This window comes from Phoxinus phoxinus (assembly GCF_949152265.1).
Source record: "Phoxinus phoxinus genome assembly, chromosome: 3".
Classification (NCBI taxonomy): domain Eukaryota; kingdom Metazoa; phylum Chordata; class Actinopteri; order Cypriniformes; family Leuciscidae; genus Phoxinus; species Phoxinus phoxinus.
Genome location: NC_136878.1, coordinates 20,563,548 through 20,635,636, shown reverse-complemented (window position 1 = coordinate 20,635,636; position 72,089 = coordinate 20,563,548). Strand labels below are relative to the sequence as shown.

At 38.0% G+C, this 72,089-nt stretch overlaps 2 protein-coding genes across 4 annotated transcripts in view; one reads left to right on the top strand and one right to left on the bottom strand.

Annotated features, from left to right (window-relative positions):
* Positions 1-16,201: 16,201 nt before the first annotated feature.
* Positions 16,202-64,491, top strand: LOC306995799 (carboxyl-terminal PDZ ligand of neuronal nitric oxide synthase protein). 2 transcript variants are annotated; one of them, XM_079607700.1, is made up of 11 exons: positions 16,202-16,725; positions 19,109-19,180; positions 43,464-43,556; positions 43,703-43,761; positions 43,861-43,969; positions 44,422-44,575; positions 44,758-44,903; positions 47,377-47,532; positions 48,721-48,886; positions 50,147-50,396; positions 61,884-64,491. In XM_079607700.1, exons 1-11 carry the CDS (start codon positions 16,615-16,617, stop codon positions 62,410-62,412), a joined length of 1,845 nt encoding a protein of 614 aa, XP_079463826.1. In that variant the 5' UTR covers positions 16,202-16,614; the 3' UTR covers positions 62,413-64,491. The 2 variants fall into 2 exon arrangements, with proteins under 2 accessions (XP_079463826.1, XP_079463827.1); XM_079607701.1 differs by having other exon boundaries at positions 50,150-50,396; positions 61,884-63,971.
* A 6,971-nt stretch (positions 64,492-71,462) lies between these two features.
* LOC306995492 (membrane-spanning 4-domains subfamily A member 4A) overlaps positions 71,463-72,089 on the bottom strand; it is a 2,535-nt gene continuing 1,908 nt past the window's right edge. For both annotated transcript variants that reach the window (XM_079607147.1, XM_079607148.1), the window contains one exon: positions 71,463-71,915. In XM_079607147.1, coding sequence (XP_079463273.1) covers positions 71,778-71,915 — 138 coding nt within the window. In that variant the 3' untranslated portion in view covers positions 71,463-71,777. The remainder of the gene's footprint in view (positions 71,916-72,089) is intronic.

Here is a 72,089-nt window from a genome sequence, read left to right as displayed (position 1 = left end):
AAACCCAGAAACCATTTACATCTAGCATGATGGGGTGAGAAGATAGATAATGGGGAATAGAGAAATCTAGAATGAAGACCTCCTCTCATATAGCCTTTTTCTTATTTGCCTGTGTTTCTCTCTGTCTGACACATGACACATGTTCAAATAATAAATCTCTTGGCAAGATATCAGGTGTAGCTTCCGTGATTCAACAATTATGGGGGAAGCACGATTTTTAGAATCTACAGTTGGCGTCACGAACAGGATCGCATCTTCAGGCATTTGTCTCAGTCATTCCAGGTAAGACTTTTTCTTTTCTAAAAAGTTTAAGTCTGCCTGATGATTTGAGACATTGACTGAGACTGCTTAAAAGAACTGTGTTATTTAAAGTACCAGATGTATTGCCAAAGAATATATGTGTCAGACATAAATTAAAACAATTAAAATTAAGGAAAAATTAAGTTAAATGAAGTATTTCAATTTAATTTGACTTATTAAAGTTTCTCTGAAAAGTAAACCTCTAACAATATTTGATATGCTGGGATGGAGATGGATCTTTTTTAGAAAAAAGGCCATTTAGTCATTTGGGAGAATTAGCTATAAGACGGTTAAGCTAGAAAAGTTGCTTGATTACGACTGTTCATGTGGTTGGGCTGTGGCGGGACTGTTTAAAACGATGGCAGATCCCTAAAACATATCCAACACACTTGAAGATTCGATCTCAGAAGGAGACGAGGAAAGTGTGACAAGCGATACTTGATTGACAGAAGCGGTTAAGTGTGGCGATACTGTAAAAACGATGGCAGATTCTAAAACATTGTAACACGCTGAAGTAATACAAGTATTAAAGGAGGCCTTTGTAACTAGCTAGGATCGCGGGCATTCTTATTTTGACCGTAAAGCTGTTCAAATATTTGAGGATACTAATCTGAGTTAAACTTAAAGAAAAAGAAAATTAAAATAAATTAATCTAATTTAAAAAAAAAAGAAGAAAAAAGAATCTGATTTGAGTTAAACTGAAAAGGAAGGAAAAAGATAACTGAGTGAGAAGGGAGTAGCAGCCCCTTCCTTTGGAATCTATACCCTCCTTTACACACAGACACACAGAGATATAAATAGAAAGCCTGTTGCTTCTCTGGTATACACAGGGAGTGGTAAAATGACCGAAAGTAATTGTATAGCAAAACATTATCTTCGGGGTATTTGAAGAGAAGAACAGAAACAAGCTAAGTTTTTGAACATAAATTTCTGGTGTTAATGTGGGTTTAAAAGTAAATAATTGTTTAACGTTATGTTTTTGTCTAAAAAGAACAAGAGATAAAAAACAAGATCATAAGATTGAAGTTTAGGAATTACTTTGAGGAAAGATCTATGATAATAGTTGTATAGTTAAGTGACAAGTACAAGCTGATGAAAAATTATAGATAATGACTCCAAAAGAATGTGAGTTGGAAAATATATAAGGAAAAAATTTAACAGAGATGTTTATTTGGAAAAACATGTAATTTCTGACTAAGTCAGAGTAAAAAGTGAATAGAATGAAATTATAAAAGTTATGAAAATGCAGAATTACTCTCAGAGTCTTTCTCTCAGAGTCTTTCTCTCAGAGTCTTTCTCTCATTCAAAGTCAGTTAGATTCTGATATTTGAGCCTGTGGCATAAGTAACAAGCTATTCAAAGTACAGCACAGTGTCTCAGTTGGAAATTATAGACACAGAGATTTTAAAAGAAATGATACATTTAATTGGGAGTTAAATGTTTTAAGAATGATAATCTACCTTGAATGATAGAGGTGAGAGTTTTTATTTGTTTATCCCATGACCAGTAACTTCTTTGTCTCATCTTTGTCTTCACCATGTACAGGACGGATGGTACCGGTTATTGATGTAACAGAACATTACACTTAATGGACGGTTGTAATAACTAGATTCACTGAGTATAAACTCAGCATTGATATGTTGATGTTTGAAGATGTCGAATGGATTTTGGTGATTAAATACTGTCATTAATTTGTCTCCATATGTTTACACTATTAGGCATTCCAAATGGCTCTGATGGCTCTTGAATAAACTTTCCTGAGCTCCAGAAAATACCTGTTACAGTTTCCTAATGGGAAAGAGCGGTTACAGTGAGCATGAGGTGATTTCTCAAAGACGGGCAAGATTCTCTAATGGCCAACGGAGGACTTCCTAGGCAGAGGGTCACCGCCACTGGGCACCTACCCTGAAGGGAGGTGTTTATGTGAGATGGTTATGGTTGAGCAGATGTTTGTTAGGCCAACAGCATCATTGAGGGTTACAGCAGTCTGCCCAAAAATGTGAGCTCTCCAATGCCTGATCACCAGAAACCGCATTCCTTGGATGTGACAAGTGTCATAACTTGATATAACTATGCCAGGGGGAACACCCTGAGGAAAGGAGATTATTTACAAAAGAGCTGATGGGAAAGAGTTTTCAAGAACTAGCTGAGACCATGAGGGTGATTGTCATTAATTCTGTGGAGACTAAAACAAACATTGTTCATTTATTTTAGAAATATAATGTTATTTGCCTTATGGACAATATTGTCTAAAGTTTTAGATCCTGAATCATATGTGAATTATTATGTCTACCATAGTTTTCACTTTTGCAGATCATTAGACATGGCATTTGGACAATTACAAGACATGGTGTTGTTAAAGATGAAGATTGTTTTTGTTAACTCAAGAGAGGTCTGGATAACAGGGGATCAATTCATTCATTATTTAAATTAAAGATAACTTTAGAAATGTTCCTTTGATGAACAAATTGATAAAACCGAGAATGGGACATAAGGAGTGAAATAGGAGATTTTACACATGCTACATTACTTACAAAACACAACCTCACAAACAATGAACACTCGCTTACTGATTTACAACCCCAAGGGATAGGATCCTTTAACATCATTGTTTATTTTGGTTGTTGTTTTGGCCGGGAACTTGAGGAGTACTTAACGAGTCAAGGCACCGGCAGAAGATTTATTAGTTTTTCTTTTCTTAGATGATTGGGGTACATTTTAAATGCTTACACATAGACGTTAAATGACACATAGTATGTGGGAACATAACATGGGTTGGGGTTCTTTGTTATTTGTTTTGTTTTATTTTCTGTTTCCATTCTTCTGTCCTTTTATGTCTATGTCTTGGTCTGTTATTTCTCCTCCTCACTATCACTTCAATAGGTTGGCCACCTGGGAATGATGGTGTGGAACTGACGGCCGTAGTTCCAGTGGAGGGAGATGAAGACTAAAATTGAATCCTCTAATATAATTTCATGATTTAATATTATGTATCTATTATTATTCTTTATTGATATTCATAATCAATTGTATTATCTTATGAAGTTTAAAATGCATGAGTTAGACTATAGATTGCATGTACACATGTGTTTAAGGATCATATTCTAAGACACAGACACAGGGAGGGGAGCTGGTAGAGTTATGGTAGAGTTAAGTGCTTAGAGGTATGCAATGTTCACTTAGCGGAGATGTTAAAATGATGATACTTCAAATGTGTACAGTTCGTATGCTCTTTGCAAGAATATGAATGTTTCAACTGATGCAAATGTACCATTTGTATAACACTAATGTATACACCACTAATGTATACACTAAAGAAATAGGTTCATAATGTGGATAGTGGATTGACCATGTGCATTAGGTAGACATTCCATCTTTAAACATAAGCAATATGTCTTTCTACCTTACAAGGAAGTTGTAAGTCTCTCTGTGATGTATATAAGCTAGATCGTACTGTACCAACTCAGAGAAGCATTAAGGCATGATGATGAGGGGGTGAGAGGAAGGAGGAAACATAGAGAGTATGGGGTAAGGAAGGAGAAACCCAGAAACCATTTACATCTAGCATGATGGGGTGAGAAGATAGATAATGGGGAATAGAGAAATCTAGAATGAAGACCTCCTCTCATATAGCCTTTTTCTTATTTGCCTGTGTTTCTCTCTGTCTGACACATGACACATGTTCAAATAATAAATCTCTTGGCAAGATATCAGGTGTAGCTTCCGTGATTCAACAATTATGGGGGAAGCACGATTTTTAGAATCTACACCCCCCTCTCATTTTTCTTAGCAGTGAGGTTCAAATACTCAACAAACTTTTTCTATGCACTTGTCCCGTATAGCCTAGTGGTCTAAGCACTGACATTTAACACTTTTGGGATTGTGACGACCAGAGTTCAAGTCCCGGGTCAATGTTTTTTTTTTGTTTTTTTTTCATACTTTTGGGATTTTGACGACAGGTCCCGGGTCATCGGGGTTTTTTTCCATTTTTTTTCATACTTTCCTATCATGGTTAAAAGGCAAAAGATATTCTTTAAACTGATGGCAGTTAAGCTCCATCCACAAAAAAATTGAATCAGCCTTTTTTTAAGCCACTTCATCAAAACCTCTCAAAATGAGGGTGGGGGAACGGATTCCGACAGCTGTTTTTTTGCCGTCGGATTCTGTTCCCCCCCCCTTCATTTTTCTTAGCAGTGAGGTTCAAATACTCAACAAACTTTTGCTTTGCACTTGTCCCCTATAGCCTAGTGGTCTAAGCACTGACATTTAACACTTTTGGGATTGTGACGACAAGAGTTCAAGTCCCGGGTCAATGTTTTTTTTTTGTTTTTTTTTTCATACTTTTGGGATTTTGACGACAGGTCCCGGGTCATCGTTTTTTTTTTTTTTTTTTTTTTTTTTTCATACTTCCCTATCATGGTTAAAAGGCAAAAGATATTCTTTAAACTGATGGCAGTTAAGCTCCATCCACAAAAAAATTTAATCAGCCTTTTTTTAAGCCCCTTCATCAAAACCTCTCAAAATGAGGGTGGGGGGAACGGATTCCGACAGCTGTTTTTTTGCCGTCGGATTCTGTTCCCCCCCTCTCATTTTTCTTAGCAGTGAGGTTCAAATACTCAACAAACTTTTTCTTTGCACTTGTCCCCTATAGCCTAGTGGTCTAAGCACTGACATTTAACACTTTTGGGATTTTGACGACCAGAGTTCAAGTCCCGGGTCATCTTTTTTGTTTAGTTTATTTTTCATACTTATGGGATTTTGACGACAGGTCCCGGGTCATCGGTTTTTTTTTTCCATTTTTTTTTTTCATACTTCCCTATCTTGGTTAAAAGGCAAAAGTTATTCTTTAAACTGATGGCAGTTAAGCTCCATCCACAAAAAAATTGAATCAGCCTTTTTTTAAGCCACTTCATCAAAACCTCTCAAAATGAGGGTGGGGGAACGGATTCCGACAGCTGTTTTTTTGCCGTCGGATTCTGGTCCCCCCCCCCTTCATTTTTCTTAGCAGTGAGGTTCAAATACTCAACAAACTTTTGCTTTGCACTTGTCCCCTATAGCCTAGTGGTCTAAGCATTGACATTTAACACTTTTGGGATTGTGACGACAAGAGTTCAAGTCCCGGGTCAATGTTTTTTTTTTGTTTTTTTTTTCATACTTTTGGGATTTTGACGACAGGTCCCGGGTCATCGTTTTTTTTTTTTTTTTTTTTTTTCATACTTCCCTATCATGGTTAAAAGGCAAAATATATTATTTAAACTGATGGCAGTTAAGCTCCATCCACAAAAAAAATTGAATCAACCTTTTTTTAAGCCACTTCATCAAAACCTCTCAAAACGAGGGTGGGGGAACGGATTCCGACAGCTGTTTTTTTGCCGTCGGATTCTGTTCCCCCCCCCTTCATTTTTCTTAGCAGTGAGGTTAAAATACTCAACAAACTATTGCTTTGCACTTGTCCCCTATAGCCTAGTGGTCTAAGCACTGACATTTAACACTTTTGGGATTGTGACGACAAGAGTTCAAGTCCCGGGTCAATGTTTTTTTTTTGTTTTTTTTTTCATACTTTTGGGATTTTGACGACAGGTCCCGGGTCATCGGTTTTTTTTTTCCATTTTTTTTTTTCATACTTCCCTATCATGGTTAAAAGGCAAAAGATATTCTTTAAACTGATGGCAGTTAAGCTCCATCCACAAAAAAATTTTATCAGCCTTTTTTTAAGCCACTTCATCAAAACCTCTCAAAATGAGGGTGGGGGAACGGATTCCGACAGCTGTTTTTTTGCCGTCGGATTCTGTTCCCCCCCCCCTTCATTTTTCTTAGCAGTGAGGTTCAAATACTCAACAAACTTTTGCTTTGCACTTGTCCCCTATAGCCTAGTGGTCTAAGCACTGACATTTAACACTTTTGGGATTGTGACGACAAGAGTTCAAGTCCCGGGTCAATGTTTTTTTTTTTTTTTTGTTTTTCATACTTTTGGGATTTTGACGACAGGTCCCGGGTCATCGTTTTTTTTTTTCCTTTTTTTTTCATACTTCCCTATCATGGTTAAAAGGCAAAAGATATTCTTTAAACTGATGGCAGTTAAGCTCCATCCACAAAAAAATTGAATCAGCCTTTTTTTAAGCCACTTCATCAAAACCTCTCAAAATGAGGGTGGGGGAATGGATTCCGACAGCTGTTTTTTTGCCATCGGATTCTGTTCCCCCCCTCTTATTTTTCTTAACATTGAGGTTCAAATACTCAACAAACTTTTGATTTGCACTTGTCCCCTATAGCCTAGTGGTCTAAGCACTGACATTTAACACTTTTGGGATTGTGACGACAAGAGTTCAAGTCCCGGGTCAATGTTTTTTTTTTTTTTTTTTTTTAATACTTTTGGGATTTTGACGACAGGTCGCGGGTCATCGTTTTTTTTTTCCATTTTTTTTTCATACTTCCCTATCATGGTTAAAAGGCAAAAGATATTCTTTAAACTGATGGCAGTTAAGCTCCATCCACAAAAAAATTGAATCAGCCTTTTTTTAAGCCACTTCATCAAAACCTCTCAAAATGAGGGTGGGGGAACGGATTCCGACAGCTGTTTTTTTGCCGTCGGATTCTGTTCCCCCCCCCTCTCATTTTTCTTAGCAGTGAGGTTAAAATACTCAACAAACTACTGCTTTGCACTTGTCACCTATAGCCTAGTGGTCTAAGCACTGACATTTAACACTTTTTGGATTTTGATGACCAGAGTTCAAGTCCCGGGTCATCGTTTTTTTTTTTTCATACTTTTGAGATTTTGACGACAGATCCCGGGTCATCGACAGATCCCGGGTCATCCCCCCCCCCCCCCCCCTCTCATGTGTCTTAGCAGTGAGGTTCAAATACTCAACAAACTGATGCTTTCCAGTTGTCACCTATATCCTATATCCTTTTCATACTTTCCTTTCATGATCAATAGGCAAAAAATATTCTTTAATATAGCTGCTAACTCAAGATCTATAAGTGTTCCTCTTCTGCCATCTCTTACGCGACCATGAAGCATAACCTCACTCCCTGTTCGTACCGATCACACAAGGACGTGTCTTTTAGAGGTTGCTGAGCATTGGTGGTTCAGTGGTAGAATTCTCGCCTGCCACGCGGGAGACCTGGGTCCGATTCCCGGCCAATGCAGAAAGTTAATTAAAGTGTGCCAGAGGCCTGGTTCTTTGAAACTTTGTTATGTAACTTCTGCTAACTCAAGATCTATAAGTGTTCCTCATCTGCCATCTCTTACGCGACCATGAAGCATAACCTCACTCCCTGTTCGTACCGATCAAGGAGGATCTTCTAATATCTATCAAAGTAATGTTAATTATTAGGTCCCCACAGTCTACTGGTCAATTCACTGACATTAAGAGCTGACTGTTTTTAGGTGACACAAGTTCAAGTCCCGGCTCGTGGACTTTTTTTGATCCCATATATTCCTATCACAATAAAAGGTAAAAACTCTAAAATATATTTCTTTAAACTGGTATCAGGCAAGCTCCATCCCCACACAAAATAAAATAAGCATATTTTTAAGCCACTACATCACCTCTCATAATGGGAGTGGGGGAACTGATTTCGACAGCTTTTTTTTTATAGGGGGAACAGAATCCGACGGCAAAAAAACAGCCGTCGGATTCCATTCCCCCCTTATTTCTTACACAACGAAGATCTTCTAATATCTGTCAAAATGCTGCTAATTATTAGGTCCCCACAGCCTAGTGATCAATTCACGGACATTAAGTGCTGACTATTTTTAGGTGACACATGTTCAAGTCCTGGCTCGTGAACTTTTTTTGATCCCATATGTTCCTATCACAATAAAATGCAAAAACTCTAAAATATATTTCTTTGAACTGGTGCCAGGTAAGCTCCATCCTCACACAAAATAAAATAAGCATTTTTTAAGCCACTACAGCAACACCTCGCATAATGGGAGTGGGGGAACGGATTCCGACAGCTGTTTTTTTACAGGGGGAACAGAATCCGACGGCAAAAAAACAGCCGTCAGAATTCGTTCCCCCTGTATTTCTTACACAAGGAGGATCTTCTAATATCTATCAAAGTGCTGCAAATTTCCCACAACCTAGTGGTCAATGCACTGACTATAATAGCTGACGATTTTTAGGTGAAACAAGTTCAAGTCCCGGCTCGCAGACTTTTTTTGATCCCATATTTTCCTATCACAATAAAAGGCAAAAACTCTAAAATATATTTCTTTAAACTGGTGCCAGGTAAGCTCCATCCCCACACAAAACAAAATAAGCATTTTTTAGGCTACTACATCAACACCTCTCATATTGGGAGAGGGGGAACGGATTCCGACAGCTGTTTTTTTTGCAGTCGGATTTTGCTCCCCCAGTTTTTCTTACACAATGAGGTTCTAATATTTATAAAATATTCTAGGCAGAATGTGAGTCTGATACTGCTCCATAGGGCTTTAGGCCATAGGCGTGTCTTAACCAAACCAGGAAAAAAAACTCTGCACTCAATTGGATAGACCTACAACCATTCAGAGCAACGCATGTTGAGCGACGCATAGTTGTCAACAGAGCTCAACTGCACGCACACTGGAAGAAGTTGTAAATGAATGAGTGTAAACGATCTTTGCCGTTGTTGTAAAAAGAATTTAAGAATTTGCAGAGTACTTACAAGTAAAATAAATCTTCTCGCATTTGTCGGCCCTGTCTCAACTTTATAACACGGTTGCAACGCGACTTGACTGATTAAAAAAAATTGAAAGATGACGAAAGAGACCAGGCTGAAGAAGCGTGTTCATCTGAGGCTTCAGAGAAAAGAGATCATGAGCCCATCCCTTCCATTGGTTTTCATTACGTCCCATCTTCTTAGCGACCCTCGGAGCAAGCTGATAAATTTAACTTTTGCCGGATCCCGTAGGAAGGACGGCAAACACATCTTTCCGATCGACAAATGCCTTGATTTCGGTTCTTTGTTCGTCTTTTAAAATGAATGCGCTGTCGATTTCTTTTATAACAGACGTGATAGCGGAATCTAAACATCACAATTCTCCAGCTGCAGTCATCTTTGTTAAAAACCAATTGAACCCAGCTGCTCTTTGATGACGTGGTGATTACGTAACCGCAGATCATCTGTCCATCATCGATTAAAGCCCGCCCTGGCAATTTGATTGGCTCGGCCTTCTGGGAGCCGAGCATAATTACTCCTCAACGGATCGAGTGCAGACCGAACTTCCTGACCAAAAAATTTTGTGGGCGGGGTTCGGGGTGGCACCCAGGCTACTGCTATCCTAATAAACGGCAAAAACTGATGCCCTTGTTGAATGAGCTTTGCTGTAGCTCAAACAGTAGAGCAATGCTAAGGGCATGGGTTCGATTCCCAGGGAAAGCAAAAACTGATCAGAATGTAAAATGTGTACCACGAAAAGCAATCTATATTGCTCTGGATAAAAAAAATCTGCCAAATGCTTAAATGTAAACGATTAAAGTCAAACTCCCTCCACACTCAAAATACAATCAGCCTTTTTTTTAAGCACCATCAACACCTCTCATAATGGGAGTGGGGGAACGGATTCCGACAGCTGTTTTTGTTTTTGCCGTCGGATTCTTTTCACCTGTATTTCTTACCCAAAGAGGTTCTAATATTTATCAAACTGATGGTGATTTGTTGACCTCCACACCCTAGTGGTCAGTGCACTGACATAAAGAGCAGATGCTTTTTAGGTGACACAAGTTCAAATCCCATATTTTTCTAACATAAAAAAAAGCAAAAACTCCAAAATATATTTCTTTAAACTGGTGCCAGGTAAGCTCCATCCACACACAAAATAGAATCAGTACTTTTTAAGCCACTACACCAACACCTCTCATAGCTGTTTTTTGCCGTCGGATTCTGTTCCTCCTGTTTTTCTAAACAGAAAGAGATTCTAATATTTATCAAACTGATGTTGGTTAAGCTCCATCCACACACAAAATAGAATCAGCACTTTTTAAGCCACTACATCAACACCTCTCATAATGGGAGTGGGGGAACGGATTCCGATAGCTGTTTTTTTGCCGTCGGATTCTGTTCCCCCTGTATTTCTTACACAAGGAGGATGTTCTAATATCTAGTAAAGTGCCATTAATTAATTCATCCTGTTTTTCTAAACAGAAAGAGATTCTAATATTTATCAAAATGATGCTGGTTAAGCTCCATCCACTCACAGAAAATGAATAACCATCTTTTAAGCCACTAAATCAACATCTCTCGTCGTCATGGGTGTGGGGGAGACGAGAGAGAGAGGGGCTGGGACGCATACGCTGTTGAACCGTACAAGTGGAAAGAGTCTGAGCTAATCTAGCGGAAAGAGTTTTATGTGAATGTGTTTTGAGCTGTAGCGTGGCTGCGGTGAATGCGCTGTGTGCGCGCCTTTTGTGTTGTTTATTGTTTTGAGTTTGTACAATAAAACGTACGAGTCCCAGTCACACCGACCCTTCTTCCTTCCAAACACTGAACCCATCACACCCTCCCTTGGGTTTCTCATGCTCCCTCTGCATAATTGCACGTCAACGCGGACAACAACGCAGAAGTAAATGAAAACCAAAGCGTAGCCTACAGCGTAGAGGCTTCAGGCTGACTTCTTCGTCGGACTTACGGCAGAGCATAGACGCTGTAGGCTACACGTTGGTTTTCATTTATACTTCTGCTTCCGCGCAATTACACATGCAGAGGGAGGATGTGAAACCTGAGGGAGGGGTTCAAGCAGACCAATTACAGCGCTTGCGTTTATAGATCAACTAACATGAATGATCATTAAAGGTTTCTTAACTGACAAACCACATTCACTTATGTATTTAAGAATAAAAATATCAGCCAAAAACTGACCGACATGTAACGCAACCAGTTCTCTTATGAGAGTTATCTCGTACTGCGTCGAAAGACGCTACGGGAAAGATTTCTTTCACGAGATATGAAGCCTAAAAATTTATCCTTAATTTTGTAATATTGTAAAACGCATTTCTGCAGCATACAGCCTTAGGCGGACCAGCTCGCGCGCCTATTGGCTGCTCTGCCAGAAAAGCACAGCCTTTGCGAGGCCTCAGTGACGCTTGACCCAATGAGGGCGCTTTGCGCCCTCTGCGTCACTTCCCGCCGAAACGGGCGTGGTCTAGGCCTATAAATATGCAGCAGAGCTGTCCCCAAACTTATTTTCTAATTCTTCATGAAGCTACACGCATCGTAGACTGGATTCGAGCCGCCACAGCCGTCAGATTCAAGCACCTCAGCAGGACGCGCCTCTTACCTGAAGCCGCTGGTCATCAGGTAAGAGGCGCTTCAGCCGCCGTTCCCTGCTGCGCTTCTCCGGTGTGGATTATATCCTTTACTGCTTTTGTGTGTGTTTTGTGTGTGTGTTCGCTGCTGCGTCACACACTTTTTCTATCACAAAAAGAGTTCGAGTGTCTTTTTAAAGATGCCTCGGAATTCCTGCGGCTCTTGCCGAGCCGCGCTCATCGACGGGGACCACCACGTGCTGTGTGCTTCCTGTTTGGGCGAGGAACATGCAGCTATCGCTCTCGGTGATGGCTGCATGACTCTATAGTCGTGTTGAAACCGAAACATGGGTACGTGCCTAAGTCCCTCAACACACCGTTTAGGGCTCAGGTCATCTCCCTGTCGGCTCTGCCGGCCTCTGGGGACGGAAATAGAAGAGGGAACGAGTACTGCATCTCAGGCCGTGCATGCCCACTCTGCGTCGCTTTAGTGGCGAAAATCAGTTTGGGGACAGCTATGCTGCATATTTATAGGCCTAGACCACGCCCGTTTCGGCGGGAGGTGACGCTTCGCGCCCTCATTGGGTCAAGCGTCACTGAGGCCTCGCATAGGCTGTGCTTTTCTGGCAGAGCATGCAGCCAATAGGCGTGCGAGCTGGTCCGCCTAAGGCTGTATGTATGGGGTTATTATTGTTGCAATATTCCAAATAAATAGATTAATATTCACAAATAAATGTAAAGAGATTCACAAAAATGTATCGAATGCACAAATGAATAGATTAAGATCCACAAATAAATGTAAAGAGTTTCACAAAAAATTATAAAATTCACAAATAAATAAAATGAGATTTGCAAATAAATAAAACATTTACAAATGTTTTCTTATTTTCAAACACAACTCTGCCTGGCATTTATTTGTGAATCGGTTCCTGTGCATTTGTAAATCGCTGCACACATTTGTGAATCGGTTCCTGTGCATTTGTAAATCGCTGCACACATTTGTGAATCGGTTCCTGTGCATTTGTGAATCTCCTCACGCATTTGTGGATTTTGAAACACTTCTAGCGCAGACGTGCAGAGAAATCCACAAATAGGTGGACTCCACCCACCGCCTACTCAAGCCAATCAGATAACGGCCACATCGAGCTGGCCAATCGTAGCACGTTATCGCTTCAACCAATCACGTTAGGCTTTACGCTCGGGGCGGGAAGTGGGAACTGACTGATTCTTGCATCAATGAAAGGAGCAGCACTGGAGCGCAGTAGTAGCGCTGAACTGTGTGTGGTAAAAACACTCTGTTTTCAAAAGATTGTTGGAGTTTAAGGCCTCTTTATATTTCCATCAGGATACACTCAGGGAATTATGATAATCAGAGATCCCGAGCATCATGAACAGTCTTTACACCGGCAAGAGGCGCGTCACAGCGCGTCAAAAGCAAAGTCTGTTCACTGCTGCCGCTGCAGTTTAAATCATGTAAAACTAGCATGTTTGAAATGTTAACACACATTCCCTATGTGACGTCTGCTTAGCTTTATATGCATAATCGTGCTCTTAACGGCTCTGATCGTAGCCTGCTTATTGACTAGTGCTGGTTACTATCATATCGTGATAGTGTACTGGACGCGGGGCAGTCATTGATAGTAAACGGATGCCCGCACTTCTGATGTAGCGGCTACTTCACGCAATTAGGACAAATGTTTTTGTATTTATACATTTGGGCTTATATTTGGTATTCTACATTACATTTATTTATATCCTATTGCTATTTGTCACTGCGATTGTGCTTTAAAAGGCAAAATCGTATAATGTCATGCATCGTGTCTACCCTGTGCGAGGCAATCTACACTGGGCAAAGCGAATGTGCAAAAACATTTGTCCTAATTGCGTGAAGTAGCCGCTACATCAGAAGTGCGGGCATCCGTTTACTATCAATGACTGCCCCGCGTCCAGTACACTATCACGATATGATAGTAACCAGCACTAGTCAATAAGCAGGCTACGATCAGAGCCGTTAAGAGCACGATTATGCATACAAAGCTAAGCAGACGTCACATAGGGAATGTGTGTTAACATTTCAAACATGCTAGTTTTACATGATTTAAACTGCAGCGGCAGCAGTGAACAGACTTTGCTTTTGACGCGCTGTGACGCGCCTCTTGCCGGTGTAGAGACTGTTCATGATGCTCGGGATCTCTGATTATCATAATTCCCTGAGTGTATCCTGATGGAAATATAAAGAGGCCTTAAACTCCAACAATCTTTTGAAAACAGAGTGTTTTTACCACACACAGTTCAGCGCTACTACTGCGCTCCAGTGCTCCTTTCATTGATGCAAGAATCAGTCAGTTCCCACTTCCCGCCCCGAGCGTAAAGCCTAACGTGATTGGTTGAAGCGATAACGTGCTACGATTGGCCAGCACGATGTGGCCGTTATCTGATTGGCTTGAGTAGGCGGTGGGTGGAGTCCACCTATTTGTGGATTTCTCTGCACGTCTGCGCTAGAAGTGTTTCAAAATCCACAAATGCGTGAGGGGATTCACAAATGCACAGGAACCGATTCACAAATGTGTGCCGCGATTTACAAATGCACAGGAACCGATTCACAAATGTGTGCAGCGATTTACAAATGCACAGGAACCGATTCACAAATGTGTGCAGCGATTTACAAATGCACAGGAACCGATTCACAAATAAATGCCAGGCAGAGTTGTGTTTGAAAATAAGAAAACATTTGTAAATGTTTTATTTATTTGCAAATCTCATTTTATTTATTTGTGAATTTTATAATTTTTTGTGAAACTCTTTACATTTATTTGTGGATCTTAATCTATTCATTTGTGCATTCGATACATTTTTGTGAATCTCTTTACATTTATTTGTGAATATTAATCTATTTATTTGGAATATTGCAACAATAATAACCCCATATGTATGCTGCAGAAATGCGTTTTACAATATTACAAAATTAAGGATTAATTTTTAGGCTTCATATCTCGTGAAATAAATCTTTCCCGTAGCGTCTTTCGACTCAGTACTCGTTCCCTCTTCTAGAGAGAACCGAGGTTACGTTAGTAACCGAGTAGGGGAGACCAGGGACAGTTGTAACGGGGGACGGTTGTAACACCTTGAATTCCTCCCATCAGAAACAACCTAGAGTGATGACACTCACTGTGCTCATGCTTAGTTAGTTTCCCTCCATTTTTGCCAAAAAGGGAGCCACATTTGAAACTTCCTGACAGAGTTATCTACAAAAGGTTATTTTTGAGTAAAAAAAATACTTTTTTTTCTGATGTACTTTTTTGGATACTGTTATAAGATCAAATGTCTATGAATTCAAACAAGTATTATTTAGAATCACTGTTTTGTAAGCTAAAAATAAAAATAGCTAACAAGTGTCAAACTTGCAGTCAAGCTAGCTCACATGAGATGAAAACATGGTTGGTGTTACTGGGACGGTTGTAACGCCCCGTTACAACTGTCCCAGTATCACCAACCAAGTGTCATTTAGGCCTATATTTAAAAAACTAACCAAGAAAAAAAAATTCCCTTTAATTTGCTAATTAAAAGTAAAATGAGCACTGTGCATTGCAAATTAAATGTAAAAGTTTAAATGTAAACTTTTTTGAGGTGTTCTACCCATTAAATCATTGTCTTGCATTATAATTTCACGGTTGCACCTCTTTTTTTGTCATGTAGCATGAAAAAAAGGTAATCATTACTTAAAAACATGAAATTAATAGTCACAATATCATGATTGATAAATAATATTTTCCATTTTGCGTATATGATTGATTCATTATGTATATTTTAGACATGTTACAACCGTCCCTGACATGTGTTACAACCGTCCCTGTGTACACTGGGACAGTTGTAACAGTGGAGAGACTGTATTAAAATCAATTTTGCAACCTGTACATATTTCATAAAACCACTTAAATACATTGTTTCAGCAGTTGACAGATTGAAGTTTATAATATAATAAATTGGTTATTCCAGTATAAATGGTTTTTGATGTATTGCTAAAAATTGCTAAAAGCGTTACTACTTTCCCTGGTCTCCCCTACGTTTTGTCCTGCGTCATGTTTAGTGTGAAAATGTGAAGTCGACGTCCCTACAATAACAGACCGGTAACCTACATTGACAAGTAGGACATCCATTGCATTTGGACTGAATGAACATTTGAACACAATAGCATTTTTTTGATCCTGAGTCTTCCACAGAAGATAAACAGTATGCACATTTTTTGTTAATATGTAGACCACTTCTATTATTGATTGCTATCGGGATGTGGCATTCAGGATGTGAAGATTGCTATCGGGATGTGGCATTCAGGATGTGAAGATATAAAAACAGAATAACAAAAAGTGTTTATTAAAAACATTGCATACATTTAAATCTCTGTAAATTCTGGTGACAGATTTCTTCTCGAGCAAAAAGGCCAATTTAACCTGTTTGCAAATGCAAACCATTTTCTCAATCTGTTTTCAAAGCTGCAGAATCTATACATGACTTATATTAAAATACATAGCAGAAAATTGTTGCTAGGTAGTCCACCAAAATCCAGGACTAATTGTTGATGTTTTTTTACCTGAAAACTTTTAATAGGCTATGAGAACTGGTTGTGTTCTATTGAAATTCATTAATGATGAACTAGGAAGTGCGCTTTTATTGTGCTAAATGTGATGTTAGACTTGAACGCTGTTCAGCAAACGGAACTTTGCTCCATGAGAATTGCATCAGAGGTAGAAGAAGAGAGCACGAGGCGTGCAAAATTCACCCATAGCGCATCTTTTAATAAACTTCCTCGCTGAGGCACTTCAACAACTTGAGCCAAAGCCAGACGCAGCTGATTTCTGAGGGGTTGAGAGGGGGATAGAGACGCCCAACCCATTTCTTTTGTGCTGAAGAGCCTGTGATTTCATTTAGCTTTTCCCGGGCTGCTACTATAATGGGCTCCCTCGCTTTGAATCGCTCTTGTATCGGCGACTTGTTTTTGCTGGTTAAACTCGAGCTATCTTTTTTTAGTTGGCAGTAGTTTTGAAGCTTGGGGACTACCAGAAGAGCATCCGGACGGGTCCCAATGAAAATGCACGGGAGAAACAGGTACAACCTGGTGGACGATGTGGCGGATTCGCGAGTCCCGCTTCACAACGAGGAAGCGTATCAACACGGAATACATTTTCAAGCCAAGGTGAAACTGGCTATCTCCACTTAAACGTAGCCATTTACATTGTTAGTTATTTAGCGATACTTGTATGTCTAGTAGTTTGTAGTATAGCATGTACGTCAAATGGGTCACTGTAGCAGGGGTAATTTACACATCAGACAATCATGATGGATCATGTTTTGGATCGCAGCAGCTCTAGGCTGCGCGAAAACAAGTGAAAATGCCATCGAATTAAAAGACGTTTAGATAGCCTAATAAATAAGTAGCCTGTCCGAGAGAGAGAGAGAGAGAGAGAGAGAGAGAGAGAGAGAGAGAGAGAGAGAGAGAGAAAGAGAGAGAAAGGAGAAATCTTATAAATCAAGTTTACACCTGCCAAGGATAATGTAATCTTAATATTATTATATTTTAAATAAACATTTAAATATAAAAAATATAATGGTCATAGCTAAAGGTATAGCTGTAATAATAAGGTTATAATATTTTCATCACAAATATTTTTAAATTGAGTCATGGATATCAAGAAAAAAAGAAAAAAAAGAAAAAATTTATATATTTTAAGATATTTAAAATATGTAATATTTAAAAACCTCACTATTTAATTGTTTTCTTGTTATGACAACCAATGCTTTCTGCATGTGCCATGCTGAATTTGTATAATTTTCGAATTTAACTCATTGTTCCCCTTCTTTTTCTGGAAATCTGGAAAAATGTTCACCATGCTTTTTAATGTATTTTTGATTAACTTCATAGATTCAGACAAGAAATGTTACTGACCGGATGCAGACAGTTTTTTCACCAACACTATTTTTGGTGTCTGGCTCAACTTTCCCAATAATGGCTGCATGGCTGGTTACACTGGTAGCCTACTTTAACTGAGCCGAGATGTCTTTAAAACTCTGGAGGGTTTTTGGTTCTTCAGAAGCTGTGGTTAGATCTGACTTTGACATTGAATCATTAACATTTCATTGAATAAACCCCTACTTGGCTGTGTCTCAAAAACATATTGATCTGCCTTGGTATAGCAAGACATTGAACATTAATTTCCAATCAAAAGGTTTTGGGACAGTACGTGTATTTTGTCCACCACTAAAAGCAACAAACAGCTTCTAGATTTTTGAACCCTATGTTGTAATAAATTTTATTACATGAAATCGTACTATAAACCTATTTAGGATTATAAATTGGTTTTATTTATTGCCTATATTCATATACACCAACCAGTGTCCTGTTTGGCATACTCGCAGCATTTCTGACTTGCCTGCTTATGCACTTGATAAATATTTAAGTTGTGCCCATTAATGAAAGCCAGAACATGCTTTAAGGTCCTAGATAACTCTTCTATTTTTACCGTAGTCATTTCTTAAATACATCTGCATATTCAGACATTTGCCTATTCCATTAAAATTAAAGTCTGTTTTCTCATATGATATATGTTATAAATACTGGTGTTTCCCCATAGTGCTTATCTGTTACCGTTTCAAATCTGCAGACTGTTACATTTCCCAGGAAACCTAAAGCCTTTGTATACTGAGCTACTCAGAAGCCTATTGCTGAGTAATTTTAGCTCCAATTTGTAATGCGGGATTATCTTCCAGGAATTTTATTGGCTGGAAAGCCAAGACCTAGAACCACTCACATTCGAAATCACACATTCTGACTGCAGTATTGCGGTCTTGTCTTTCAGAGCTTAAATCAGCTGTATTGTTGCTATTTTTGCTGAACTGTTGTCAGTATTGTTGTCCCTCTCAGCTGGATTTAGACTTTGGAAGCTGAGCATAAGTATTCAAGGTCAACATCTCTGTAGAACAGGTCATTAAAGCCATGAATGAACACGATGCTGTTTGTAAACACAGAGCCTATACTTGGTTAAGCGTGTTATTTGCGGCTGACACTCACATTTACAAATATATAATGTTGGGTCTTGCTCATTAATTTTTGACCCTAAGTCCCTGATTTTTTTTTAGATTGTGTATGTAAATAATCAAACTTCAGGCATTATAAATTTGCACAGGAATATTTTTAGTTTGTCTTTTGAATAATTTAGCATATTGTTGTTGCCTATGCAGTTGTTGGTAATATTGATACATTTTAGATTTTTAGATTTTTTTTTTTTTTTTTTGTAGCAACTTTGGTGTGGTCACCACTTGTCTATATGTGGGTTTTGAAGCTAAATCAGTTGAGAACCATTTCATTTAGATGCATTTAAGCAAAAATAGACTTTGAGAAATGAGGCTGGCAATGTCCTGCCGATGCAAAAGTAACTTTGCACTCATTAACCTAGAAAGTGTGTTTGTGCAAATGGAGCTGCCTCATTAATTTTAGACCGGTTGATTCCTCTGTTGCATTTAATATCAGAGTTTAAACAGAACTCTCGTCATCTAACATTCAAGCATGGTTTTTTTTTCAGTATGTTGGCAGCCTGGATGTCCCAAGACCCAACAGTCGCATGGAGATTGTCGCTGCAATGAGAAGAATCAGGGTAAGTCTTTCAGACACTTTCTCTCACAGACACAGACTCTTAAGTGCTGAGTAATCACCGCTGATTGGCCCACAGCAGCTGTTTTCTCAGACACGTCTTTTGCAATGTAAGACTCATTAGCTGGGGAAAAAACAGTCTGTTCCTCTATATTTATCACATACTCTGCAGAGTCTGTGTGTGCGTGCTTAGTTTAGGGTGTGTACTGATAGTATTTTTGCACCTGAGGTTTCATATTTCATTCCCTGCACATTGATAAAAGAGAGATCACACACACAGACTCACTGAGACTGGGGCACAGAAAGCCTTGTTATTTCCCATGAGTGATCTCTGCGGGGTCTTACGGAAATTGGAGATGACTGCCTTTATTTTGGCAGATTGGTCAGTTTGTGTATGTGTGTGTGCTAGTTTTCTATATGTACTTGCCTTGTACTCACACCAAACCTTGTTGTTCAGACTGAAGGCCATTTCTAAGACAAATTAATTGGATTTGTAGCTTGATCACAGAGAGCAGGAATTTGTGTATGTGCATGACTTGTTACCTTTAGAGCTTGTGACAGGCCTGCTAGGAGATCAAAGTGCTTCAGCTCCATGATTTTCATAAACCTTTCTTTCCTGCTTATATGTATTAGTCTCTTCTCTTCTCTTCTCTTCTCTTCTCTTCTCTTCTCTTCTCTTCTCTTCTCTTCTCTTCTCTTCTCTTCTCTATATTGATTATAGTTAGAGTTAATCACAAACTCTGGATCAAACCCTGAGTTGACAGAGTTGACGTTTATACCAATCGTTGTGAGAACCTGATGTAAACCAGGTTGTATTTTTATGGTTTTGTCATCTCTAAACATACTCTGAAACTCATGCTTCTAGCCTCATGCATCAGGCTTTAGGGATTATGGACTTGATTGTGGGTGTAGAAAAGTGAGAGAAAGCTTATCCTTCTAGACAGGACCCAGTGATAGAGTTGTTCTGGGCTGCGTTTCCCGATAACATTGTCTCTTAGCGCGCTACGAAGACTCTTAAGGTATAACTTAACTACAGTAGGTATACTATTTCTAGGCGTGTTCCCCGGACCATACCTTAGGAAGTTGCTTACGTAAGATATACCTTCTTACGTGCGACGTTACCAGGTGCTGTCCGTGTCGATGGTGCTGATTTGGTTGATATTGATGGCTCGAGAATCAATTATTCACTCGTGCAGGGGCTGCTTCACTGCATTATGTGAGAAAGTTCAGTTCAGTTTATTTATTTGTCAGTTACAAGATAACAACGAAATGTTGTTAGAGCAAAAACAGACAGGCATTTAGTTTTAAGTTGTCCACCCATTTGCCTGTGTTCAGAAAGCGGTGTTCTTTATAAAAGAAGCACTTCAGAAATAGTTGAAATTGCATTTATTAGGACTCATGGTATTTAAAGAATAATCCAAACTATAATTGCCTACAATAGCCTAGCCTACATATTTAAAAATTGTATCATACATTGCTGCCACACTAACCATTTACAGTTTTTTAACTTTTTTTCTCTTTTTCATTTTTGTTCGCTCACTTCGCTGAGGTAGAGCTGAGATGAAATATTGTTCTTGTAAATACTTTCCAGTATTTAAGTAATAAAAGTGTACATCTTACGTATGGTGCTCGGCAGTGATCAAAAAGGATTTAAACAGTGAGTTTTGAATCTCTTCTTGTAAACTCAGAGAAGTGGATTTTTACGTGGGTTGGGTGAGAAAAAACACTGACATTATGGATTTGGACGGCAATAAAATCACAGTCTTACCCATGTAAATGTTTAAAATACCGTACGAGCCCGTGAGAAACAATTAGCGCCTAAATAGGACTTAACTGACAGTATGCTTTCACTGGCCTTAGAAAGCGCTCCGCAGAACAAATATTCGCTGTGTCGCTGCCATAGTTTGAGCAAACTCCCCACCACATTCATTCCCTTTAACCCTTTCACATGTAAGTTTAAAATATTGTAATTGACCCCCCAGCGTGAGTTTTTCAAGGCGACCGTTATTTCGAATCTGTCACTTTATTGTTTCCATGGTGACGCGTCACTGCTTGTCACGTGACACAGCGCAACCACAACACAGCGCTGAATGAATGATGATCTGCTTTTCATGTAATTTTTCCTTTTTTATTCGAAATATTCACACATTTATTAGCTATAGTATGAAACACTGATATTCCGATTGTCAAATATGTGCATGTGGATGTGTTTTGTTGTATAAACACCTTTATAACGATAACGTTAGTTTAGCTGTATGCGCGATGGGCGGCGCCATGTTAGTTTGTGCCACAGGTCAGAGAATCGGATCTGTTGGATTTACAACACGTCAATAAGGGTTATGCGCAACATTCTTCCGGGTTCTACAAAACGGGTATAACTACTTCCGGCTGTCAGCTACTGAGGTAAACACAGCGTAGTAATAGCGACCTTTTATAGCCTGTGTTTACAGGAGCTACCCATACTATCAATTTCCGATGTACACCGTATTGCCAAACGGACGTCCAGAGCCCCGAGTACTCTATTAACGTTATTACGGCTTTTTTTTTTTTTTTTTTTTTTTTTTTACCCTAAAGTTTGATCAGAAATATGAATGTTATTATAATAAGCAAAAATTAACAGAAAATTAACAGTTACCTCAGAGATCACCGCACCTCAGAGATCAAATACCGCTGCGGAAGTGAAAAGCGGAAATGCTTAGACCTGTTTTCCGGTTCGAACGCTGGGCGCTCCGCATAACAGCGTTCATCCACTTCTACCGAAGTACATGAAAGTAAGTGGCTGGTGAACTGGGAGAAGAATAGGGTAAAATGTAAAACTACTTACACAATGTGTATCTGATATAAATAAAACGTGTCATCTTTTTATAATATAAAGGATTATTATTGCCGCTTTCTTAGACATCAGTGTGTATTTTACAAACTCAAAAAAATGTTTTTTAGTACTTATGTGATTCTTAAATGTTTGAAACCTAAAATAAACATTATGTGGTTGAAAACACTGAATAGTTGTGATATATGACAAGCACTGAGCGCGTCTGTCTCTGGCTCAGCGCCAGCCAACGCGCCAAAGCACGTTTGAATTTAGCAGTTGATCACGTGACGTGATGCACTGACCGTTCTAATCACACCGGTGTGATCGTACGCTCCAGGGACCAGCCAAGACTGATCACACCGGTGTGATCGTAAGTGCGAAAGGGTTAAATAGACTATTAAGACTATTTGCCAGCTGATTAAAACTTCAGAATTATAGTGGTACAGACCTGCAACAGTGATAAGGTAAAGTTAAGAGTGGTCCAGACCAACCTTCCGAACGTATGACTTATAGAAGGTATACTTAACTAAGAACGTTTCGGGAAACACGTATTAATGATAAGGTACAGCTTAAAGGGTTAGGTCACCCAAAAATTCTTTCAGTAATTACTCACCCTCATGTTGTCCAACCCTGTAAGACTTTCGTTCATCTTCGGAACACAAATTAAGATATTTTTGATTAAATCTGAGAGCTAGATCACTCCTCCATAGGCTTCTATGGGATCGAAACTTGCCGGCCCATAAAGTTTGTAAAGATAATGTTTAAAATAGTCCAAGTGACTACAGTGGCTCAAGCGACGAGAATACTTTTTGTGCGAAAAAACAACAACAACAAAACACAGTTTATTCAACTATTAATTTTCTTCTCTGTCGGCCTCTGAGTGAGTTCACGACACGTAGTGTAACAGCACAGCGCTTCTGGGTTGTATGTCAGAACGTAGGCTCACTATTGGCCGACGCTGGTCATGTGTGTGATGCTGGGCTGACGTACAACACAGAAGTGCTGCGCTGTTACACTACGTGAACTCACTCGGATCCCATAGAAGCCTATTGAGGAGTGATCCAGCTCTCAGATTTAATAAAAAATATCTTAATTTGTGTTCTGAAGATGAGCGAAAGTCTTACGGTGTTGGAACAACATGAGGGTGAGTAATTACTGACAGAATTTTAATTTTTGGGTGAACTAACCCTTTAAGGTGTAACTTAAGACCGACGTAGCGTTAACAAGGTTTCGGGGAACCCAGCCCTGGACTTTTTAGGGGAATGTCAGTGTCAGTTTGTTTAATGGGTTTCACTGCTGACAATTTCTGGGTTAGCGGGTTTTATTCAGAGACAATTCTAGAATTCATGCCTTTGTTGTGTTAAATTCTGCTGAAAACAACAGTAAATAATTCGTACTGACCTTCTTATACAGCATATTTCTTTCTCTTTTCTCTCTATAATTTTTTTCCCCTTATTAGCGAGTAAATGAGCTTTCATAAATATCATTGGATGATGTTTTGAGGAAGGGGAAGGTTACTTTGTACTTTGTGTGTGGATGGCTAATTGGCCATGTTCGTCAGTCACCACCGAAGACCAATTTTGACCCAGGAAAAACCCTGGATGTAGAAGAAATGGTACTCATCATCGGACCTTCTTCCACTGCTTCAGTTCCAAAGCTCATTGTTGGTGCTTTCGACGGTGGACAGGGGTCATCATAGGCACTCTGATTGGTCTGCGGCTACGCAGGCCCATACGCAGTAGAGTGCAATGCACTGTGTGTTGAATTTGTGACACATTCCTCCCATAACATCATTCAAATTTTGTGAAGTGCCACAGAATACCTTCTGTTGGCTCATATATACAATTCTTAAGAAATCATTCTAATATGCTGATTTTCCGTTTTCTTGACTTGTTTGGGACTCATTTTGCTATATTTTTTTCACTTCTACATATAAAGCAGTCCTACCCACTCATAAAGATATACAGTATATTTACATGGTCAGTATTCACACTTTTCTATTGTTGAACTGTAAGCAGATTCATAGCGCCCAGACCTTTTGTATGTGTGCGTGAGTATAATGCTGATGTTGACGATTGTGTGGATCCTCCGTGGACCCTCTCTGAGGTCATTCAGTAGATACATAACTTGACAGCATTCTCTTTCTGTCTGTCCCTCTGTGATGATTGGGTGAAAGGCCAGCTTGCAGAATGTCTCTTAGGAATGCCAGTATGTGATTGACAGCTCCTTAGGTCTTATGTTATCAGAACTAAAAATAACTGGTAAGTGGTCCGTTTCCAATGAAGGAAACAACACATAACCACGTATCTGACCTTTACAAGTCATTTGAGACCCTGTCCATTTTTTTCCCTCTTTCTATGGTTACTCTGTCATTCTGTCCCTTCCTTTTGGGAAACCCCATCTATTTTAACCAGGGAACACTGTAGTCTAACATAATTAAGACTTTAATTGTTTTGTGCCTTCTCAGTGGATCTAATCTGTAGAATGAAGTCATGAATATAACATAGTGCAGTGTGTGTGCTTTCAAAGATAAATTGTAATGTTATTATATATGGTGTGTAATAGGATGTCTCTGTTTTGAACTTTTAGTTCATTCCGCGAAGTAGAGCTAGCATTTCACAAGATTTTATATTTGACCAAATGAGAAATGCAAACACAAGAAAGATCTGTATGTAATGTAAAGGAAAAGGCTGTAGATGATGAAGCGGCTGTTTTAGTCTGTATTAGTTCTGATGCATCTAGAGCACATCAGTTCAGGCAAACTGCCAAAGGAAAGAACGTCATTCTTTTCCCCTGTAGTGCATATTGATTTTTATATGTAAAATGACACTATAGCAACAGCAATGTCCGGTGACCCCAAACCCTCATACACGTTTATCTAGTGTTCATACAATAGACGTCTATTGTTTTTATGTAATAAAGCAACATGACATATGCTCTGCTGTCCCTCATCACCACTCACATACTCCAGTCAGAACACTGTGGACACATACCGGCAGAGTTATACAAACTCTTAAACTCTGCTTGTCCAATCGGATTAGAGGAGTGGAACTAAATATTGGCATTAAATTAATTATAATGACTACATACAAACCCAATACCTGATCCTAAAAGTCAGCTTTTTTTCATATTTATAATGAAGATTTAGATTTATGGAATAAATAAAATTCTGAATATTTTTTTCTAATTGAGGATGTCAGCTGAACGTAACCACAGGGAGGTTTTGTTAGGTTGAGCTAACTTATAGGGACAGTTTTGTATATTTGCGCTAAATTTGCTTAAAACGAGGGAACTAATTAGCAAAACGTGCTGACGTGTTAGTAAATTGTGGGTACGAATTGCTAATTGGTGGCTATAATATACATATTTTTTTCCAGCATGTCATGTGCAGGGCTCCATATCTGTGTGTGTGTGTGTGTGTGTGTGTGTGTGTGTGTGTGTGTGTGTGTGTGTGTGTGTGTGTGTGTGTGTGTGTGTGTGTGTGTGTGTGCGTGCGTGCGTGCGTGCGTGCGTGCGTGCGTGTGCGTACGTACGTGCGTGCGTGCGTGTGTGTGTGTGTGTGTGTGTGTGCGTGCAAGTAGCCTAAAAAATGGTAACCTAAAATTGATAACATCTAATTTAACTGGTCAAGTAAAAAAAATTTTTTTATTTTATATTGCTGAATCAACCTAAATACATTCATTTACACCAACAAAATTCATTTTTATTTATTAAATTAAGTTAAAAACAGCTCTTTATTGTAACATTTGCAGGTTGCCCATTTTTACAGTGTATCTTTATGCTACCATTGACATATAGATATATACATATAGACATATAGAAACTGATGCATACAATAATAACAACGATCTTGATAAATGAATAGTATCATGCACAGATCCTGAAATCATGCTTGTAGTAATTGACAATTTCCAAATCAAAACTAAAATGTAATTTAAACTAAAAATCATTTAAACAATAATTTCAATAGCACATTGAGTTATGTTGTCCAATTTAAGTGCTCAAATGAGCTTGTCATATTTAATTTGATTACTTCATTCCTACATCTGCCACTGTCAGTCACGTGATTTTATAGGTCAGTGAATGAATGCATGGATAAGCAAATATAAGTTAAGTATGACTCATTGGTTAAAGGGAAACAAATGTTCACTTTGATTTCAATGAATTCTAGTGATCCTCCTTAATATAATTTCATTAAATGTTACACCAAAACAAGGTTCGCAGTGATGCGATAGAATAACCATTGTTGGTTCCCTAAAGAACCTTTCAGTTCTTATAAGAACCATGTTTTTCTTAGTGTGATGAACATTTAAATAATCATTCAGAGTATACTCTTTTCACACTCAAGGTGTGTAAAGAAACATTCAGCGCATGCACACTATCCAGTGGACTTTGGTTTCAAGCTATAAAATACAATTATTGACTTTTTCTTATAAAATAATGAAATTTTTGAATAATTAAAAATAAAAGAATTTTTGAGTTTGACAACGAACACACAGGAAATCACAGCTACAACATAGTTCAAAACATAATATTTAATAATTTCTGAACATTTACTCTATTACTCTATTTATTCACCTTTTTCTCAAGTTTTCTCAATAGAATTTATAAAAGTATAGAATACCATAGTTCTAATAGTGGCACATAACACAGTGTTACAACATGCCCCACCTGCACAACTGGGATTTAAACCATGCTAGTGTCTTCTGCTAGTTAGCGAAGCATGAAAGAACCATATAAACTGTTAAATAACATATTGGAGATTAAAATAATATCAGATTTGTCTAATTTAAATAAATAGAGATGAAAATTAACACAATTGATTTACATTTGCTATGGTTAAATATATGTTCCAGTGATATCTTCCAAAGATTTCTGAATTTTGGCACACATTTTTTTCTATATATATTGTTGATATGGCAACTAGTTTCGTCATGCTAGCATGTGTGGAAGTATTTAAAACAAGGGTGTTACAACTAGCCCCAAGTTAGGTTGTGCCCCACTCTCCCCTACTCACCCCCACATAATCCAAGATGTTCATGTCTTTCTTTCTTCAGTAGAAAATAAATTATATTTTTTGAGGAAAACATTCCAGGCTTGGAATAAAATAAACGAAAATGGCGATTGTTTCGCGATAAAACCCTTATTCGTCGCCTGGGATCGTGTAGAGCTCTTTGAAGCTGGACTGAAACTGCAATTTGGACCTTTAACTCGTTGATAACCGTTGAAGTCCATATGGAGAAAAAGCCTGGAATGTTTTACTCAAAAACCTTCATTTCTTTTGACTGTAGAAAGAAAGACATGAACATCTTGGATGACAGGGGTGAGTAAATTATCAGGAAATTTTAATTCTGAAGTGAACTACTCCTTTAAATAAATCTTAAATCTTCCTGTGTTCGTGTTCGACTGTGAAGCTGATGCCAATGACTGTCTTACAAAACCAGTGAGAGAATGTGATAAAGAGGTCAGGAGGAGAGGAGCGGAAAGGAAAGATGAGGGGAGGTGTGTGTGTGTGTGTGTGTGTGTGTGTGTGTGTGTGTGTGTGTGTGTGTGTGTGTGTGTGTGTGTGTGTGTGTGTGTGTGTGTGTGTGTGTGTGTGTGTGTGTGTGTGTGTGTGTGTGTGTGTGTGTGTGTGTGTGTGTGTGTGTGTGTGTGTGTCTAATGGGGAAGGGGCTGATATGGGGCTACAGAGAGAATGAAAGGCTTCATTGTTGTGCGGTAGCCCAGGGACAGATGCAGTGTAATGGCCTACATGCACTAGCATCCATGAGCTCAACATATCTCCCTACCCATACCACAAGCTGTCATGATTCACATTTGATTCACATAGATGTGATATATCTAAATTATTGAGTAATTGACATCCTCAAGACATCCACATACATTTTAATGTATGTATATACAGGGACACAGGCTTTCCGTTGCATTTGAATTCTTCATCTTAACAAATAAACAGTCTCAAAATGTTTGTGTTGTCATTTTTGTAAGTCTTAATAAAATGAATGAAGCCCTGAGTAAATCCTCCATCCCACCGCTCTCAGTTGGTGTGCGCTCAGCAGGGTTCCTCCCTCTTTTGCTGCTTTTCTTCTACTCTCATTCACTGTCCTCTCTCTCATACTCCCTTTCACTTCTCAGGACTATTTCTGTCAGTGTTAACCAGTTACGCAAGACCAGTACCCCCATATCACCATGGCAACCCCCCCAACTCTGCTGAAACATGTCCTGAGTCCTGAAACTTTAAGGGTGTTTGAGCATCAAAAACATTTGGCCAAACTCCACCCACACAAACATGCCACACTTTTGACGTTCACCTGCATTCACTGGCATGCTGAAACAAACACACTCTATCTGAACTTCTATCTGTTGGGTTTTAGTTTGTTTTGTGATTGAGAAAACTGCCTCAGGGCTTGAGAAAATGAAATTGAAAGAGAAAGAGAGAGATGGTTGCTCTACTTGAGGGAGAATGTTTATGTCTCTTTCTCTCTCTCTCTATGTAGGAGTCTCTCATTCCCTGTTTCTACTCCTGTCATTTCTCCTCTTCTTGTGTTTCCTTCCACTCCTCCTCTATTCCCTGATCTACGCTCTCTTTGCTTCTTTCTTTCATTTCTACTTTGTCACGGAAAGCCATTTGGCCCAACTGAGACCTTTGTTTGTGTGTGTGCGTGTATAAGAGAGAGAGAGGGAACGTGAGTGAGTCTGTAATGGTCTGTTAGGATGTCGTTGCTGAGTAAATTGAAAATGGCTTATAAGTGTATGTGTGAGTCATTTGATGGAATGGGTGACTTGCTCATTTTGGAAAGGTGATTTTTAAAGCAAATTTCTGTCAGATGTAAAGTTCTAATAAGACGCAGAACAGATGCAGGTACTTTGCACACGCATATCTCATCTCTCTCTCTCTTCGAGATAACTAATTCAAATAAATCCTATAATTTATTTAAGTAAATGTAATCTTATGCACTACTTTATCTCTGTCTGATTCAAAGTAGGCATAATGCTAGATTTAACGAGTCATAACTGACGAAAATAACCGTTATTTCAACCCTTCCGGTCAAATATTGCACTGCAAACATCAATAACAGCTTTAAGTTGTCAATGCTGGCAGATGACAATGGTATAAGTGGTAAAATCTACAGCTAGCACTTTAAATGTACAATTTAAATGCACTTCATGTCGAGTGGTTCTTTGCCTCCACGTCGTGTGTTAAAATAGTTTAATGCACATCTAGCCATGGATTATCCCTTACTTAATTTAGTGTACATGTGGAAACCAATGCACATTTTTTCATGGCAATTTTTTAATGCTAAGAATTTATTACGGTTGCATGGTATTCCAGTACTGGAAAAATATCGGTATATTATATTTTAAATGGTACAATATCATGATATTGATACTTTCGGTACTTGATATGCTGTTTTTCTAAAGTTCACAACTGATGTGAACAATGTGACAACAAGATGGAATAAACAGATTGTCATAATACTGGGTGTGTGCGTAGGGAGGCAGGCAGACAGACAGACGAAGACTCAGAAGAGGAATATAATTCCGAAATCATGTAATAAATCCACACAGGCAAGATAATCCAATAAAGGCAGAGAAACACGCCTAATGTGAACATGACCGAACAGAGAATGAATGTGAGGGTTCAACTTATATAGCAAACACAAACGAGACCAATTAATTACACACAGCTGAAACCAATAAAACAAATGTGGGGCGGGGAATCTGAACAAGGAAGTCACGTGACAAATGAAAACAAACTGAAAGTCCATAAATAACAAAACTAACAAAACATAACTGTGAGTGAGACAGATATATCTCACTCTACACGTCACAAACTAATTACCGTAATAGAGAGGGCAGAAGTGAAATCTTGGCATTACTTTGCCTACAAAACAGATGAAAAAATTAACCTTACCGCTCCAGTCTGAATGAAAACATTAATCATGAGGCAACACATCAAATCTTTCCAAGCATTTGTCGCTTGCTTATCCACACTTGTTCAAAGAGTTAAAAGATCCACAGGGGAGTGCATCAATCAATTGATTTTATTTAGTCTTTTCAGGGCTCGACAATAAGGACTGTCCGATGGCCGGGGCGGGGCCAGCATGAAAGACGCTCTGGACTGTCACTGTCCCGAACGGGCCGATGCTGAATCATCACGAAAGTTTATTATTTGCAAGTTTATTATTTGCATGTTTTTAAGCCCTGCCAGTTTAAATATTCAAGCACAAGAAGATGGACCGGATGCAATGATAGGATGTCAGGGTGTCAACCTTCACGCAACGCTCGCGCAGACATCACACCTCATCAGCGTGTTCACATTGCTTGAGTCACTGAGCGAGAATGGCTGCAGCCACCTTTTTACAGTTCCTCCTAAACCAAAACAAATAGTTTACAAAACACCTTTGAGTTATAACAATAACTGTAAATGTTGTAAAAACTGTTATGGTCTTTGTTCTGCAATGCTGTCTCACTGGGGAATGAGACATGAGGGAATTTGAAAGCGTTGCGTTCCACCCTCCATTAATGGCGTCTCTTGTGACACTTTGCAGAGTCTGCTCTGGCTGGTCATGTTTTGAAGAAGGCATGGCTTTGGAGAGCTCTCTGAAGCCATTCGAAGCTAGCTTGCTATTGCTTGCCTCTACGAAACTGCACACTCTAGTTTTTATTCAAAAATAGACATTTTGTATTACATTGTAAATGTCTTTCCTGTCACTTTTGATTCACTTAATGTAGCCCTGCTCACTAAAAGTCTTAATTTCTCTCCAAAAAATATACTTCCTGATCCAAACTTTTGAAGGGTAGAGTATATAAAATGTGTTTGACCTTGTGTTTGAAATGTGTTTGTCCTTGTTATTTAACAAAGATCTGCCCTTAATCTATAAAATCATAATCCTTTATATTTAATCTTTGCACAATGGACATATGACACGGACGCTTGAGTGTTGACATTGTTGTTTAAACACAAATGCAGGCGTGCACATGGGACAGATGGTGCCCTCATACTTTGGCCCTCTTTTTTGAGTTGTCCTTCTGCGTGGACACATGTCCAAACACCACACTACATTAAACAAAATGAAACACATAATTTTGAACCGTGCAAACCTGTTTCTGTGCTGTTTATACACATGCAGTCCAGGTCAATCACTAATGGGTCTGAACTTCTGACAATATGTTGATAGGCTCAAACTAGTTCTTGACTAACATGGATTTTTCTAAGCCCAATTCTCTTTCTCTTCATTTCTGTCACACTTACACATACACATTTGCTCACATGAACTGCTAACAGTTTTTTTTTTACAAATTAAACACATTTTTTGTTTCAGATGATTCAGAGACCTTTTAAATGTAGCATTCCTATAATGTTTGCAAAATTATCAAATTGATTGTTCCCTTAACGTTAATATAAGTAAAAAAAAAAAAAAAAAAAAAAAATCTTAACTTAATGGGAACATTAACAAAATGTTTTTAGAACATATTTTGTTGGCTGGGTCTAATGGCTGAGGTTGTTGTTAGTGACATGGTACCACAGGGAGTTCCTGTCAGTACACACGTCTTGTCATCTACTCAGTCAAGCACATGCCCATATATAAAACCTCAACATCAAAGCAGCTTACACTAGTGAGTACAAAACAAACAAGTTTCCTGTTTTGTATACATGTAACACATCTGTAAAAATGTAGTTGTTGACAAAAGCTTGTCAGAGAAAACCCATTTCTGTCTATTTCTATCTCTCAACTTTTCTCACGTACACACTTTTTTTGGAACTCCAAATTAAATTTCAAGCCATTCTGGTGCACCAGCGCAGTAAAGGTTATTAAATCCCGCCCATGGGGTGTGTGACATCAACTGATTGGCCCTCATCCCACTCCCAGCAGGTAGCTCTGCCGACTCAGCTTCCAAGAAATGAGTTCGGAAGTCTTTTCACTGTTTCCTCTCTCCCTGTCTGTCACTCTCTCTCTTGCTCAATTCCTCAAGCGCACACTCTGTCAAAATGACACACACTCCCCATTGGTCTGAAGTCAAGCGGAAATCCCAATCAAGCAGAGAAACTAACTCGCTCTCAGCATCCCATGCAGGTCAAGGTCGTTTCCAATGGCAGCGTCAAATGGAAGTAGTTTTTTGCATCCCTAGTGCCAAAGGTGAAATTCCTAAGAGAACGAACAGACAACATTACAAATGCGCTTTTTTTATTGTGTGTGAAGTGAGCAGAACTACGGCCATTTTACATGTACTGAATTTTTTGATGGCTGATCTCATATATTTTCTTCTCTCTTTGTCTTGGCTTCTTCTGCCTTACATCCAGTTGTCTTTCTCCCTTCACCGACAAGCAATGTGTCGATAAAAAGCTACTATATCCAGATAACAGTTATATGATAGTTTATTTGTTTACTATATTCAGCTTACATTTTCATTTATCCCGAGTAATGTCACGATACTGGAATTTCATACAATACCTTTTTGGATTCAATACATTGAAAAATATCAATATACCATTTTCAGAACCACAGGGTAATAATAATACATTTATTAATATTATATGCATTTATTATGACTCTTTAAAAGTACAATTGAATTCTAAAGATACTAAAAACCTGGCCACTATAATACAATAATTATACATTAATATGAATAAAATACACAACCACAAAATAATAGTGTTAGGCAGTGCTTGGGACAGTTGATGGAATTTTCACTTGCTTGGATCGAGCCAGTGCTGTCATCGTGAAAGTTTGCTTGTTTTTTAAAGTCTGGTCAATTTAAGCATTCAGTCGATTATTAGCCATTCAGATTCAAGCATAAAAATATGCGAAAGAGAACTCAAACCGCATCTACTTTAGTACTCACGCATTTCTGTGAGAGACAGCTTGCGAGAAGGCTATGAATTGCTATGTCTTTTTGCGCTTAAACAGAAAAATACACACAACAAAGCATGTCAAAATGCCCACACGTTTTATTCACGTAAACACTGTTGGTTATGTCTTAACTGAATGTGAACATATGAGAAAGAAAACACGTGTAACAGAATATTAGATCCGTGCATTCGGTCTTAAAGTGACAGCAGCCTAATATTCCTGCTGCCGACTGTGTCATTAGTGTTAATCAATTGTTTTAAAACTGACTTTTAAAACTGACCGTATTTTCGTTTTAGGTCAAAATGCCTTTTGAATGGGAGTGCTAGGGGCACTTCTATGATATCATTAAAATCGCTATTTTTAAAACACTAAGAAGGCTCGACACAACATAAAACTGAGCTCGAAGTATCACCAGGGGCTCTACACATGGACTTGAGCATTGACTACATTGTTTGTGTACACAAAGTTACTAAAAAGTAAAAGAGGTTTTGAACAAGATTTTGAACTCACTGTAGCTGTTGTTCTTCCCGGCCGCCAGCATTTTGTCAGTCAAAAATAGTCTATCTATATCACTGAATCATTTTATTATTATATGAGGATCCTTTTTCAAATACAAGGTCAATATTGATTTTCATTAACGACCAAACAACAAATTATCCGTGAATTTATATGGAACTAAGCTTTAGGAGCTTTCCATCTTTACTCTCCTCCCTGTTACGTTGCATTCGGAGATTGACTACTTTTGACTGACAAAATTCCAGCCACTGGAAACACTAACTGATAAAGGGAGTCGTACAAAACCTTTCTTTTTAGTAAACTTTGTATACACAAACAATGAAGTCCATGCTCGAGTTAATGTGTAGACCCCCTGGTTATACTTCGAGCTCTGTTTTATGTTGTGTCGAGCCTTCTTAGTGTTTTAAAAAACAGCGGTTTTGATGATATCATAGAAGTGCCCCATGCACTCCCATTCAAAAGACCTTTTTACCTAAAATACGGTAAATCTTAAAATTGACGTTTCCATTCTAATTATGCTTTTACACGAAAGTTTAACTCGGGTAGATAAACAAAAATAGCCTAGGTTCAATTTTGGCAACAGTTACCCTTTAAAGCACTGTTTATTTTTTCTTTGTTCTGTTTTATTTATTTGAGCTGTTGCTTATAATTTGTTCATTTGTTCTTATTTTATTACTGAAGACTCACTTGTCTTTAATATTGTTTGAAATTTATATTAGTTAGGTTAGTAGTTTTTGCAGGGGTATTGAATCAAACCAGTTTTCCGCTATCTAAGATGTTCGTGCGTGCCTTATTTATTAGAATACAGTGTTAAATGGGTCAAAACAACAACAACACTTTTTAATTTATTTATTTATTGACTGATTTATATATATATATATATTATAATCAGGGCAAGAGAAAGTTTGAACCACTGGCCCAACTAGGCCATTATAAAAAAATCCTTATAGCGTTGAACCCTGATAAACTGGTTTAAACACATTGATCCTAACTCAGAAATATGCATTGCATCCATTTTTAAAAGATAAAAAAATATCACTTTTTAGAAGCTTTATTTGTCATTGACCCCAATATCAAGGTGCCGACTGATTGATTTGACAGACTTTTTTGACATTACTCAGATGCACTTAGGTTTTGTTTAAACTTAACTTTGACAGGCATCCTTACAACCCTTGTCTTCCTTTTTTGCTCTTGCTGTTGTCTTAGTTTGTAGCTAGCTTGTTTCATTTAGTAACACTAATGGTTTTGTAAGGACTGTTGGGAAGAAGTGGTGAAAAGAATCTACCCCCAAAATTTCACATTTATTGACTGTTTCTAGGATACAGCCTTTAAAGTGTTAGTTCACCCAAAAATTACAATTCTGTCAGTAATTACTCACCCAAATGTTTTTCCAACCCTGTAAGTCTTTCGTTCATCTTCGGAACACAAATGAAGATATTTTTGATTAAATCTGAGAGCTGTCTCACTCCTCCATAGGCTTCTATGGGATTGAAACTCGCCGGCAAAAAAACAACAAAAATAACGACTTTATTAAACTATTCATTTTCTTCTCTGTGGGCCTCTGAGCGCTTCTGTGTTGTACGTCAGCAGGTAGGCTCACTATTGGCCGACGCTGGTCATGTGTGTGATGCGTGTGACGTACAACACAGAAGCGCTGTTACACTATACGTGAACTCACTAAACGAATAGTTGAATAAAGTCGTTATTTTTGTTGTTTTTTTTGCGGACAAAAAGTATTCTCGTCGCTTGATAAACTTATGGTTGAGCCACTGTAGTCACTTGGACTATTTTAAACATTATCTTTACTAACTTTATGGGCCGGAAAGTTTCGATCCCATGAAAGGCTATGAAGGAGTGATCTAGCTCTCAGATTTAATAAAAAATATCTTAATTTGTGTTCCGAAGATGAACGAAAGTCTTACGGGGTTGGAACAACATGAGGGTGAGTAATTACTGACAGAGTTTTACTGTAATTTTTGGGTGAACTAACCCTTTAAGTGATTGTGATTGTCTGAATTGTGACCCAGATTGCATTCAGACTTTCCAAAGACTTTCTTGAAAAGCTGTATTTGAAGGTTTCGTGGTTCATGATCATTCTGCATTTGAGAGTTTCCCTAATGTTGGGTAATGGGATAAAACCATTAAATCTGTGCACTTTGCATTTAAAACATTTTTTTTAAAGTATTTTCATTATTTTCAGAGCCCTTTTTGTACACTATTTGTGGAAATTGCTTTAAAATAGTTTCCAGCATACAGTAGTCTTAGTAATACAAGTGCACTGGATTATTGAGCATTGAGTTTCTGAGTAAATTCTTTTGATGACTGTCATAAGCAAATGGTGATGTGGCGTCACTTGTAGTCTTGCAAGCCGAGAGAGAGAGAGAGAGAGAGAGAGAGAGAGAGAGAGAGAGAGAGAGAGAGAGAGAGAGAGAGAGAGAGAGAGGGGGGTAAGGAATGTCATTAAGTGCTGAGTATGGCAGCTTTGTCAACTTTAAGCCCAGTACTATGGGCACTATGCAGATGCTTTTTAATCAAATGGAAATTAGACATAGATGCAAGACAGGATTATAGCAATGTCTGGGTTCAGCTCTTAATCCTGAATTTGAAGTCTGACCCCCTTGTTTTGGGGGGATTTATTTAGTTTTTTAATATTTTAGTTTTTTTTTTTTCCTGCTGCATTTAGCTGCAGCTTTTAACTTAGTACAGATAACAATGGCTATGCAGTATATCGTAAATATTTCAATGCACTTTGCACTTGAGCAATAAGATTAAAATTTCATTCTTGCAGACTCATTTTGTCCTGTAAGGAATGCTGACACAAACCGTGAATTATAAAAAAAAGTAGTCATTTTAGTTCAATTTTGACATCTTGACTTTTAGCACAAATGTAGCAAAAGTGGAGCAGATTTAAGTGAGCTGTTGTCATGGGGCAAGCAAATCTTCAAAGTGTTGGGTCATAAATGCCGTAATGCTCACTGCTACATGTGCTTAAGACATGCATAAAAATGTGACTCTTAAGCCGAGATTTACCACTTCCTCAAAGGTGTAAGGCTAGCCTATTAGTAGAGATGCATCTGAGTGGGTATTTTATAAGCTTGTTTTTTAATACTTCTAAAGATGATAAATTATTGCTAGTAGTTCAAATCATTTCTCACAATCTAATTGTGGTTCAGGACTACAGACAAATTTAATTTGTTTTAAAGTTACAAATAAACATGATATCAACATGGTCTTTAGTCTTCTTCTTTACTCATTTATTGAATTGCCAAAAGTTAAGACATGTTTTACAAAACTGGATAAAATGCAAAATACTTGTACTGGATTAAAAAATTCAATAATATAATGTATTAAAATAATTGTGCACATATTGCATACTGCTTCACATGCCACTATTTAAAAAACAATGTGCAGTATGAAGTATACACTGTGTAGCATGTAATAATCAGCAGTGTCACAGTAGTATTTAATTCTCCAGATGTCACAATCAGAGACATTTATATTTTGGAAAATATAAAATCAATAATTTTGGGGATTACCACGTCACATAATCCAGCGAGGATAGAGGTCCTTGTTGAGATCTTGAGACTTGCATTCCTATTCATTCTGTCTCACATAAACACACGGGAAGGGTGCATTAATATTTAATGTGGCCTTTGGATACTGACAACCACTGCTAATTATACAGAAGGTCACGTAACACCAGTCAGGAGCTGTTTCAAGACACGACAGGTTAAAGTGGTTTCCAAGGACTAAAGAAACTGCAAAGGAAAAAGCAAGTGTTATATAGCATTATAGTGTTAACGTTACATTTATTTGTTTTTGTTTGTATTTATTTGTTCTTTTTGACTTTCTTTATGAATGAGAAACCCTGAAGGCTGAATGATCAATTGCTGAGCATTTGACAAGTAGCCTTATTTTCAATTGGCCATGTCTTGTCCCTTGACTCACGCCTTTTTTCCTTTCTCTTTTATTTTGTTTGGTCTTGAGCTGTCCTTGGTCCTAAACGGCTGCATGCATTCTAAGTAATGTGCATCTCTGGTCAGATGACATTCATTTCAATGTTCTTGAAGTTCTGGCCACAGTATTACATCTTTGGTAAGCTGTAGTGTAGTCTTAATACTGTACCTTATGTTTTCCTAGTTAAATAATTAATATACAATCAAAAAGCAATATCTTAACTTCACTGAAATAAGCAATATCTTGACTGAAAGTAATTTCAACTGCAAGGCAGCAAAGTGTTTAGCCTAGATAAGCTCAGACTTGAAACTTTGTACAGTGTAAAAGTGACTATAAATTGTTGAATATACATAGAAGACAAGACCAATCACAATTTAGTATGCAAATGTTAGACCAATCATACGCGTTTTTTAAACTGACTCTGTTTACGTGCACCCTTGGCAATACAGTGATTAATCCGTAAACACAATACTTTGGTCAAATTGTTACGATTAAGGTTATAATCGTTGTAAAATATGCAAAAGTATGCCAATTTAATTGCAGTAAAGAGGCATGTCAACACTTTAATCGCATCTATTCCACTCTGACCAAAGTGCATATGCTTGTGATGTACACAGATTAATTTAGATACTTTTTCATTGTTCTTTTTTTTTTTGATAATGTTAATAGTGACAAAAAGTGCTTTGCACAAAAAAAATAAACATTCATTTGACCCATTCAACCCTCTGAAATTATCTGTTTTTTAGGGGCGCCTCCTTTAAGGCTTGTCAGTATCAGTAAACAGCCACTGTTAAAGGGATACTTCACTTTAAAATGAAAATTCTGTCATAATATACTCACCCTCAAGTTGTTTTAAACCTGTATGAATTTCTTTCTTCTGCTGAACACAAAGGAAGATATTTTGAAAAATGACAGTAACCAAACACTTAACTGGTCCCATTGACTTCCATCGTATTTTTTTTTCCTACTATGGAAGTCAATAAGACCAGTCAGAGAAATCTGAATCATTCCCTTCCGAATCTCACAGAGACGGAGAGCGTGAGTATTAGCTGTCCATGAGCTAGCAGCGGGAGCAACTTTATCACTCTCTATGGGATTCTCCCTTCACTTTATCGGACTTTATGCCTCCACGTCCCCCCGATTGCTTGCGAGCTTCTCCGCCGGTCTACACGGTAATTTCTCTACAGTGCGACAGAGAGTCGCGTGGGTTATGACGCAATCGTTAGCCTATTTTTACAAAAACGGCTTCTACGGGGTCATAACGTAAGGTACAAGGTAATGGAGCCTTTTATACATTGTCGTGTTTCTTTAGAAATAAATAATGGACAAATGGAGTCTTTGGATGCCTCAGATGTAAAGTTATTTGCTGTCAAAGTGACGCAAAAATGAATGGGAGTCAATGGAATGCTAACAGCAGGTGAAGTTCTGCTACAATGGCGGCGCCCGGGGAAGCTTCAGTTTCCGGCAGATGGATTACCCCCTTGAAAATAACAAACAAAACAGCCCACTAACTAATTTTAGGAAGAGTCCACTCCTAACTAACCTAAGAAAAGTAAAAAAAAAAAGAAAAAAAAACATAAACAGGGACAAAAGCAGTATTAAAAGAAAAGGGCACTTCACCAGCAGGGGGTGCAAGCGGCTGTTGATGAACACTAGAGCAACGGGTGAGAGAGTAATTTATTCATAAAAATGGGTTTACAGAAATGGAGCAAGCGGTAAGTATTTGTCATGATTATCAGGACCAGTTTATTACTATTGGAAGTTGTGGTACTGCATGACGTAAGCAGGTACCAGCTCACCACGCCCTTGCCTACAGAGAAACGGGTCTCAGGTGCCTCAAACACCATTAAAAATAAACTAATTAAATAAAAAATTAACTAACGTTCATTTACGCTTCCATTTACTCTTCCATTTGTATACAGTAGACCGTGTCAGTGATTGTAATGGTTGTAAAAATCTATTTGCTTTTGACGCAACACTCGCAACTGGTGTCAGGACCAGTTTATACACGAAAAAGCTGATAAAGACACAAAATGCAATAAAATGCAAGCAGGGTTCATAAAGTAGTGCAATTCAACAAGCTTTTTTGTTTCAAAAACATTTTTCATTATTTTACTTCCATACGTGTGATGTCTGCATTAACAGAGTAAAAACATACGTTCACAGGCAGGTAGGACATCCTATGATAAATCTATGATTGGACAAACATTTTATGGTCCCACGCTTTCTGCAGAAGGAAATCACCTACAACTACTTTTTGAAGCAAATCGCCTACACTGCCTTTAAACAAGGATTTGATCTGCTGTAAAGTCAGACAACAACAACAACACCAGGCTGTTGGTACCCTCTGCAGGCATTATCACAATACATAATGTACACAAGTTGATTGTTTATATTATGTATATTATTAAAGGGTAACTAAACCCTAAAACAACTTTTTTTTTAGTTAATGATCTGTAAGAATGGGGCTTTATTAATGCTTTTCATTGATTCAAGTACATTTGTTGACATTTGGGTATAAAGTGTTTTAATTCTACAATGGTGTAAAAACGTCTGAGTGCTGCCCTCTTCAGGTTGATCGGTGGCTACTGCAGTTGAATTTTACTATTGGAAGTTGTGGTACTGCATGACGTAAGCAGGTAACAGCTCACCACACCCTTGCCTACAGAGAAACGGGTCTCAGGTGCCTCAAACACCATTAAAAATAAACTAATTAAATAAAAAATTAACTAACGTTCATTTACACTTCCATTTACTCTTCCATTTGTATACAGTGTAGACCGTGTCAGTGATTGTAATGGTTGTAAAATCTACTTGCTTTTGACGCAACACTCACAACTGGTGTAGGCAAGTGTCAGCCGTTAAGCAACTGAACGCCTGTGGGCAGTTCCTATGGTGTAATGATGTAAAACTGTTCGTCGATATATTGCTCAGGAGTCCCACAATATCCAAACGAGTCATTTTTTTGGAGCTTGATTAAATAAATGCTTGTTTATATTGAGGAGGACGTTTTTAGCTATGAAATGTATATGTCAAAAGATCGAGGCAAATTTGATTTCTCATGTCATGGGCCCTTTAAAACTGGCTAGTAACACACCTACTGCATGTGAGTTCATCCTATATTCTGTGGATATGGGTGTGTGAATAATGGTGGTAAAAAATTAACACAATTCTTAGTGAATAATCAGAATAATGAAAATTGCATGTAAAAGGGAGTTTTGCTTGTGTCATGTAAACATCTTACTGCTACTAAGTCCTTACTCTGATTATTGGAAATAAGTCAATGGGAGATTCTTAAGGTATATTCACATTTACTGTCCTCCTTGAATTCATTCTAAATAACAAATTCCTACGTATAATTTGAAAAGTAATAAATTCTCCTTTGAATATATTTATTTTTCCTAACCATGCATAAACTTGCATATTATCATAGCACATTTTATACAGAATACAGTGTATTCAGACTTTAGCCGTTAAAATGTTACAAGTACTGTAGCACACTAAGCCGCAAATGCATGTTGTCGCAGAAAAGGCAGCATCAACCACTTCTCTAAAACAACTTATTCTGGTTAAGTAGAGTACCATCTAAATAACATTTTAAAAGTACAAAAACAAAAGGTGGAAATGATCTACTACTATATATGTTTAAATTGGATTTGTAGCTAAATTTGTTGCTGTTATAAAGCAAATGTGGATTTCCTCATTGAACAGATGCTGGTATAGCTCAAAGCAATTTACAAATAGAGTAATTTAACCCGAGTGACCTAAGTGAAAATAACCATCTCTTCTAGTTCTAACTGGGAGCCATGAAGCTGATTTACTCTGACAAGGTAGTTTTAAGTTTTAGCTACTTCAACACACTCAAGCTAGACTAAAGGTTTGTAACCTGCACACGTGGACAGACCTGTCATGTCCATTTCCTGTAGTGCATCTCATAGTCTTCATGCTTCCACCATCGGTCCTTGTTTTCCTCTAGTCTTCAAAGGAAGGACAGATCAGCATAATGTCTCTGTGAATGGGTAGCTCTCTCGGTTCAGTCCATGACTTGACTTTAATAATGAATACTATGTCTTTCAGCAGAAATGATTCATGCACCAAGTTTTAAAGAACCCAAAGACTAAACCTGTGCCAATGTGAATCGTTCAGACTGAAGATATTTGGAATTAGAAATAAAATAGATAACTCAGGGAATCATTTCATGCCAAGTTGCAAGAATTAGTCTTCATCCCGACCTTTCAAGTGAGTGGAATTTGCATGCCAAGCCACTCCCCCGTACATACGGGTATATAAGATGGTGGCACACATCTACTCATTCAGGTTTATGCCGAGGAGCCTAGAGAGGGATCTCAGCCATTCAGCGGTCATTTCATTTCTTCTGAACTGAGTTACGATTGTTGGCGATGCAGATGCTGGCAAGCTGTAGTGTGCCATTTTGGTAACTGCCCGTATATAGTCGTAACCTACCCAGCACCCCACTTAAGGTAAAAAATGAATAGTCCCAATCCCAACGGGATGGAATGGACAAGGCTTACCATGGAGACGGTAGTAGCTGCTGTTCCTTTTGAATGTTTCTTCACAGGAAGAGTGCTTCGGCTCTCTATTCACTTTTTTTTTTCAGCCATGGCTAGTGTTGTAAACCTTGGGTAAGCGGAGCATGTAGAAATACATATATGGACTGACCTGTGGGGCAGTGCTACATATGAAAGATATATGCAGCAGATCCTACAGACACTGAGAATCCAGGGGTTCAATCCAGGGTTCAGTCCAGGGTTCGCCAATTGGGGAACTCACCTGAAGAGCAAAGAAGGTGCTCATATCCCCTACCTTAAAGGGGAATGGCGTTGCAAGCGAGACACCAAGTCAACCTTCCTGCACATTACCTGTTTGTACCCAACACATGGGAAGAAACCGGCTCCAGTGGATGCGTGCCGCCATCTTATATACCCGTATGTACGGTGGGAGTGGATTGCCATGCAAATTCCACTTGCCAATTCTATTGGTTGTTTTTCTACAACTCAGAGGTGATTGTGGCTCCCAAGTGAGACCCCAGTTTTCAGTCTTCGATATTTACGACGGGCTTTATTTCCTTTTTAAAACCCAGTAGGCCTGGAAGATGACAGTAAAGATTCAAGTTTCAAACCCTAGTCTACATATGATCTATGGAACCTCATAAATGACTTACCGGTAATTAAAACACCAGCAATGAATAGGCAACAACACTCTTAAGTGTCACACATGCACATTACACAAATATCTATCCTTGCGTAAAGTGGACAAGAGACGGTAATAATGCTCAGAGCTGATTCCAGTAGTTTGGTGTTGACACATCAGCTCCATGCTCTAATAAGCAAACATAAATACACAAATATATGTATTTCTCTCGACTCGTCTGTTATCTTGAATCCATTTTTTTCTTCACAAATCTCTTTGCAGTGCATTATTGGAACATACAGTACATTATAAAATACAAGGGCATTATATAATGTATAAGTTAGTAAAAAAAATGGAAATTGACATGCATTACTGTTTTATTTATTTATTTATTTTAAAGAAATTAAAACTTTCATTCACTAAGAACTCATTCAATTGATCAAAAGTGACAGTAAAGTAATGTCACAAATAATTCTATTTAAATGCTGTTTTTTTTATTCTTTTTATATATATATTTTGCAGCACATCATGTTACACTGAAGACTGAAGAAATAGCTGCTGAAAATTCAGCTTTGCCATTTCAGGAATAAATAACATTTTAAAACGTTAAAATAGAAAACATTTTTTAAATTGTAATAATATTTCACTTTTAAAGTCCAATAATATTTTTGCTCTTCAAAAAAAAATTATGATAAATATTAATCATAAGTATTTACTTTTAATAATTCTATATACTTTTAATTAGGCTCGTATGGCAGGACTGATTGTTGATTCCTCTATGTTCATAATTTAGCAGTTTATGTGCTAATTATAAATAACTGATTTAAAATTGGTCCCAGGACTTCAGTCTGCATCTTAAATTGTGATAAATGGATGTTAAGTGCAATTTTTTTTTCTTTATGGAAAACATTAGAAAAGGTGATATGCTCATGTGTTTGATCTTTGAAAAAGTCTCTCTATGCATTTAAATGACTCTGTTTATTTTTTCCTTGCAGTACGAGTTCAAGGCAAAGAGCGTGAAGAAGAAGAAAGTGAGCATAGGGGTTTCTGTAGACGGGGTCAAAGTGGTGCTGCGCAAGAAACCCAAGGTATGTGTCATCAGTCCTACACCTCACATCATTGACCTTATGTGAATATCCTTATTCTGTATAACTACAGCCCTAGAAATTAGGAGTTTATATGTTTGTTCGCATGCATAACGAGACCCTGACACTTGCCTTGTTTTGACCTCCAGAGGAAAGAGTGGACATGGGATGAGAGCAAGATGCTGGTTATGCACGACCCCATATACAGGTGAGACACAGAAAATGTAACAAAATACATTGTATTTCAACCTTGAGTATTAATGTTTAGCCTATATTTTATTTATTTTTCTCCTCTTTTTCCTCTAAGGATCTTCTATGTATCCCATGATTCTCAGGATCTGAAGATTTTCAGCTACATTGCTCGTGATGGATCCAGCAACTTGTTTAGATGCAATGTGTTCAAGTCCAAAAAGAAGGTAGAGTCTCCTTTCACCTTGAAAGAAAAGAAATGGTCTTCTGTTACTCTCTTTCTCTGCCCCGAACCCAAGGAATAATATCATGCATGCCATTTTTTTCAGTCCGTCTTATCCTTGAGTGAAGGCCTTAACCATGAAATTCTTCACCTGTTTGTCTCTGTTGTGTCTGCTTTTCCTCTCAATTGTTGCCCTTTTTATATAGAACTGTAGTAGCACAGAATGAACAATAACACAAAGCAGAATAAAAGGATTTTATACGATAAAATCAAGCCAAAAAGCTATCCTGCAATATGGTGACCAAAATATTATGAAAATGATATAAAAATATATATTTTATAAATATTTTTTGGTCAGTGTATTTTAGGAATACACCGGATATACTGTATATCTTGTACACATAAGATTCTCTAAATGTCTCTAAATCTCTATTTTTCACCTCTCTCCCCTCTCAGAGTCAGGCCATGCGGATAGTGCGGACGGTCGGTCAGGCGTTTGAGGTGTGCCATAAGCTGAGTCTGCAGCACGCTGAGCAGAATTCAGATGAGCAGCCAGACGGCCCTGCAGACGGCCAAAGCGATCAGTCTGGAGAAGAGCCCAGCCCTGAAGGTGAGACCATGCCATCACATCAGAGCATTCATTCCTTAAAACACGTCATCATAGAATAAATCAAAGCTGTGGAGCTGCGAGTACAGCATTTGGGTGATATTTTTCATGTGCTGTTTAAACGTGCCGATCATTGTTGTATAACTAGCTTCAGCATATTCTTAAAATGCTACTGTTGTTTACAGGTCGTCAGCTGACAGGGATGGAACATGGAATGGATGATGTCACTGGAATGGAGTCTCATTCCCCAAAGCTCAGTGAGCAGGCTATAGATGACATTCTTCAGAGCCTGTCAGAGCTCAACATGGTGAAACCTGGACAAACCCATCAGGTGAGATCGATCTGGAGTATGAGCTTGACTGAGTGTTTTAGCACAAGAGAAGCCCTTGCATCATTTCTCCCCACAGACGTCTTTCGAGTATCGCTCGTCAGCTGGAAATAATGGCTGTTTATAAATAAAGAGGAAACCCCTTTCACCCCCTCTCTCTTCTGTTTTTTACCCTTTGCCTCAACCTTGTTCCTCCTTCGGGGGATTCAGTTAAACTGTTATGATGCCCCAGGCCTGCATACTATTTTCAACTTCAACTTTTATTTATTTATATAGCACATTTAATAGCAACGTTTTTGCCCAAAGTGCTTCACAGTTAACTAAAAACAATAAAACATACATGTATAAAACATTTATCAAGCCTAGCAGATGAAGGCATGACTACACGCTCTTGGACATACCCCTCACACAACTGTATAATGAGATCAAATTAACAGATTTGTAGTTAATTTCTATTTTTTCCTTTTTTTCTTCTTCTGACCATTCAAGATGATTTGACTGCAGGTCCTGTTCAGAAGTTCATACAGTAAATTATACGAGAGGAGAGAGCCATAAGGATTATTTAAATAAGGTCAAAGTTATATATTAAACAAAGTCAAACTTAAAATGGTTTGATGTTTGATATCTCTCTGCCGTTCCTTACAGAAATTCCCTGTGCAGATGGCCTGAAAGCAGATAATGCATTCATTCATTTTACATGTATTCATTTAGAAACAGTCCATTCATAATGCATTCATGTGTTCGTTGTCTAGCAAACATCAAAGATCCAGTGGTGTTCCATTAGCTTTATAGCTGACATTCATGACAAATGGATCTACTGGAGGATAAATCAAGACAGAATGGGAACATTCATTGTTGTAGCTTCCTTTTTTTTCATGTAGAAGCTAACTGGTATCACTTTGCCATCATGCTCATGGAATATATTCCTGTGTGTACAGTGGCATAACTAAGTGGCATAAAAGACTGTTTCATATTGGGAGTATTTCTTTCCTTTGCAGACGTGGTACTACCTCCATCCTCTGCCTCTCTTCCCTCTCATATACCCCTGAAATTAAACCTCTAGCTCCTTCTAGTGGTTAACATTGGATGTTGCACAGAAAGAATAATTCTGTTGTTTCCTTTACTGCTTTTAGATTGAATTATGATGTGTCATGTTTGGTATATAACGTATAAAGGTTTGTGTAAGGGTAATGTTCAGGTGTAGAGCCAGAAAATATCATTAGGTGAAAAAGCAGAGAGTGTTTTGATGTTCAAATCCCTAGAGCCATGTCTCTGTCTCAGTCCCTTTTATGACAGAGTAAAGCTACCATGACTATTAACATGCAATATTACAAACAAAAAAAAAAAAAAAAAAATGGACAAGACTAAAATGTTGTAAATAAATAAATACTTAACCAAAACTTAACCAAAATCTATCTATATTTTCCTCAATAAAAACAAGCAGGAAAATATTATTGACTGTTCTTAAGAAGCCTCCATAAGCTTTCATGCTTGGGGTTGCCAGATGTAAAGATTTTAAATCTCCCAATCAGAGCTTTTGTTAAATATATACACTATTAGGAATTTTACTGTTTTAGCTTTTGAGAAAAGCTTTTTGAGTTTTTTCCAGTTTACATAATGTAGAGAATGTTAATTTATATGACAATATTCTCTGTCAGGAAACTAGATGAGTAAATGAGTAAAATAAACCATGCAAATGAGTTGACATTGTTTTGATTTGTGCCAATCGGTGAAAGTGCTATAATTCTGATGAAATGACAATCTTAAATGACAATAATCATAATCAATATTACAATATTGAGCAAAATAATTGTGATTATCAGTTTAACCATTATGCAGGATAATTCAAATATGACTTAGAAGAATAAAAAGAATAGCAGAGTCCACATCACAACAATAACACCACAGAGAAACGATATTGTTGGAATCACTTTCAAACGATTTTTCCAGCTGATGAAAAAAACATGACAGCCAATCAGAATCCATCCTGCTTTAAAGACCTTGAGCATTTAAAGCGGCAGCCGGTTGACAACACTGGAATTAACAGAACAATATCGTCGCTAATATACAATAGTTATCATTATAGTTATCTTTATAGTTCTTGTTCTTGGTGTGAACAGCCCTTTAGGTTTAGGGTTAGTTTGTTTTAGTCAACTAAACAAAAACAGGATAGGTTGACTAAATATGATCAAATCTAATATATATATATATATATATATATATATATATATATATATATATATATATATATATATATATATATATACATACTGTATATATATATATATATATATATACATACTGTATATACAGTATATTTAACATAGGCTTTAAAAATAGCTGGCAAAATTAATACTGTAAACTGCAAAAGTTTATGTTTCACAGGAAAAAAATGTTTTAGGAAGCAAATAGTGTTAACTTTTTTTCTCTCTCTCTCTCTCTCTTCTCTCTCTTATTCTCATTTTCCCTCTCTCAGTCTTTACAAGACCTGGAGGGTGTCTCTCTCTACACGCTATCCCCCAGCAGCCCTTGCTCTCCTACTCTCACACCTTTGGCCAGCCATCACCACCTGCAGTTACTCCAACAACAGCTTCTACAGCAGCAGCAACAAACTCAGATCGCTGTCGCACAAGTAAGATGTTGCTTCTACCCTTTCCTGACACTAGAAGGGGCTACAACTCCATAGAAAATGCAGCAGTTTATATCATATTTTTAGGCATTTTCACAATCATTTGCTTTCCACTTAGAAAACAGATTTTTTTCCACAACCCTATTCATTTTTCTCTGTTGAAATTATTTCTGATAGCCTTTGTTAAAAAGCTCTCACATACTCTATAAGCCCAAATCATTCACCATTTAGAGGAAGCAAAGATAAATATAGAGGAGACAGAACACAACGCTGATATGGGCAATCACCAGGCTTCTGCCTTTTCATTCTTTCGCCTGTTCATTTATTGGGTCCTTTTTGTCATTCTGTTTCCGACTAATGATATTTGTTCTCATTTGGGATACTGTATAAGGTTCAGATGATGTTATGGTTATAATGTCCTGTGTGAGAGAGAGGAAGGGTATGTTCTCTCAGCTCTGATTCAGCACAGTCATGCTACTGCATAGCAATATCTTGGAAAAGGAGATTGATGTGCATTCACCACACACCCAGAGAAAAATTATATTGCTCAGAGGTTGCTCTTTCTCATGGGACTTAATCATTTTTAGTTTCTTTTAAGTATTAACCTTTTCTCAGATGTTTCTCCAAAAATTCTTTAGAAAATGTCTTAACAAGTGAGACTAAATGAATGGGGAGCAGTTTATTTTTAAAATATTTGAAGTTTTCTAAAAAACAAGATATTTTAAATCATGAATTGATTTTAAATCGTTTGCATTTAAGTCATTATAGCAGACATATCAGAAATATCTTCAAATAGTGTCATTGATAGCAATATACCTAGAGGCAAAAAGTTTAAAGAGATCTTGATTTTTTTAAGAGAATTTTTCCTTTCTAAGGGCTGATCCTCCCAAACGTCTGCACAAATGATGAAATAAAGGTCTCTTTCATTCTGCAGGAAACCACTTTAGATTCCTTAAAAAATTATTGATTTATAGAGTTTAGTTGATTAAAAGTTTTATATCTGTCATTGCTTCTGATATACACACACAAGTTAGAAGTTAGAGAATCAACATTATAGGATTACATTACCTGATCCAAGATTCGTTTCACTCACCATAATCCTCAGATCAAATCATACTTGTAAGTCATCATATATTTCAGTAAGACTGGCATGATTCCCTATAGTCTTGACTGAGCGTGTCCCTGCTGTAGGTGCAACTCCTGAAGGATCAACTGGCCGCGGAGACGGCTGCCCGCATGGAGGCGCAGGCCCGAACTCACCAGCTGCTGCTGCAGAACCGAGACTTACTGCAACATACATCCCTGCTGGTGAAACACCTCAGCCAACTGGAGGTCAGAGTCAGTGGAGCCGCACAGAGTAAGACTCACAACACCATAATCCTGAGAGGAGTCACTCCCATTAAGCCCTGCAAATGAAATTTTTGAATATTTTGCAATAAACCAAAAATATTGTATTTTAAATTGATAATTAATTACTGGTAGTTTATAGTTGTATATTGTACCATTGTTTATGATTTTGTGATTTGCAGTGCTTCATGGGAGGAGTAGTTTATTCAGTCAATTACTCTAAAACATTATTGAACATTATATATTTGATCCAGCAAGGACATATTAAATTTATTAAAAGTGACAGTAAAGACATTTATAATTTATTTATTGCTGCCGAAATATTAGCTTTGCCATCATAGAAAGAGATATATATTTAAAATATATAAAAAAAGAAAAATATTATTTTAATGTCGTATTATTACTGTATTTTTTATCAAAATGTAGTTGAAGGGAAGTGTATATTAATAATACGTTTAATACATGATGATTTTTTTTTGGGAAAATACGAATTTTGCTTTCTGTTAAACATTAAATTGTTGTGATTTATCTATGAGCTAGTTTGTTTGGTTTATAGCTAAGAACTTTTTATTTAAGATTTTTCTGCTAAGAAAATGAATGGGAAAAATACTTCCAGATCCCAGTCTGCTGAAAAAGTGGGCAGTCTATTGCACACCATTACAGTCATAGACGCGCACACATTGTTTTTTGGCAGGCTGGGATATTATTGAGTTGGTTGGTGTACACTAATCTATTTCAGAGTTTAGTGCAGGAGTTTATTAGGTTTGATTCTTCATCACTGGGCTCCTTGCCGACTTTCACTCTGAGAGAGAGAGAGAGAGTAAGTGAGTGTGTGAGTGAGTGAGTGAGTGAGTGAGTGAGTGAGTGAGTGAGTGAGTGAGTGAGTGAGTGAGTGAGTGCGTGCGTGCGTGCGTGCGTGCGTGCGTGCGTGCGTGCGTGCGTGCGTGCGTGCGTGCGTGCGTGCGTGCGTGCGTGTGTGCAGTAAGCTTATGCTTAGTGCAGTGGTGGTGGTGTACTGGCTGGTTGTTGTGACCTGTCATTCAGCGTTATTGAAATTTTCTGTCACCATTATGCCCTTGGGTGTCTGTAATTAAAGGGCAACTGTACTGCCAGTCTCCCAATAGCAGATTTTTCAGTAATAAGCTTCATTTACATACTGTAAGTGTTCACAACATTAATTATAACATAACATCCCCTATTGTTATTGGCTGTTTCAGGTTGGCTGTTAAGACATAATATTATGCCCTAAATTTGAATCTCTCTCTTCTAGAAGAAGAATCAGTTTGGAGTAGTCTGCCCACTCGTTCTCTCTCTCTCAACCTGAAGAACCTCTACAGATTAGACCAGCCCGTCACCTCCACTCCAGCAGGACAGCCAGAAAACCCTCCCGTCTCCTTCCACGCTGAGTCCTACCTCAATCTGCTCAATCCAGCAAATGCAAGAAGTGATGCTGGAGTGGATGCAGCGAGAAAGGAAGTTGCTAAACTAGAAACTCGGAATTCAACGGCACTTGATGAGAGGTAAAGACACATGACAGTAGCACTTAAATGGACATACACATATGGATTAATTAGTTTTAATCTGGCATACAACATTTTGCAACTATATATATATATATTTGTTGCAAAAGCTTGAAGTTTTTGAAATAAATTACTACTTTTATTCAGCAAGGATGCATTCAATTAATTAAAATGTCTGTAAAGACATAGTAAATTGAACTTAATATATTTTTTTCAGTCAAGGTTTCCAAAAAAAATACTATCTGATAATGATAAAAAAATAACTGTTTCTTGAGAAGCAAATCAGCATATTACAATGGTTTTGAAAGATCATGTGACTCTGAAGACTGAAGTATTGTCTGTTGAAAATTCAGCTTTGCCATCACAGGAATAATTTATATTTTAAAATATATTAAAATAGATAAACAATGTTTTAATTTGTACTAATAATTAACAATATTACTGTTTTTACTTTCAAATGGTGAGCATAGGAGATTTCTTTCAAAAGCACACAAAAAAAGAAGAAAAAAAAGAAAAGGAAAGAGACAAAGAAAGAGATCAGGAAGTGCAGAAAGGCAATGTTAGAGCACTTTTGATTGTGTTGAAAGTCAGACCAATTGCTCCTTTCCGATCTGTAATTTAAACATACAGTCGGTTAGATCTGAAATTTGAGCTGCAACATCTGGACAAAATAATCACACAGTGTGTCAGTTTGTGGAACAGAGTAGAGCAGCACCAAAAAAACAAACCCAGAAATACAAAAAAAGTTAGTGAGATTCAGGCATTATGGGTCTCAGACTCTCCACAATGTTACAAACGATTGAGCAGATGTTTATGTTTGTGAACATTTTTACCACATTTGGCTGGTGTTTGGGTTTTCTAAAACTAGTTCACATAATCCCACCTCCTCTCTGACCTCCTTCTTTCCTCTCTCTTCCCTCTCCCTCCTCACTCCATACACTGACAGCAGACTTGTTGGAATGGATATTGGTTGTGAGCAGTGTAAACAAATCTAATGAAAGTGTATTAGAAGGCAGAGAGCAATCTTTCCACTCTGACTTCTGGCAGACAGGTTTCCTTGAACAGTAATGGAAAATTTTGACCTTTGTTTGCATACTGCACATTCATTGCTCTCTGTGTGTAGTTAGCACCTATGGTAAACAGTTGTTGAGCTTTGCAGCACACATTTACACCCAAACACATTCCTTCTCTATTGCTTTTACTGCTAGTTAGAGATGTTTTGTTGCTTTACTTAGCTGTCTTGGTTAGTTGTTTGTTGTCCGTCTTAGATGGCTCAATTTTGTGTTACCCTGGAAATCCAGAGTTCTCGTGAGAGCACAAGTTGGATTTGCTCAGCGAGTTACTCTGGTTTCGAGTAATGATGCTCATTAAATATGCCTCTCTATCTGAGCTGCACCAATCACATTGGGTTATCTGATACAGGTGGGCCAGAGGCGAGATGACATTAGTCATTAAACATTGCAAGAAGGCTATGGATGAACACCAGTTGTTTGAAAACGCCTTTGGGCGCTACAATGATATATTTAGACTATAAAAGAGTAACAGAAGACGGCGCTCGAATCGTTCCTTTCCGTCGCTCTGGATACGTCACCCTGTGTATTGTTGTGATTGGTCGTAGTGTTAGCCAGTTGCATGCAGTGAGATTTTCAAATGCATGCTTGGTGCCGCCCCTCGAGCTGGCCGATGATCATTAGTCGACGCCAGACCATTAATCTTTCAGATTTAGGTCTGGATTTCCAGGCTAATTTTGTGTAGCAAAGAGAGTGAATATGTGTGTTTTAATGTGAATAATATGTATGTGCTTGCTTGTCGATTTGTGTGTGTGTGTGCATCTGTCTGGGAGAGTGATTTATTTCACAATTATTGGTGTCCCTGTGGGTATAGCTGCAGTCTCTCGCACACAGAAAACATTTATTTTCACACTTTATTAGAGCAATTTAGAGCTTGCCGATCACCACACACACACACACACACACAAGCATACACACACCTACTAATTTGTTTATATACACTGACAACACTCACAGTGCCAGGGAAAGACTTAAAGGATTAGTTCACTCCAGAATTAAAATTTCCTGATAATTTACTCACTCCCATGTCATCCAAGATGTTCATGTCTTTCTTTCTTCAGTCGAAAAGAAATTAAGGTTTTTGAGGAAAACATTCCATGATTTTTTTTCCATATAGTGGACTTCAATGGTTATCAACGGGTTGATGGTCCAACTCCAAATTGCAGTTTCAGTCCAGCTTCAAAGAGCTCTACACGATCCCAGTCGAGGAATTAGGGTCTTATCTAGTGAAACGATCAGTCACTTTCTAAAAATAATGTATACAAATGATATAGCTTACTTCTTAGTCCGTGTACGTTTTGATAGTTTGTTTTCTAATTTGAAATGAAATCAGCAAAAACGAGAAAACAAAGCCTTTATTCGTTTTTTCGTTTTTTATTAAAAAAAAAACGAAAAAACGAGATTTCGGCTTGATTTTTAGTTTTTTGGTTGACGGGTCAAAAACGGACAAATGACTCCAAAATCCGTTTTGCACATGTGGGCGGTCATGAGACGCCCCTTTCACCCGATTGGTCAAGCAAATCTGAGCCTGTGAAGTCATCAGTAATTCCCCGGCTAAGTTCAACAAAATAATAGTCCATATGGCTCTGCATACCGCTACTTAAACTGTAAGTACAAATAAATAAAATATATTTGGAAATTTCCCTTTAAAATGAACGCTCAGTTTGTTGTTCACAGTGTTATTTGATTGTTTCGTTGTTGTTGTTTTCAAAGACAAACTCACTTATATTAAACATATAAATATTGTTTTACTAGCAAATGTTAGGATATCTTGCGCTTTTTCCTCCGCTATCGTCCTGTCAATCATCTCGCTGTCTCACTCTCGCGGCTATGATTACAGTTACATTTTAATTTACCATAATCGGTACCCACCACCATCAGCAGTTTTGCATTACAGTATTTGCACTGACCACCCTTTGTCCAAAACTGAGCGTAGCCTATTGTCTAAAAGAAAAGTTATGACTGCTGCGTCTGCGTGACTGAACGTCGGTCTGTGCTTCACCCGCTCTGCACTGTCTAGCGCAGCAGCACACAAATGTAACTCTGCACAGCTAAATAAAACCGGCTGGGTGCAGATTAATATTTAATATTTCTGATATAAATATTTCTGTGAAACATGTTAAGTTGCACAGCCCTGTATGTACAGTTTAAGTAGCGGTATGCAGAGCCATATGGACTATTATTTTGTTGAACTTAGCCGGGGAATTACTGATGACGTCACAGGCTCAGATTTGCTTGACCAATCGGGTGAAAGGGGTGTCTCATGACCGCCCACATGTGCAAAACGGATTTTGGAGTCATTTGTCCGTTTTTGACCCGTGAACCAAAAAAACGTTTGAACCGAAATCTCGTTTTTTTATAAAAACGAAAAAACTAATAAAGGCTTTGTTTTTCGTTTTTGCTGATTTCATTTCAAATTGGAAAACAAACTATCAAAACGTACACGGACCCTTCTTAACCACACAAAGTCTTGCACTAACTCTATGATGCACGTCCACTACTTCACTCATTACGTAGTCGCGTTGCAACGGTCACGCGTGATGTAGGCGGTATCGACCCAGTGTTTACAATGCGAACATGCACAGTTAAACGCCCTTTACAATAAAAAGGTAAAACAACAATGGCAGACTATTTTGAAGTTGGAGGAGAAAATTAGATGGTTTATGAACCGGAGTACACAGACAAATAACTTAGACAGATGGGTGAAACTGTGTGTCACGTGTGACCTTTCCAACATGAATCCATTTTATCTCTGATTTCTAAACTGAAATATTGGTTTATTCTCATTGTGGATAGTTGGAGCAATCAGATGCATATGTTTACATGCCGCTTTCATAATCAGAATATTAATACTGTCTAGTTTTTGGGGGGTTAGTAAGATTTTTTATTCAGCAAAGACACATTCAATTGATCAAAAGTGACAGTAAATACATTTATAATGTTAATACAACTTTGTATTTCAAATAAATACTGTTCTTTTCTCTTTCTATTCCTCTCTTTCTATTTTCTCTTTCTATTCTCTTTCTATTCATCATGGAATCCTGAACAAATGTATCAATGTTTCCAAAACAAAAGCACAAAATCAGTATTAGAATGATATGTGACACTGGAATAATGGCTGCTGAAAATCACAGGAATAAATTACATTTTAAACACTTATTTCCAATTGTAATATTATTATACTATTATATATACTATAATATTATTGTATGTAATAATATTCACCGTTAACATTAAAGGGGTGGTAAAATGCCATTTTCACAAGATGTAAAATAAATCTCTGATGTCCCCAGAGTGTGTGTTTGAAGTTTTAGCACAAAATATCCCATATATATTTTTATATAGCATGTTAAAGTTGTCACTTTTTGAGGGTTTTTAAAAACGCACCGTTTTGTGCCTGGCCCTTTAAATGCAAATGAGCTGCTGCAGAGGATGGGGTTTCAAGAGCTCATGTGTTAGCAGCTGTGATTACCTCACACAGACACACTAAAATGACAGAAACTGTTCTGCCTTTAATGTTAAAACGTCAGACAAAGATGGAGAGACTCAAGAAGAAGTGACAACATGTAGAATCATGCAACAGGACTTCTCTGAATGGTTAGTTGATGCATTTATGTTGCTGATGTGGAGTTAACTATCTTCAATTAGCATATTCTGTCATGATAATAAATCGCTCGTAGCCTATAGGAACTGTTGTGAGATGCACACAGAGTGACTTTCTATTGCATGTGAAAAGATGTCACTTACCCCGGAGGAATGTCGTGTAGTCCCTACCAGCCGTTTGTTGTAGTCCTTTTCTTTAAAAGCAAATATCTTCCTTTGCTTTGAACTTTGAGCGTTGTAACTTTGCAGATGTTGTTTATGCTCAAACAGCAACATTACACACTAACTAAAGTTAGAAAAGTGAAATCATACTTTACCACCCCTTTACAGTAAAACATTTAAAAATAATAAGAATAAGAATTAAAAAACCAACCCCAAACATTTGAATGATAGTATGTTATATTAAGACAGAAAGATATTAATGGGTGACTTATTATGCAGGGTGTTTCTTGACTACTGAAGTACAAACATAGTCAAGTTCATTTAACTTGCTGGACAGTATGCAGTCTATGAGTGCATAGAGTGCTGTGTGTGTGTGTGTGTGTGTGTGTGTGTGTGTGTGTGTGTGTGTGTGTGTGTGTGTGTGTGTGTGTGTGTGTGTGTGTGTGTGTGTGTGTGTGTGTGTGTGTGTGTGTGTGTGTGTGTGTGTGTGTGTGTGTGTGTCCATCCGTCCCCAGCAGTGACTCCTCACTATGACTCATATGACTTCTAAATGGTTTTATGCACCTGCCCATCAATTGTTCATTTATCTATCACTCCTGGTGTTAATGTTAGCGTCAACTTCTCTGCTGGAGCTGGAATCTGTCCATCCCTCCAGTGCCAGTCATAAGTGCCATCTCTTTTATTTCTTTATTGCTTTGAAACTCCTCGCGACTTGCTCCCCTCTGTTCACGTCTGTGATGTTCTTTCATCCCTCTCTACATGTGCTGTTGCTTATTTATTATCTGCCTGTCCAGAAACTGTCTGCTGACTTTTTTTACATGAATTCAGCTCTGTGGGTCACTGTGCACTAAGCCAGTTTTCATGGCCTCGCGATTTTGAGCTTGTTTGTGTGTCCATTTATTTGTTTGTGTTAATGTGAGGAGGGATGAATGCATGGATGGATTTAATGTCATGGATTAGCCTATCTGCTGTTGTATTGATCTTCCATAATCTCCACTCGCTGCTTGATTACTGCTACTGAGACTAATCACAAGTGTGTGTGTGTGTGTGTGTGTGTGTGTGTGTGTGTGTGTGTGTGTGTGTGTGTGTGTGTGTGTGTGTGTGTGTGTGTGTGTGTGTGTGTGTGTGTGTGTGTGTGTGTGTGTGTGTGTGTGTGTGTGTGTGTGTGTGTGTGTGTGTGTGTGCTTCAGTTTTCAGCCTGGACAAGTTCATGCTAGATGCCGATTGTGCTGAAGAGTAGAACTTGTGGTTCCATTGACGATTGGCCAAACACTATTCAGGCTATAATTATTTAAAAGTAATATCTGTGCTCCCCTCAGCACAGTGATATTCTCTTCACTCTCTTGGCAAATACTTTAGTACAGGCAGGTGTGCTTGTGCTTTTGTTAACTAGCTTGAAAATATGAAACGTATAAATAATTAAAATATACATAAATATATTACATTATATATTTCTCAATATATGTGTGTGTTTATGCTGTAAATATATCTGCAATATATTACACATGCAGTACCATATCTGATCACATATACATCTATATATTATGAAGTGTATTACTGAATATAAAATTACATACATTATGATATATTGTCACATATTTTCCAATATAAGAAAAGCGACAATTTCTTATGTATTATTCAATACATTGTAATATTAACACAATATATGATTCATATTATGAACATATATGTTCAAATATACTGTTAAACCATTTAATATATATTGATAATATATAGGGAAATATATTTTCTTTTCATAAGGGTAGTTTTAGCCAGTCTGCAGATTTTCAGCAGTCAGAGTTGACAGATCACATAATGAATGAAGGACAGACTGATATTTTTGCTTTAGACTTTGATTCCATTCAGTTGGAGGAGCCAGTTTTAATATACGTATAGTTTTCACTTGTCATACATATACATTTGTTGTATGTTTCTGTATGAGTTTGTTGTGTTTGGAATTACTTGAACATCTGGTAGTGTGTGATCTTCAGTCGTTTGCTGTATGATGCCCAATTTGTTCAGATTTTAAAAGTCATGTACTGTATCAGCCTTTAGGTAAACTTTAGGGACAAATTGTCTGCAAAAGTGAGCTAAATATGACAAAGGCCCAGTCTAGGAACATTTGGGGAAGTCTTCAGTTGAGAAACCAATATTGATAGATAAAGCAAATATTAAAAATATATATATATTCTCCAAATTTTTCTGTTAGGGTTCTGATCTGGACAGTTCATACCTAAGTGTGTGTGCGTCTGTCTGTCTGTCTGTCTGTCTGTCTGTCTGTCTCTGTCTGTCTGCGTGCCCCACAAGAAAAACAAGAATAAACACACTAAATGTCTTTATGAAGATGTAAAGATACAGAAAGATGACATGAGAGTTAATTTATTGGTCAAAAAAACAATAGACGTTAATGGAAAGGGAATTGGGAATTATACAGTGATAGTAATTGCAGTGTTGCAGTGGGAGTCAGATCAGAGCATTTTCTAGATGACTTTCTCAGGTCTTTAGGCGAAGAGTTTTTGTGTATGGGAGAGAGACTTATTTGTGTTTTTCTCTGCTCAGGTGCACGTGTGAGGAGCCTCCCCTTCTGATTTTCCACTTCCTCCTGTAACAGCCTTCTTCCTTCTCTCTAATCTTTTTCTAACCCTCTCTGATACCCTCTATCCATCTCATACCCTCACCTGTCCTCTCTTCCTTTGTCTGAAATCGCTGATTTCTATTTCCTCTCCTCTCTTCTCCACTTTACCAACCTCCTGTGAGTATAACTGTAATTGTACTTTCTTTAATTACATTGGCATGCTGAATGGATGATGAATGATGAGTACAGGGGTGCGCGCGTGCTCATGTCTAGAATGATGGATTTACTTTGTGTGTGTGGTTCAGGTATACCCTACATTGTGAGGACCAAATGTCCCCACAAAGACAGAAATTTTTGACATTGTCTGGATATTTTTCTGGTCCTCATGAGGAAAACAGCATTCAAGTTATACTAAATTATGCTGTTTCGAAAATGTAGGGTTAGGGGATAGAATATATTGTGTACAGTATATAAAAAAATGATTCCTATGGAAAGTCCCCTTGTGTGGGGGGGTCTGGTTTTAACCTAACCTGAAATTACCCCCACAAAGAAAACAGTATAGGCTACTGGTTTGACCTACATTATGAGGACCAAAAGTCTTTATATTGTGGTGGGTATTTAGGTTTCAGGCCAGGCCCCCTACATTATGAGGACATGCCGATGTCCTTGTAATTTAAAACACTAAATAAACATCCAACAATTTTTTTTTTTAAATGTAAAAATGCTAAAAGTTCTGTGATTAGGGGCTAGAAAATGTGATTAGCTCAGTATAAAAACCATAACACCTATGGAATGTCCTTATAATATCAAGGGATGCACTGAACTGAAAATCTTAATGAATGTCTTAATGAAAATCTGTGTGTGGCGTCCGGAAACAAGAGCGTAAACAAACAATGGCTACCAAAAGCGGCATGTTAGCTTAAAGGTTCAATATGTAAGATTGTTGTAATGAAAAATCCAAAAATCACTTGCACAGTGTGATATATTTCCTGCAGTTGTCTACTTACAATGTCCCAAAAGTTTCCAAAGATTTGTAATTTCAGAAGAAATTCCAATTTTAAATAATGGCTCATCCCTGGTCATTGTACCCTGTTAATGACGTAATATCACGTTATCCTTGGTTTCCACTTGTACTGCCATAGTCGTGGACAACTGCGTTACGTCTAGCGGCACGCTCACGCTGTTGTTGTTTCGTTCAAACATTATGGACCATGGCAAACAGACTTTGGGAACAAAAGGAAAACTAAAACGAGGATCAATATCAGCGTGGCGTTTTCAAAATGCCGAAAGCTTCACGTCCGCGACTAACTTCGACTTGACAGCGACATTGCTCTTGCATGTACTTTATTAGACAGGTGAGCAAATGTACATAAAACAAATCAATGTTATATAGCTCAACATGATGAAATGTTAGAATATGATCAGAATGTTATTCTAATGTTACTCTAGCTTACTGCTAGTCTCATACAGCCAACAAACTAACACATAGAATAACATTATAACTTTCAACACACTCAAATTCAGTTTAGTGTGATAGTGTAACGTTAGACCAAGTGAAACAGCGCTGTGTTACCTCACAAGTTTAATTCATGGGGAAAGAAACACACTAGTCTTTCTGTTGTTACATTGTGAAGTATCGCAGATGTGGCGTCTGTTGTCATCCACTATGATACACTATACAAGATGAAACGATGGATTCTTGCTTCCTTATACTCATTGTTGTTTACAAATCATCACAATATCCTACGTTAAATAGATTGTGCCAAAATCGGGCTGATATCGTATAGTCTAGACCTAAAACCCTTGGTTTTAAGGGTAGAGTGTAGTAAATTGCATTATCTTCTTAGTTTGAAAACCATTGCGCCTGTGAGACCTTACCAGTATATGTTATGTTTTAGCTTGAATCATGCAGTACACTGGTATACAGTCTCATTATCAAAGTGAATTCATCAAATTAAGTTTGTTGTGTATGGGTTTGTGCTTCTCTTGGTGTCAAATATCAACAGGGTTTTAAAGGGAATAAATCAGAATTAAAATACTTTATTATCCACATGTGGACTTCACACACACTAAATTCCTCTTCAAGAATTAAATATCTACACATACTCACACATTAAGTGATCAGGAGCAGGACTAATGTTCTCCCTCAGGGAGCTTTTCATTTTTAATCTGATATCACAATATATCAGTAGCAGTCTTTATCCACGGCTCCTGTGGCTTAACAAGTGCAACATTGAAGAAAGAGATTTTGCATTATGAGGAGTAAATTAAGCTTATTCATTATTGATGCTATGGCATTTTACTTAAGGCTATATTGTTAGACTTATTAAATGGCTTGTGCGACATTTCATCACAATTCTACAAGAGTCACCGGCGCTATTCAAGATCTAATATTCACAAGATTTATCAGGGCTCTTTACATTTACAAACACACACATATAACACTACTGTTTATGTACACTGAATGTCATTGCAATACTAGATATAGGAGAGGCATACGTTATGGAAAAATATTGAAAATGAAATGACTTGGCTTTGGACACCCACAGATGAGTCAATGTGAGGACCCTGAGATGAGGAGATGAGTGCTCTCTGGAAAGATGTGGGGGAGGAGATGTGACAGCGCTTGGTCGGGGGCTAGACGGGATTGCTGATGTGATCGTATGCTAATTAGGGGAAGGAGAGAAAGTGGAAAAGAAACAGAAAATTCTTACACTAGCAGCCAAGGTCCAAGATCAAATGGCAGTAGCTTTGCTTGTGAAGTTACACTGAATGTTGGATTGTATGTGTATTTATTAGTCTACCATTGTATTATTGTTTATACGTAGGATTAGGTATTTGAACACCTTGTGTTGCTGAGTGAGGGAAAGTATATTATTACTTACACACTAACAGATCAGATTAAAAAATTTGATAAAACAGATGAAAAAAATCCCATAGACTTACAATGAAGGCTGCTCCCAAGTTGTATCTAGGGAGACTTAGAACATCATAGAGACTTGGGGGTGGGCTCTTTAAACTTGAAACAATAACCAATCACTGACCAGCCACCTAGCAACTGCATAGCAACACATCAAAAACCACTCCATACACATTAGAAACTGCATAGCAAAACCCTGACAACCACCCACGAGCACTGTGGCGACTTTTGCATTTAAAATGTTACTAACTTAAGTAGCCTGCTGTATAGTTTCTATTTTATTTATTTATTTATGTTTTTGTGTTTTTTGTGATTTGGGTTGCTTTTGCATGTGTTTAATAAGTATGAGTGAGAGAAAGAGAGATAGTCTTATGTTGTGCTTTCTCTGTCCTATGCTGAGTGACTGCATTGCAGTTATTTTTAGCAGAGCCATCAATGCAAGAACCTGCAGCTCTGTCTCCCATTTTCTCTCTCTCCCTCTCTTTTCTCTCTCCCCTCTCTTTCTCTACTTAATTTACCCAGCAGGGGAACTGTGGGACAGAGATAAGTGCACACACACACACACACACACACACACACATATGCAGAATGTAGACTGTGTCTTAAAGAATTGTGTATGAGCTTTTACTGATGATTCAGCTTTGTACACAAGCCAAGCTCTGTGATTTTCCTATAACTGTGCATTTAAAAATCAATGATCAATTAAAATCAATATTTATTTTTTTTTGGCTGTGGGTGTCACGTCACATAGTCACATGTTCACTTATATGATCAGCAAAGTCAGCTGATTCAAAACAATGAGTCAGAATTTCATAAATCAGAATTTATTAACCTTTATTAACCTAATTTATTAATCTTACTGCATCAAGAGACTCTAGAAAGCGTCATGTTTTTAAGAATCTTAAACTATCTACCCACAATTGACAAGTTTATCATATTTATTTTATATTGTCCTCTACTTTCTGGTCATGCCATTTATCAAGGTATTGGAAAAAAAAAAAATTATTTCATGTAAAATATTTGTTAACAAGCACATATTTGTTTTCAAATTCGACTGCTTCATTGTGCTTGGTTAGGACAAATGTACTATAAAACTTTTGATTTTACCCAGACAAGTCGATTGACCTACAATATGTGCTTCTTTTTTGTGTCCGCAGGTATAAACAAACCATCCCTAAACTGGACCCACCTCCTCAGCCCCTGAACCGCAAGCGGTCAAACAGGACTCTCTCTCCGGGTGTAGAGGCGGAGTCAAGATCTTCAGCTGTAGCCACACCTGTAAATGGGAACGCATTCACAAACGTGAGCGGTAGCTCCTCGTTTCCTGACATCACGCTATGTTCCGTTTCTCCGGGGGATTTCTATTCTCACACCAACGGCAACAGCGTGTCATGTTCAGCCAGCGAGGATTCTGGCGTGCGCTCCAATGACAAATCCCTTGTATCCCCCCAATCCAGAGACGACCCCTCTGATGACCAGAGCTCTGCGTTCATCTCCACATCCAGTACCTGCAGCAGCTTACCTGAGGATCATCCAGCTGTGGATGGTGGGACCACACCGCTGGGCTATGAGCAAACCATCCCATTCTCTTCACCTATGAATGACACCTGCCTTCATATTAGCCTGAGTGAAGATGAGTTTCTGGAGGACGGCACCTATAATGTCACCACCCCATGCAGGAGTTAGAGTCTCACACCAAATCCGAGGGAAATCACAATAATAATGACTTCACAGTGTTGAGAAAATCCACAGAACAAAAACAGAATGAAGAAAGGAGAACTGAACTGTGTGATATTAGCCACAAGCTCACACTGTTCTCACACTGCATATTATTTCACACAGTTTGTTTTTTTTACTCCTTGTTTTTCTTTATCTACAAATCCCTAAAACTATTTCATCTACAAGATTTGCTGAAAGAAGATTTATTATGATACAGAGTAGACTACTATTGACAGATGGATAGTGTATTTTTTAGACTGAAAATAAATAGTTAATTTTAGCCAATAAGCAAGCAACGAATGAAGTGCATTGGAACTGTTTCTGTTAGTGCTGCCAATTTGTGTGTGTGTGTGTGTTTTTATATTATAAGTTCAGGTCCAATGTTTTTTTTTTGTGCAAATTGATTTATATATTGTTTGGATGGGGTTTTTTTATGTTTACGAGCAGTTATGTAGCAAAGAAATTCAGAAGTATGTTACATAAGGCTGGTGGCTGGTGAAAAATAGTTAAGGAACAGAAATATGAAGAAATTAAGGTGGAAAAATGTATTTTGTTGCAGGAATTCACAAACTGCGTATTTTGTTTCATGTTTCAAGATGTGTGAATGAATAACTAAGTAAGACAGCTTGAGTGATAGACTAGAGACAAAAAAAAGGACATGATTATGTCTAGACATCTTGCAGGGCTGAACCTCCTCTCTGATTCTGAAGCTTCACCAATCAAGGTAAAATGAGGGACCGCCATTATCGCTTTTTGCAGGTGGAAAGGCTGCAACGAAAAAACAAAGGGAGAGAATAGAGGTTTAGCAATAGATTCAATAATTTTCACATCCTATGAATGTGCACTCGCTTCAAAGATCTCACTGCTTTTCTCAGTTAACTAGTGTCATACTGTTTTCCTTATGAGACCTTCTTTAATAAACCACTAGATCATTCTGCTTAGTAACTTAAAAACAAAACTGAGGCTTAGTAAAGCAAGTGTTTCTGATCATTCCCACATGTCTGAGTCAGATGCTTTTTACTTATTATTGAATCTGTATCTCATCTAATTCAAATAGAAAAAGTACTATAGATATATATTGTTAGCTTTATTTTATACAGACTGGAACACTCAAGACTTCTATGACCTAAAACTGTGAAATAAGTGCGCCACTTAATGAAAAACATACAGTTTTTTATTGTTTCATAATGAGACACGCACCGCACAGAGCCGTGGATCACACAAAAGTATAATGTATCTGGGTGAATGATAATGAAAAGAGGCAGATTAAAGAAAGGTTGGACAGAAGGATGAACAGGAGGGATTCATGTCATTATGAAAGTAATGGTGAGCAGGTGCTTTTTGCTGATATGGGTTAGCATGACACCTCGAGAAGAGAGGGGAGGGGAAGAGAAAGGGAAAAGAGGTTAGTAAAGAAGGAAAAGAGAAAATAAATGGCGTTTTTAAATGTATTGTTCTGATAAATACATTGTCATTGCTGTTATGTCAGAAAAAGTGATGAATAAATAAACTGGCAATTTTGGTTTTGGACCAAAATGTAAATTTTCATTTATTTTTTAATTTTATGTTCAAAATAAGTTTTCTTTTTTTTATGTATGTGTACAATATTTAAGATGGACCAAAACTTATATTAACACTAATCTGAGAATTAGGATATTTAATATTACTAAATAATCCTGTGCAAAGCAAAGCTGTTCGAAGCAAATGTATAATAATGCTTGTCTGGATCATTTTACTGGTTTACAGTTTTTTTTTCTGTCAGAATTCATCTTTTTTCAACAATGTGATATTCTGGTCATTAAGTCTTGTCACATTCATGTTTGACATAAGGGTTGACCTTTTTCTTTCTTACTGTCTATCAATCTGGTCCAACAGACAAGTGGCTAATTTATGAGCTCAAGACATGTAAGCCAATATTTCAGATAGTGCATGATTTATCAAGTGTTTGGATTCCAGCGGCTTCCACCATTTTACTCTTTAAAAACATGATCTTAGGCTGTATCTAGATTTTTATTTTTTCGGAAATGAGAAATTAAAAAATTAGACAATAAAATCTGTCTCAGTGTATAGGATGGGCCTCTCCCTCTTTCCCATTCCACTTACAGCAGAGAGAAGGGAATTACTTTTGTACAGGATACTTATTTCACAAGGAGCACAGGATATTCCTCTAACTTCATCCTCTTTGAGAGAGTAAGTGGGCAGAGAGAATGATAATAAAGGATAAATGCATGAGGGAGAGGGAGAGGGAGACTCTTCAGTCCAGTCGATATTTAAGCTCATGTGAGCCTCTCACTATTGCAATTATATACAATTGGGCCTATGACTGCTGCACTATACAGATACTATAGTCTAGATTCTGTCACTTAACCAAATGGCTGCACTCAGGATATTTCCTGAAAGAGAATATTTTACTACACGTATTTATATTATATTTAATCTGCAATCCTGATTAATCTTTCAGACATTGTACAATACCTGAGAAAATAAGCAAATACAATGGATAGAATTATGTTTTAAAGATTGCAGATGAAGTGTAGCTTTTATTTTATTTTTGCCACCCACTGATAATCCTTTTACCATTTATATTTGCCAGCCCCTTTTTATTCACTCCTTGCTCACCCAGAAACCTTAGAGGAACAAACCTATTGTCCAAATGCACTGCATTCACTCAGAGTCTGATTTGATTAGTTGCGTCACAATAAATATACTACATTTCTGAGTGAGCGGGAGAACAAGCACTGTGGACTTAATCTTTATTTACTAAAAAAAAACTCCAGCCCCACCTGTTTAGATCTGCTACTACATGTGTGGTTAATGTATTCATGTTCTATAGCGGCAGCAGCGTAGCAGATCTATTCCGCCAAGATCAAACACATTAACATGGTCATATCCATTTAGGTAACACTTTACTTGAAGGGGTGTGCATAAGACTGACATGAAACCTTCATAATCATGACATGACATGTCATGAATATGAATGAGGTTTTATGCATGTTTATGACAACAGCCATTAAGTGTCATTCGCTCAATTATGAATTTTTTTAATGCAAATATGACATTGTTTGAGATGTCTTTGTCATGACAACTTGACATAAAACCAAAACATCATAACCTGTCAGTGTCATAACAACTTGACAAGACCAGTCCAACATAAATATGTCATAAACATGACATAGCAGATTAATTGTCAAACTTAAGAAACCACTTAGCTTTATGGGTTAATATTACATTAAACTGTCATGTGGTTGGTTTTGACATGAGGCCATAACTGTGTCATGAATGTTTTTCTTGACCTCAACTACAGTGCTACAAATTGAATTTGTCATTAAAATGTCAGTTTAATGACAAATTTAATCCATAAAGCTAAGTAGGCCTACCGGTAGTTTTTTAAGTTTGATCATTAATCTTCTATGTCATGTTTATGACATATTTATGACAAGTTATGTTGTCATGACGACATCTCAAACAATGTCATATTTGCATTACAAAATGTCATAATTGAACTATGTCATAATTGTATTTATGGCATTATTATAAAATATATTTGGTAAAAAGCACCAGCAGATGAGCAACGTGAATCACCATTCATTAGGCCTAATCAAATCAAACACTTCCTTAAACTGTAATTCTTTCAAATTAAGCTGCTAAAGCACAGTTAACCAGATATCCTTAATATATAGATTGTGACGAATCACTCTTCATACTCATCTTTCAAAATAAGTCTGCGAACAGAACTCCTTGAAAATCATATAGTCTATTATAAATTATATCCATCACTCTACGTGCGTACACGCAGTAAATAAAATGGAAAAACTATCGTCTGCTGCGAACAGCTGACCCGAGAACCAACAATAAATACCTGTAAACAAGCTGAAAAAAAATAAATAAAGAAACACTCACCGACATGCGTTCCAACGACGCGCCGAGAATTTTAAATGAGGAAAAAAACACCTCAATCGTCAGGGACGTGAAGCACCTGCACGAAAATGTGACGGATTGGAACTAGTTTTTCCTGTAATCAAAAAATGCGCTCTACCGCGTCGGTCTCAGATGAGGCAAGAAAGGCAAGAAGTGGTTGGTTCACCTGGATGTTATATAGCCAACCCCTAAGGTCAGTCACCTGACATTGTTGATATTAGGTCTCGAGGATAGGCGGAAGAATGGCGTCATTCAAGGTAAGACCGTGGTGACGGTCTGAGTGAGGTCGAAATCTGGAAAATAGCACCAGGAAACTTTTGCGCCGGAACACGCCTCCTCTTTTTGCCGAACCGCCCCCGCGAGCGCAAGTTCATTCCCTAATTTACCGACGTGCGTCTGTTGAGGGAAAAGTCCGCTGTGCGCGGGTGCAAAATAGGAATGATACATGTGTCGGTGTACAAAGTCAATTGCGCTGGGTGCAAGATAGGGCCCTCGGTCTCTCTCGCGCACACACTCTCATAGGTTCGATTCCCAGGGAAAGCGAAATCTGACAACAATACAAAATGTGTACCATCAAATTCAATCTACATCGCTCTGGATCAAAAATCTGCCAAATGCTTAAATGTAAACGATGACAGCTAACCTCTATCCACACACAAAACACAGTCAGCCTTTTTTTAAGCCACTATCAACACCTCTCATAATGGGAGTGGGGGAAAGGATTCCGATCTGTTTTTTTGACGTCGGATTCTTCTCCCCCCCACACCCTCTCTGGTTTCTTAGCAGTGAGGTTCAAATACTCAACAAACTTTTGCTTTCTGCTTGTCCCCTATAGCCTAGTGGTCTAAGCTCTGCCTTTTAACACTTTTGGGATTTTGACAACCGAGTTCAAGTCCCGGGTCATCGTTTTTTTTTTTTTTTTATCCAATACTCTCCTATCATGATTAAAAGGCAAAAAATATTCTTTAAACTGATGGCAGTTAAGCTCCATCCACACAAAAAATTGAATCAGCCTTTTTTTAAGCCACTTCATCAAAACCTCTCATAATGAGGGTGGGGGAACGGATTCCGACAGCTGTTTTTTTGCCGTCGGATTCCGTTCCCCCCCCCTCTCATGTTTCTTAGCAGTGAGGTTCAAATACTCAACAAACTGTTGCTTTCCACTTGTCCCCTATAGCCTACCCAGCCAACATTTGTATGTGGGGCCCATATGGGTATGAAATGGGCTGAAAAAATGGGCCACATGTAGGATTGTCCGCGGGTTAGATTAAGGCCCCATGTTAATTGCCCAGATGAATTTCATGTAGGATTGCACTTGGTACTAGTTGGGACCCAAGTGGGCAACATGCACAAGACCCATCTCGGTCCCAGCTGCCCCACGGACATTTGTATGTGGGGCCCATATGGGTTTGATATGGGCAGAAAAATGGGCTCTATATTGGATTGTCCGCGGGTTAGATTAAGGCCCCATGTTAATTGACCAGATGGATTTCATGTAGGATTGCACTCGGTACTAGTTGGGAACCAAGTGGGCAACATGCACAAGACCCATCTCGGTCCCGCCTAAGCTCTGACTTTTAACATTTTTTGAATTTTTACGACCAGAGTTCAAGTCCCGGGTCATCGTTTTTTTTTTTTTCATACTATCCTATCATGATTAAAAGGCAAAAAATATTCTTTAAACTGATGGCAGTTAAGCTCCATCCACAAAAAAATGGAATCAGCCTTTTCTTAAGCCACTTCATCAAAACCTCTCATAATGAGGGTGGGGGAACGGATTCCGACAGCTGTTTTTTTTTACAGGGGGAACAGAATCCGACGGCAAAAAAACAGCCGTCGGAATCCGTTCCCCCTGTATTTTTTACACATGGAGGATCTTATAATATCTATCAAAGTGCTGCTAATAATTAGGCCCCCGTAGCCTAGTGGTCAAGTCACTGACAAAAAGAGCTGTTGACTTTTAGGTAACACAAGTCAGCCGTTTTTTAAGCCACTATCAACACCTCTCATAATGGGAGAGGTGCTTTTTTGCCGATCTGTTTTTTTGCCGTCGGATTCTTCTCCCCCCCACACCCTCTCTTGTTTCTTAGCAGTGAGGTTCAAATACTCAACCAACTTTTACTTTCTTCTAGTCCCCTATAGCCTAGTGGTCTAAGCACTGACATTTAACACTTTTGGGATTTTGACAACCGAGTTCAAGTCCCGGGTCATCGTTTTTTTTTATTTTTTTTTATCCCATACTCTCCTATCATGATTAAAAGGCAAAACATATTCTTTAAACTGATGGTAGTTAAGCTCCATCCACACAAAAATTAAATCAGCCTTTTTTAAGACACTTCATCAAAACCTCTCATAATGAGGGTGGGGGAACAGATTCCGACAGCTGTTTTTTTGCCGTCGGATTCTGTCCCCCCCCCCCCTCTCATGTTTCTTAGCAGTGAGGTTCAAATACTCAACAAACTGTTGTTTTCCACTTGTCCCCTATATCCTAGTGGTCTAAGCACTGACATTTAACATTTTTTGAATTTTGACGACCAGAGTTCAAATCCCGGGTCATCGTTTTTTTTTTTTTTTTCATACCTTCCTATCTTGATTAAAAGGCAAAAAAATATTCTTTAAACTGATGGCAGTTAAGCTCCATCCACACAAAAATTGAATCAGCCTTTTTTTAAGCCACTTCATCAAAACCTCTCAAAATGAGGGTGGGGGAACGGATTCCGACAGCTGTTTTTTTACAGGGGGAACAGAATCCGACGGCAAAAAAACAGCCGTCGGAATCCGTTCCCCCTGTATTTTTTACACATGGAGGATCTTATAATATCTATCAAAGTGCTGCTAATAATTTATTAGCCTAGTGGTCAAGTCACTGACAAAAAGAGCTGTTGACTTATAGGTAACACAAGTTCAAGTCCCGGCTCATGGACTTTTTTTAATCCCATATATTCCTATCTAATAAAAGTAAAAAACTCCTAAATATATTTCTAAATATATTAAACTGCTGCTGATATATTGACCCCTATAGCCTAGTGGTCAGTGCACTGGTGTTAAGCACTCTAGGGCTTTGGGTGACACGAGTTCAAATCCCATTTTGTGATTTTTCTTGATCCTGCACTCTGCTATCATAATAAACAGCAAAAACTCTGCACTGATGCACTTAATTAATTAGCTTTCAAGTAGCTCAAACAGTAGAGCATTGGTGCTTGCAATGTCAAGGTCATGTCACGCGCAGTGTGGCTCGCTCGCGGAGTTCGCTTTGCTTTTGTCCAGTCTGGCGCCTCATAGCTCAACTCTTTTAATAATCGATTTTTATCGATTCATTGTTGCAAATCATTTGGGTGATGTAAAAGTATAATAAGGCCAATTTTGCTAATATAGCAAAATATGCATAAATATTATTGTCTGCAACACTACAAAAATCAGGAGTAACAATATATGAATTCCTCACAACCTTTGGCTGATAGGATTTCCTCACTGTTCAGTATCTCTGGGAACTTGGAAAGTAACAGATATAATGGGCCCTATCTTGCACCCAGCGCAATTGACTTTGTACACCGACGCATTTATCATTCCTATTTTGCACCCGCGCACAGCGGACTTTTCCCTCCACAGATGCACGTCGGTAAATTAGGGAATGAACTTGCGCTCGCGGGGGCGGTTCGGCGCAAAGAGGAGGCGTGTTCAGGCGCAAAACTCCCCTGGTGCTATTTTCCAGTTTTAGAAAGCAATTGCGCCACTGACCAGGAAAAAAACAGTCTAAAGACAGTGGCGCGTTGCGCGTTAGTCATATGGTATTTTAAGGGCGCGTACTTGGCCATAATGTAGTGTGTTAACGCGCATCCACTTTGATTCTCTAATAATTATAAACAGACACAGCAGTTTTCATTTTTGCAAATCATACATTATTACAAGGAAAAATATTAACACACGAGGGAAATCATTGTTGTGTCCGTGAAGATGTGAAAAAGATCTATCAGATAAAAAATAAAAAAAACTAGATTAGGCTACACATTTACCCAAATTATACGCCTGTTTAACCGAAGCTAATTTGGGTGGGTTTCTCCCATCATCCCCAATGTCACTTCTCTGTGTTTTACGGCCCTGACGAGAACGTCGGTCTCCTCGGCTGTGAACTGCTCCTGGCGTGCGCCGGCAAATCCGCCGTTATAATCAAGGGGGTAATCCATCCGCCGGAAACTGAAGCCTCCGCGGGCGCCGCCATTGTAGCAGAACTTCACCTGCTGTTAGCATTCCATTGACTCCCATTCATTTTTGCGTCACTTTGACAGCGAATAACTTTACATCGTCCAAAGACTCCATTTGTCCATTATTTATTTCTAAAGAAACTCGACAATGTATAAAAGGCTCCATTACCTTGTACCTTACGTTATGACCCCGTAGAAGCCGTTTTTGTAAAAATAGGCTAACGATTGCGTCATAACTCGCGCGACTCTCTGTCGCACTGTAGAGAAATTACCGTATAGACTGGCAGAGAAGCTCCCAAGCAATTGGGGGGACGTGGAGGCATAAAGTCCGATAAAGTGAAGGGAGAATCCCATAGAGAGTGATAAAGTTAATCCTGCTGCTAGCTCATGGACAGCTAATACTCACGCTCTCCGTCTCTGCGAGATTCAGAAGGGAATTATTCAGATTTCTCTCGGCACAGCTACTAGAAGACTGACAGCTGTCAGACACGTTGCTCACGTGTTCAAGCTCAGTTTGAGCCTGCGCAGTTCGCCTGGCGATCAGGAAGTGAGTGCTTCAAATGGGCTTCACTTTTCTCCATTGAAGTCTATGGGGTCGCTGTGTCCAGTTTATATACTGTCTATGGTTATAATAGCAATCCGCCATGGAACAAGCGTGCCTGCTCTTAAAGGGAATGTGAGAGGACGCTCTGATTGTTTTATTTCACGTTACGCCCAAACCACACCTATGAATAATGAAGCTACTTCAGACCAACCCCTTTTCGATTTGCGCCGTGCGCAATAGTCATTTATCCCGCCGGGAAAATAGCAACAGCGCCGGGATCCGCCCACAAAGTTACTTGCGCTTTGCGCATTGACACTTGCGTTTCAGATCGTTAAAATAGGGCCCAGTATGTTAGTACAAGAGACAGTTTTAATTCTGCTAACAAGAACCACACATACAGACTTTTTATAAGTACTGTTTTTGATAAAGAGAAAAACAATAAAGCATGTTGTGATTATAGTTCACATATCTATTTCATAAAGTATGATGTGCACTAACATTAAAGCCAGTTTACATGAAATATCCTGTTCACTTTAAATTTTCTTTTTATTCTACTAACTTGACTTTTTGCTGTGGTTTGTTTAGTGGATTTGCATCATTCCCTAAAAACATTGACTTCAACACGAATAATTATGTGTTGGGAATAAAGCCATCACTAAATAATGTACCTAGTTTAATAAAACATTGACCATTGTAGAGTCTCTGTTGCAGTTGGCTTTACAGGCAAATGCTGAGATACAGATGGAGATGATGAACTGAGGAATGGTGTGTACCAGCATTATTCCAACGATCCGCAAACTAAAAAACTGCAAAACAGAATTTATGTTAAAGCAGGTATCATATTGAACTAATTATGAGAGTGTCTTAACAATCAGGATAGATACAGTAATCAAGCAATAATGGGTGCACAATATGGCTGCTGAGAGCTTCGCCGATGCATATGTGAGTATGTTTACTTTGAGTCATTTGTTACAATTGTC

Coding starts and splice junctions, on each gene's coding strand:
- LOC306995799 (XM_079607700.1), top strand. CDS start 16,615: ATGAAAATGCACGGGAGAAACAGGTACAACCTGGTGGACGATGTGGCG. Junction 43,557..43,702: donor TGCTGCGCAAGAAACCCAAG/GTATGTGTCATC, acceptor TTTGACCTCCAG/AGGAAAGAGTGGACATGGGA. Junction 50,397..61,883: donor TCAACGGCACTTGATGAGAG/GTAAAGACACAT, acceptor TTGTGTCCGCAG/GTATAAACAAACCATCCCTA.